The 52,827-nt window shown below is 50.0% G+C and overlaps 2 protein-coding genes across 2 annotated transcripts; both read right to left on the minus strand.

Moving 5' to 3' along the window:
- Nucleotides 1–10,919: 10,919 nt before the first annotated feature.
- On the minus strand, nt 10,920–40,117 carry SELENOI (selenoprotein I; the record flags this gene model as incomplete). The annotated part of the gene is made up of 10 exons (XM_080616077.1): nt 10,920–11,036; nt 12,878–13,060; nt 13,866–14,046; nt 14,473–14,521; nt 16,397–16,505; nt 17,955–18,217; nt 18,667–18,741; nt 21,089–21,197; nt 21,505–21,573; nt 40,070–40,117. 10 exons carry the CDS (start codon nt 40,115–40,117, stop codon nt 10,920–10,922), a joined length of 1,203 nt encoding a protein of 400 aa, XP_080472203.1.
- Nucleotides 40,118–44,155: 4,038 nt separating this feature from the next.
- LOC308219885 (interferon-induced very large GTPase 1-like) lies at nt 44,156–51,694 on the minus strand (the record flags this gene model as incomplete). The annotated part of the gene is given in 3 exon segments (XM_080615470.1): nt 44,156–50,836; nt 50,840–51,471; nt 51,561–51,694. Coding segments are annotated over 2 exon segments (7,311 nt in total). The 5' UTR covers nt 51,470–51,471; nt 51,561–51,694.
- Between the last annotated feature and the right edge of the window lie 1,133 nt (nt 51,695–52,827).

The following is a 52,827-nucleotide window of genomic DNA, read 5'->3' on the forward strand; positions in this document are numbered from 1 at the left end:
GCTCTGCAATTCACTGCCCCCAGGTGCAGGGCTCCATCCCACCATGGGCAACACCAGGCATTGTGCCCCAGCAGCCACCAAGGCCCTGCAGAGAGCCTTGGGGCTGTGCAAGAGGCAGGCACTGACCTTCCCTCTCTAAAGCATCCATCTTCCCAAGGTTACCAACCCAGAGGTGGTGGTGGCTGAAACATCCCCAGGGGCTCGCAGGGAGCCAGGCTCCCTGGCACAGTGTGAGCTCCCTGTGGGCCTCTTGATGCTCAGTTCATTCTGTTTGGATTGATATGTGTTGCGGCTGGAGTCTTTCTTGCCGTGCATGTTAGGGAAGGGCTCCTTTCTCAGCTCACCGCAACGTTCAGCTGTTGACAAGCCACCCTTCTCAGCTTCAGGTGTGCAAGACCCTCAGTGAGTAACTGAGGAGATCTTGGGAATGTTTTTAGGGTACCACTGTTTTAATCAGTCAATAAAAACTGGCTTTCACTTCCATGTTCTCTGCCAGGGTCTCCTGTTAGTGGGGAAAGGGCTCATCGCTGGCTGCTTTTCCTCTTCCCCCCTACCTGCCTCACTGCTTCCCAGTCACAGCCTCTTGTTGCTGCCTCTTCCCAAGTCCCATTGCCCTGGGCAGCAGCCTGGTCCCTCAGCTGCATGGAGCAGAGCAGGCATGGCCTTGCCTTCCCCCGGGGCAGGACAGCAGAAGGGAGGAAGCCACGTGCACCCCAGGACCCCAGAGGAAGGGTCCCTGTCACTGCTCTCCATCATCTGCTGGTTGCACTGCGGGCAGCTGCCCAGAGCGTCTTCTCTTGCCCATCTTAGGAGGGAGAAAGGAGGTGAGGAGGGACACCAGGGCTCCTGGTGTTTGTCCCCCAGCAGGACCCCCGGGGTAGGGAGGCTCCTCAGAGCCCCAGGCTGGGGGCAGAGGGGGGCCCTGAGGTGCAAACAGGGGCCCTGAGCAAAGGGGCTATGCTTGAGCTGTGGCACGGGCATCTCCTGGACTTCCCTGGCATTAACCCTTTCCCCTGCACGCCCTTCGGGATTCCACCTTCCTTGGCCTCTTCCACACATCGGGGCCCTGTGCCTCCTCCTGGATCTGTGCCAGATCCTGCATCTCCACCTGCTTTCCCTCCTAGAAGTTCTCTCTGTGTCCAAACCAGAAGTCAGTGAGAAGCCACCACATCCCTCACCGCCATCCCAGCACTCCCAGACACACTATATCGTCCTGCGGAAACACGTCCTGAACACCACAGCTTTGATGGCTGCACAAGTCAGCCCCATCCTGTCCACATCCCACCATGCTGTGCTCACCCCGCCCACGACAGTCCCACCTGCTCTGTCTGAGCTCCTCACACCTCCATCACCATAGCATTGAACCACAGAATCACAGAATGGTTTGGGTTGGAAGGGACCTCAAAGCTCATCCAGTTCCAATCCCCTGCCACAGGCAGGGACACCTTCCACTAGACCAGGTTGTTTCAAGCCCCGTCCAACCTGGCCTTGAGCACTGCCAGGGATGGGGCAGCCACAGCTTCTCTGGGCACCCTGTGCCAGGGCCTCAGCACCCTCACAGCCAAGAACTTCTGCCTAAGATCTCATCTCAATCTCCCCTCTGTCAGGTTAAAGCCATTCCCCTTGTCCTGTCCCTACAGGCCCTTGTCAAAAGCCCCTCTCCAGCTTTCTTACAGCCCCTTTAGGCACTGGAAGCTGCTCTAAGGTCTCCCCGGAGCCTTCTCTTCTCCAGGCTGAACAAGCCCAGCTCTCTCAGCCTGTCTCCACAGCAGAGGTGCTCCAGCCCTTGGAGCACCTTCATGGCCTCCTCTGGACTCGCTTCAACAGCTCCATGTCCTTCTTATGTTGAGGCCCCAGAGATGACGGGTGTTCTGAGAGGGGTAGGGCCCTTGCCAGAAGACCCTGGAGAGGCTGCAAGGACACCGTCCCCCCCAGTTTCGCAAGGGTCATGTGTGTATCTGAGGCTGAGCAGAGGGATGTGTGAGGAGATACATCCCTGCAGTGTTGGGTGCTGGGCACTGGCAGGGAGGGGTTAAGGAGGCCATGGCTGGACAAATACAGGTGGGCAAGCACCTCTGGTGCCAACAGCAGTACAGCTCTTCCCCCTCTTCCCCTGATAGGTGATGAATTAGTGACCTCTTCCATTAACCTAGGCTGTACAAGGGGGATTAAGTCCTTTGTTTTCCTTCCTAATAAGCTCATAAAATGGAGTTTGACAGAGTACATTGTCCTGTAAACCTCCACGGTCCAAACGGACCATGACAGCAGCCAGTGCACCCAGTGTGCTGCCAAAACACCATTTGTACTAGCAATCCCTTAAGTATATTACACCTACCACAACAATCCCCTTAGAGTAAGCTGTGAGACGGTGATAAAGGATGAGGTATTGCTTAAACACACCTGGGCTTTAGCCCAGAGGGCACCAGAACAGGCTGCAGGGTTCTTGTGTTCTGCTCAAGGCTTTGCCACCAGCCCGTAGCCTCCTCCACTGCTCCCAGGACAGCTTCAGCCCTGCATTCCCTGTCTCTGCTGTCACCCTATATCCTGGAGCAGGTCTGCAGTGGGACAGAGCCCATGCCCTCTGTGATGTCCCACTGTGCCCCATGGAGCTGCAGGATGCAGAGCAACCCCTTCACCTGGGGAGCAAAACAGCTCCTGGAGATGTTTCACAGCCACAGTTTCAGTTGGGAGAGCGTGGTTCCTGCCCCAGCAGCACCACCATCACACACCTTTACATAGAGCAATTCTTGCTGGTTTTGGTGGAAATGCCAGCGGGTGGACATCGCCATGCAGGGTACAGAGCAGCCAAGAACACCACCACAGCCCCTGCACACTGGTGGAGGAAGGCAGAGCTTTCCCAACTGCAAACACATCTCAGACAAGATGGCACCATCCTGACGGGCGCCAGGCACACGGTGGGAACCACGGGAGGGTGGCACTGGGGCTGGAAACTCCCACAGTCACCAACCGTGTTCTCCCCACCCAGCTCCAAGGTGTGTGTTTGGAAGGCAGAAGGCAGTGCCCATCCCCTCCCATGCCACAGCATCCCACATCACTTGGCCACCAGAGCAAGGACCATGTCCCAGCACCTCCACATCCCAGCACAGTCCTGTCCTGAAGCCAGGGGACCCAGGAGGGCCACGACTCCACTCACCCCCCTGACAAAGTCAGTCTGGGGCATGAGAGGACGTTCTTAATTCCTGACCTCAGCCTCCCCGGCTAAATCGGGTGCCCATGGTCTCCTGCCCGGGGCCAGCAGCCACGAAGAGCAGCTTATTCCCCTGTGTGCAGCCCCAGCCACACTGGAGCAGGGATAAGGCGGGATCACCCCGATTAGCCCCAAAGCCAGTGGTGCTAAGAGCCTACTGTGACAACAGGAAGCTTTCTTAGGGCAGAGCTTGTCAGGGCAGTCACGCTGCTGATGGGAAAACACCCATTTCCAGTGACTCCCAGTCCCATGAAATGCAGCATTTCCACATTCCAAGCCCTGTGTTTTGGGGCCAATCCTCAAGAGCCAAGCCCCACGCAGCCCCAAGTCTGCCAAGCACCTGTGGAAATGCAGCACCAACTCTAAGGGTGCTGTGGAGACAGGGGGTGAAACTAGATGGGCTTTAGAGTCCCCTCCAACCCAGACCGTCCTGTGATTCAATGATTCTACTTTGAGGAGCCCTGATACCTGCCCTGGGCAGGTCAGAGGTGCCACCTCTTTCCCCAGGTCCAAAACTGGCACTCTGCAACCAGGAACAGGGCAGGAGGTACTGCTCCCTTGTCCCATCACTGTCCATGTCCATGGCCTGCTGCTCATCCCCCTGCAACAGCCATACGCACCCCACCAACTGTAACCCACAGTCTCCCCGACACTGCCCACTGCTCGATCCACAACACACAAGAAACCATCTCTCTGCACACAGCCTGTATCCTGCTTCACCCTACCTTCTTCCTCACCGTGAGTGCCCCGGGCACGCTATCAGGGTACACAATGACTTGCAGGGATCAGCACCAGCTGCAGAATTGGCAGAACAAAGGGGAGAAGCCTGAAGATGAAGAGCAGTGCTTGAGCTAAAAAGAGGATGCAGTATCCCCAAACATGGCACCCTCTCTGTGTACCTTGCCCTATCCTCCAGTCAGCACCTCAATGAGCACTGTGACCACAGCCTAGCTCAGCACCAGAGTAAACCCCATCATTCCAGGGAGAGCCCACACAGAAGCTTTTCCACCTCTGCCATGGTAAAGTGGGGCTGCAGCTCCAGCCTTGGCACTTGTGCTGAGGTGCCTGCTCGTCAGAAAGGGGGAAAAAAAAAACAAACTCCATTAAAAGGCTTTCGAAATTTTATTCTTCACAGAATTTGAATAGTTTTGTTTAAACACAATAAATACTTCAGCAACAGCATTTAACAGACCAGAATTTAAACCCACTGCAGTACCTAAACTCCCAGAGACAGGGCTCCAGGACAGCGATCGGGATCCCAAGGCCCATGGCAGCTTTATCTGATCCCTGTTTTGGGACAACCCCAGCCAGAGGGACCAAGTGCACTCGGCTCTGGTGGGGAGCGCAGCAGAATATCCAGGCTCCTGACAAAAGCAGCTCCTTGGGAAGGTTCAGAGAGGAAGGGGAAGAACCAAACCACCACAAGCACCAAGGTGTCTTTCACTGACTCATTTCACAGCGCTGGGAACCTGAGAGCAGCCACTGCATCAGCTCTCTGGCCCCATTGCACAGGGGCTTGGTGACAGAAGACCAAGTACAGGTGGTGCCCCTCAACTTGCTCCTGGAAGGACGAGGCAGCATCACCAGCTGCTTCCGCACGCTGCCCAGGAAAACTGAACAGCCACATGGACACAGGCCCTTGAAGATGCTCTGAAGGGCTCATAGAATCATCAAACCACAGGATGGTTTGGAGTGGGCCCGCTCCAACAGCTCCACCTCCTTCTTATGCTGGGGCTCCGTAGCTGAGTTGCAGACATGGTCCCTGTTCTGCATTTACAGGGCCTGGCTAGAACTGACCTGACTGAGATTAAAACAGCTCCCAAAGTACAAGCTACAGGTTTGAGTGCACCCGGGAGGTAGCATTGGGCCAGCTCCATTTAAGGAGCTTAAATAAGTGTTTGCAGAGCCTGAGAAACTCATGCTTACAACATGGAGTGCCCCAGCTCAGGGAAAGCCGCCTCTAGCAGGTGGCTGATGTTTACAAAAGGAGAGGCTTCTGCCAAGCCCCTGCAGTGACCAGCCACTCAAGAAAGGAGGTAACTGGAGCATAGACACAGTGAAGGAAGGACCAAGCTGAAACCAACAGCACATGGAATCATAGGATCATAGAATAGTTAGGGTTGGAAAGGACCTTAAGATCATCTAGTTCCAATCCCTCTGCCATGCGCAGGGACACCTCACACTAAACCATGTCACCCAAGGCCTCATCCAACCTGGCTTTGAACACTGTCAGGGATGGAGCATTCACAACCTCCCTGGGCAACCATTCCAGTGCCTCACCACCCTCTCAGTAAAGAATTTCTTCCTTAGATCCAATCTAAACTTCCCCTGTTTAAGTTTTAACCCATCACCCCTTGTCCTGTCACTACAGTCCCTGATGAATAGTCCATCCCCAGCATCCTTGTAGGCCCTCTTCAGACACTGGAAGGCTGCTATGAGGTCTCCACGTAGTCTTCTCTTCTCCAGGCTGAACAGTATCACAGTATCACAGTATGTTAGAGATTGGAAGGGACCTCAAAAGATCATCTAGTCCAATCCCCCTGCCAGAGCAGGAACACCTAGATAAGGTTACACAGGAATGTGTCCAGGCGGGTTTTGAATGTCTCCAGAGAAGGAGACTCCACAACCTCCCTGGGCAGCCTGTTCCAGTGTTCCGTCACCCTCACTGAGAAGAAGTTGTGTTCCAGTTTGTGCCCATTACCCCTTGTCCTATCATTGTTTGCCACTGAGAAGAGCCTGGCTCCATCCTCGTGACACTCCCCCTTTATATATTTATATACACTAATAAGGTCCCCCCGCAGTCTCCTCTTCTCCAAACTATAGAGACCCAGCTCCCTCAGCCTTTCCTCATAAGAGAGATGCTCCACTCCCTTAATCATCTTAGTTGCCCTGCGCTGGACTCTCTCCAGCAGGTCCCTGTCCTTCTTGAACTGAGGGGCCCAGAACTGGACACAATATTCCAGATGCGGTCTCACCAGGGCAGAGTAGAGGGGAAGGAGGACCTCTCTCGACCTACTGACCACCCCCCTTCTAATACACCCCAGGATGCCATTGGCCTTCTTGGCCACAAGGGCACAGTGTTGGCTCATGGTCATCCTGCTGTCCACTAGGACCCCCAGGTCCCTCTCCCCTACACTGCTCTCTAACAGGTCGTTCCCCAACCTATATTGGAACCTGGGGTTGTTCCTGCCCAGATGCAGGACTCTACACTTTCCCTTGTTATATTTCATCAAATTATTCCCTGCCCAACTCTCCAGCCTGTCCAGGTCCCGCTGGATGGCAGCACAGCCTTCTGGCGTGTCAGCCACTCCTCCCAGCTTAGTGTCATCAGCAAACTTGCTGATAGTACACTCAATTCCCTCATCTAAATCATTGATGAATATATTAAATAATACTGGTCCCAGTACTGACCCTTGAGGCACTCCACTAGATACAGGCCTCCAACTGGACTCCGCCCCATAGACTACAACTCTCTGGCTTCTGTCCTTCAGCCAGTTCGCAGTCCACCTCACTACCTGATCATCCAGACCACACTTCCTCAATTTAGCTATGAGGATGCTGTGGCAGACTGTGTCAAATGCTTTGCTGAAGTCAAGGTAGACCACGTCCACCGCTCTGCCATCATCCATCCACAATGTTATTTCCTCATAAAACAGCCCCAACTTTCTCAGCCTGTCTCCATACAGAAGGTGCTCCAGTCCCCTGATCATCCTCATGGCCCTCCTCTGGACTTGTTCCAACAGTTCCATGTCCTTGTTATGTTGAGGACACCAGAACTGCACACAAGACTCCAAGTGAGGTCTCATGAGAGCAGAGTAGAGGGGCAGGATCACCTCCTTCGACCTGCTGGTCATGCTCCTCTTGATGCAGCCCAGGATACGGTTGGCTTTCTGGGCTGCAAGCGCACACTGAAGCCGGCTCATGTTCATTTTTTCATCGACCAACACCCCCAAGTCCTTCTCTGCAGGGCTGCTCTGAATCTCTTCTCTGCCCAACCTGTAGCTGTGCCTGGGATTGCTCCCACCCAGGTGTAGGACCTTGCACTTGGCATGGTTAAACTTCATGAGGTTGGCATCAGCCCACCTCACAAGTGTGTCGAGATCCCTCTGGATGGCATCCCTTCCCTCTGGCGTATCAACCGAATCACACAGCTTGGTGTCATCAGCAAACTTGCTGAGGGCGCACTCACATAGGTATGTGGTTGTAGGCCTGCAGGTCAGCCACAGCACCTGTACTTGTAAAAATCACTTTTAGATGGCCCAAACCCGAGGAGGTCCCAAAACCTGCACCTCATCCTCCATTGCAGTTCCACTTGTGAGTTCCTGCACTGGGTCCCTGGATTGGTGCAGAGGCAGGAGCTGCGATAGGAAACATAAGATCAAGATGGAATGGGTTGCCCAGGGAATTGTGAATGCTCCATCCCTGGCAGTGTTCAAGGCCAGGTTGGACAGAGCCTTGGGTGACCTGGTTTAGTGGGAGGTGTCCCTGCCCATGGCAGGGGGGTTGGAACTAGATGATCTTAAGGTCCTTTCCAACCCTAACTATTCTATGATTCTATGATAAAGGCTGCTCTGCCTCAGCTATGCAAGTCCTGTGTTGACACCTTGGAGCATCCCAGGTTCCCACAAAAACCTGCTTCAGAGCAAAGCATGGTGAGGACAAGGAGGAGCCGGTGGCACTGGTCACATTTCTCTGCAGCACAAGGACCCACCGGGAGACATCTCCAATGACTTCACCCCTCCCTGGATAGGCTTGTTCCTGGTCAAACTCTGTATTGAGATAAAGTGTGCAGAATAGATTTATGAAAGCATAAGACAGTCCTGTTACCAACACAGGAGGTCTGTGGGTAATAAAGAAAATAGGACTCACTAGCCCTGGAAGCAGAGACAACACAGATCAGTTCTCAAATACTGAGCAAGAGCATAGGAACAAGCACACAACCCTGTCCCATCCCCAGAAGCACATCCCACTGCAATGACAGAGTCTAGCCAGCACACTCCACTCTAACACAATTACCACCAGAAGCCCTCAGCAAGGAATACATTTATTTTTAAGACTTAAAACCATTCTGATTCATGAATAGTTTGTTTCTCAGCATGCCACACACCACCACGGCAAGATGGTTCAGTCAATCTGCTTGCTTCCATTCCCCTACCAGAATCTGGGAGCAGAATCACTTCAATTCCAACAGCTCAAACGGAACCCCCCAGCTTCACAGCAGCAGAAGTTGGGAAGAGTCATACATGCACTGAGATCAGGTCTGAGCTCTCCTCACTCTGCCACAAGCCTGCTAGCGCTAGAGGCAAGTGAGCCCGCTTTCCAGCACTGATTAAAGGAGACAGTTTTTGTAGTTCCAAGGTGCAATAAACTAAGGCACCAATAATCCAGGACTCTCCAAAGATAAAGCCGGTGCAGATAGGAAGCAGTTCCAGTTTTTAGCAGATGTTTCTCCTACAGCACAAATATCTGCAGGACTTTAGAGAGGAATCCCTGTTTCCACATGTTTGTATCTTCACAAAGGGGTTTTCCAGGGTATATTACATGCTGCAAAAGGGCAGCAGCTCACAGGTCAGTAGGACAACAGACAGACAGTGTGTAAGAGGGAAAAAGTGACATCCTAAGATTAAAGATCATACAACCTTTCATAGCATCAGTCGTGGCCCAGTCCTATGGGCCCAGCACTGCTAGTGGAAGGAGACAGGACAACACCAGCTCCAGGATGGGGATCCAGAGCTCACCTGAAGGCCTGAGGGAACAGCCCAGTTACTCCCTGGTCCTGCAAACACATAACTAGGAAGCAAATCATCCAGCCTCCACTTTTTGTCAGTGTCGCCAGCACAGTTTTGCTACCTGAACATGTCCCATAGATCAACATTGTGCCTCATTTTAAGATTCCCTGTAATTATTGTGTGAGCATGACCTAAATTTATCTCCCCTTCATAACCACATTTCATTAAATAGCAAGAGTCAAAAATTCAAGCGTAGCCCAATTCATTTGTACACTTAAGATTATTTTTTTCCTGTACAACATCAGTAAAATACATAGGAGTAAGCTGCTTTATTAAATAAACTCTGAAAACCATTTGACCCCTCTCCCAGCTCAGCCACCCTTCCCAGACACGCCACAGACAGACAGACACATGAGCACACAGACGCTCCCATGTCGCACCAGCTCGCTCCTCGCAGGACACATAGCAACCAAGCAGCCCACATGCACATGGAGAACGTGTGAGCTCACCTCAGTCTGCACAACAATGATTCAAATTTACAAAAGAAAAAGCATTAAATAATAGTTACAGATTTCCTAAAGCAGGAGGAGTCATCACCTGCAGAAGGAAAATGCCGTGACCAAGCTGCTAGGAGCCACATTGCACAATAATCAGTGTATAAGCGACTTTGTTCCCATGGTAGATTACATATGCACAATCTGTTGTGCTTGTTCGCTTCCGGATGCAGCCTTTCCAGAGCCTGGGTTTAAGCTACACTCTTCATTCAAGCACAGGTCTTCATTAAATAAAGTGAACAGAAAAGAAAATCAGCATTCAATCTTCACCACCCCACTCTAACTCAATCACAAAGAAAAAAACTCAGATTTAAAAAAATAAATCAATGCTAACATGTCTTTTACAAATGGACAGTAAACAAATTATCCCTGGATGAGACATGCAGCCGCTGGGGACAATGGTTTGGAAAATAAAGCGGTATTTGGAAAGGATCCCACCACACACATGCACCTGTGAGCTCCCTGAAAGTACACACATGACCAACACAACGCTGCAGTTAAGGTGCTTCTCTAAGCGGTGGATTTGCAGCCACTGGAGGGCTGGCGGGAAGGGTGATGTGCTGTGAGAGGCACAGGTCAGGCAGCATGCAGCTGCCCTGCAGAGCCAGCCTGAAACACCAAGTTCTTACTGGAAGGCAGAAGGGGGAAATGAGCTCTGTGTTAGGCTGGTGTAAGCCACTTGCAGCTGTCAGTTGGAGCCCAGACTCCGTTCCCAGGTGGGGAACACACATGGACAAACAGAAACACGGTCAAGATGCAGTCCCAGGCTAGCTGCAGCTCGAGCAGGGGAGGCAGGAGCCACCCTCCCACCTTTGCAGAAAATCAAGCCCTGACTTTCTAAGCCCTCCAAGTAGAATGTTACTAAAAGTTTTGTGTGTAGTTCTTTTTTTCCCCCTCCTAAAACAAAAAATAAACAGGTGTAAGTATCTGCCCAATCAGGTGAATGCAGGAAGGCAGGACAGAATGTGAGAGAGCAGTCACCACCTGCTCCCTAAGTACCAGTGCAGGACAAGGGCTGCCAGGCAGGATTAGGGACAGACAGGAATGCCCCTGACCTCCAGGATGTTCCTTGACCTTGTAGAAATCAACTGTTATGTTGGTTATGGTGACAGGTCAAGACTCTTTGCTCAGGTAAAGCCATTTGCACCCCCAACTGGCTTTACCTGAGCAAGAGCTGGAGTTCGAGGTTTCACTGGGAACATTCAGCTGGTCTAATATACAGTAACAGTGACCTGAAATAAATGCCCTCCTCATCCAGTTTCACCCAAAACCAAAAGCTCACATTCAAACAGCAGCAGAGGCTGCCCTGTACCAGTCCTGCCCTGGCTGCACCGGATACCGTGCATACTTTGCCCTGATGCCTGTCCAGAGGATAGGTTTAGATCTGTGGTGATGGTTGAAGTATTTACAGGTATTTGCAGCAGTTATTTACAGTACTTCTGCAGACCGCAAGCCAATTTTCTCTTCCTCCACTCCTAGTCAATCTGGCGTGGGCTTCTTTAGCGAGAAGGGCCGTATATTGAAGTGCCTGCTCAGCTGGCTCACCTGGGGACAAGGCAAGACAACAGGACAGGATTAGCAACGCTTGGATGGATGATGGTGAAAGCAGCCAGAATACCAGACAGATTCCCTATAAGGCTACAAAGCCCTGCCACCTTCCTATTACACACTTCCCCAACTTTTGCCCACCCTACACACTCCCATGGGTGCAGCAGATTGGGACCACAGCCTTTGTCTTGAGCTGTGGGGCCAGCCAGGCTGCCCTGCCCAGCACCTGAGCCAGCCCCTGCCAGCTCAATGCTGGGGCCAGCCATGGCTCTGTGAGGTAGATTTAGACTAGTTATTAAGAAGTTCCTCCCTGTGAGTGAGGCCCTGGCACAGGTTGTCCAGAGAAGCTGTGGCTGCCTCATCCCTGGCAGTGTTCAATGCCAGGTTGTGCAAAGTTTGGAGCAGCCTGCTCTAGTGGAAGGTGTCCTTGCCCATGGCAGGGTTCCTTCCAACTGAAAACCATTCTATATTCCATGACTAAGTGCTGCACCAGGAAATGAGCTTTCCAGCATGGTTCAGAGAAATGCAGACAGGAGGTTAAAGTGGACGGAGCAGCACCAGCATCTGGTGACTGCAAGGTAACAGTCACTGCACAACCAAGAGTGAGCAGTGCTGAGCAGTACTAGAGGGTGAGCTGGGCAGAGGGTTTATTCCTAATGGTTACTCCCAAATTCAGAGCACTTTGGGATTATGTAGCAGACACAGAGCCTTAAAAGGTTCTTCAGCTCAAAGTTTCTTTTATCCTGCAAGAAGAAACTGCAAAAATGGGCCCTTGGGAAGTTGGAGGGGAGCAAGAGGAACACAGACTCAGGAGAGCAGAGCACTGAGAAGCTCATAGCAGGGGATGGGCAAGCCTGGGCAGGAGGATTACATCATCCGCTCAGTCCCCATCTGCAGCTATGATTCCAAGACCAAATTTATTTAAGCTTCTTAGCTATTCAAATCCTTCTCACATAGAAGCCTCACTACACTAATTGGAAAGCCAATCTGGCTATTACTTCTTTGCTGTAATTACAGTTCAAAATTGACTCCAGAGGCTCCATGTCAGAGCTGGGGTTCTCAGGGGACAGGGCTTCCCAAGAAGGGTGCGCAGAGGTGGCAGTGGCCAGCTCCCCAGGGGACATTGGTCCCTTGCCCTCAATCCTCAGCAGCTTCCCAAGGCATTTCTAATGGGACTCAGTCTCCTCTGAGTCTGTTTTCTCTCTTAATCAAAACTCAGGGAGTCAGGCAGAGCTGGCACAGTGCAAGGGGAGCAAATTGGTGCCTGCATCTTGATACAACCCTTGCAGCAGGGGACAAGGCACTGCAGTCACAGAACCCCCACCTTCCCAAGCAGGGACACCACCCCTTCATCTTGGCTCTCCCAGTGACTACAGTGCAGGGCACGTTGGTCACAAATCAAACTCATTAACCAAAATAACACCAACCGCAGTTTAACTTTTTATACCAAGACTCTCAAACGAAGCCCTCCTGCCTGATGCACAGACACAATACCTGCTGCAGCTGCCCTTCCCACTGCCCACAAGTGTGGGTATCCCATGCTGGCTTATATCCAAGCTGGTTACTAAGCTGCAACCCCAGCCAGGAGGAGTTAAACATGGCAGCAGGGATGCAAACATTAGTTTCAAACAGCCCCCCACCCACAGCCTGCACAAGCCTCTCACAAGGAAGGCAGCTCGAGTCTCATGGGGTCACAGACAGCGTGACACAGCCATTCCCGCTGATGTTCCCATTTTTAAGCAGAGCATTCTATGCCCCAAACAGCAGCAGCACCCAAGCCATGCCTGCAGCCAAAGCGTGGCAGCCAAGCCTGAAGCCCATATGCCAAGTTCACCTACCACAACTACTCCGTAGTGGATGTGCGCCAGAGTGAGGAAAGCAGTTAACACATAGAGGAGAAGTGTTTCGCTGTTGGGCACGAACCCGGACACCACCATGAGCAGCGCCACCGCTATGGGCAGCAGCATCCAGTTCAGAGGCTGGCAGCGTGTGCTGCTCATTTGACAGACGATCAGTTGGCACTGCAGGAAGAGAAAGCCGTCAGAACTTGTGCCTGGTATCGACTCTGCAAGCTCAGAGTGTGTCCACAGGGCAGAGGACAGTCATACACGTACATGTACCAACCATCTGCACTTACAACTACCACAGTGCAGTTTCTGAGTTTCACATTAATTATCTTTCTTTGCATTAGAATTCCTGCAGGGGATCCAGAGCAAAGCCTTGTGAGGCAGGGAGGTAATAAGGAAAGAGGCATTGAGGGCATCTTTGAAAGAAAAAGGAAGTTCCCCTGAGCTGACCGAGCCTCACCAATATTATCTACACAATCAGCAGAAACTCATGCCATGCTGCAGTGTGAGCCACCGGACTCAGGGCACAAATGCACAGAGCTGCTCAGTCACATAGCTGCAGTGATAGGCACAGGTGCCTTTGTTAAGATCTCAAGCAAGCAGAGACGCAATATATGGCTAAATTGGATTCTGACAAAACCTTCAGACCCTTCCATTTGAAGTTTAGCCCAAAAAAGGAAGCAGCAACTCCTTTTGTATTAGCAGTTTGTTATTCACAGCACAGAGGGTGCAGGAGTATATAAACACACTCTATTGAACTAATTCTCTAGTTTCTCAAGAGTGAGCATTGCAGCACAAAATTCACAGACCCCAAACACTATTTTCCTGTTTTTTCTTCCAATCATGGCAAAATAAAAAAGTTGTTAAGTTAATCTTGGCATCTTCCCCCTCTCCTCACATTTGAGCTGCCTCCTAAGCACCCTGGCAGGCTTCACACTCCTCAGGGGATAAACTGGAGCACAAAGCAAAAGCTGCTTACAGAAATGTTAGCAAAGGCTGTTCCAACCATGAAGTAGAAGAGCCTGGGCTGGACCTCGAGGATGTCTGTTGGGGACATGAAGACCCACGTGGTGCAGAGCAAGAACAGCAACACTGGAGATACCAGTGGCAGCATGATTTCATACACAGAGTGGTGCTTCAAGGTGTTGTTTTTATAGGCCCTGAAACACAAGCAAAGAAATCAAAATCAGAGCTGAAAAATACCTGGTCCCACCTTCAGCAGAGAGTTGTAAAATCTCACTGGCCATTAGCTACTCAAAACTGCTGGTGTCAGTTAGAACCATGGTCAGGCGAGGAAGATGCACACCTGCATCATTAACCCCAAAACCTCCTGAATTACAGAAGCACCTGGTTGTCTGGCTGTCTGTGTTGTGACCAACAGGGTAAGACTACAAAAGCTGGGGACCCTCCCGCAAGACCCTGCTGAGCAGGCTGCCAGCCCACCCTGCAAACTGGTGTGTCGGAGCCACTTTGTCACTGAAGTCACTTGCCTGAAAACTACTAGGGAAACCAGGTTATAAGAAGCTTTAGGGGCTCTTGCAAAGGTGCTAGTGCAGGGAAAGAGACTGAAGAATGGAGGAACTTACTTGTAGAAGTTATACAGGCTCATCGGCAGCGTCACAGTGAGTGCACAAGCTGGAAAAAAAAAAGCCATGTTACTGCCCTGTGACAGAGGGAGAACATCACATGCACCCCATGAATGGGCAGAGGGTTGTGCTCTGGCTTAAGGTGCTTGCAACAAAAACAGTTCAGAGGTGGCCCAAGAATAGCTCAGCACGTTTTAAAGTAGGTGCTCATAATTCTGGTCAAAGAGCTATAATTACAAGTTAAGATCTGCTATAAATTAAAGACATTTCCATTTTTAAAAGTGACATTAATGAGTCCAGTATTATGTTTTAAACAGTCACAAAGTTTAATTAAAATACTGTATTTAATGAGGCACAAGGCAAGTTCAAACTCCACAAGTGGCATGCTGCGGACAAAAGAGTTTTCAGTCTTCATAATAAAGATAATTTGCTATTTCTGCCACTGTGAGCAAGCATTTTCACTTCCCACTGTGCAAAAAAGCTCTTGTTGTTTAACTTGACAAACGATGCAAAGAGTCAAAATAACTCCAAAAACTCTAGACTTCAGTAGGAAAAATCATCCACAACACCCAAACCCATGACAGTCTATCAGCTCCTTCCGTATTTATCTAGCAGTAAGTATTGTAATAGAGCTATAAATATTCCTGCTTTTAATAACCCAACCCCTATCCCAAGTGCACAAACCCAGCCAATGGAGGCATTGTGCTCAAGTTTTAATATAGGGAAAGTGCATTTATTATTCATATGTTAAGTTATACAGTTGTCAAAGGAAAGCTCAGAGCATCCACCTGATTAAGTGCAAGCATTAGATTTAACACAACAATTCAAGACATATTAACTTGAAATTGAGCAGATACAATTAACCCCTAAAGAAAGGGACATAGACTAAGAAAAATTAAACTGAGCAAGAACTTCTGAATAAGCCATTATTACATTAAGCAAGGACAGCTCTCCACAGCTAAGCTTCTCTGCATTACCCTCCCCTCTGCAGGAGCTGGTTCTGACTGACCACTGGAGACAAAGGCTGGGCTTTTATTTAATTGTACATTTCTAAATGTAATTTTCAGATGGGCAGATGGAGGGCAGGATCGCCAGACAGCAGACTGCTTTTCCCCACCTCCATAGCTGGAATATCCCCCCCACAGGAGCCCCAGGCTCCCATGCAGCATTTGGGCTCTAGCTTCTGAAACACAGCCACAGCAGCAAAGCAAGTGTTCTGCAAACAGTACTGGGGGTCCCTCCTGGCCACCTGCAGTGGATGCTAGGCTGCCTTCTGTCACTCAAAACCCCATGGCTCTTGCTGCAAACAAGCTCTGCTTCCCCTGGGCAACACAAATCCCACAGCCCCAGTGCTTGGGCAACACGGCTATTTGGAGGAGACACACGCTCACAGGTCCCAGGCATGAGGGAGGCTCCTGTTTAGCATCTAGGGGCCGGTGATAGGCTTCAGCTGCTTCCCAGTGCCCTGGTACAAGCAGCAGCCACAGCTCTCAGCTGCTCTTACCTGCCCACCACACCACTCCAAGCAAGGAATGAATTTTTTGTCTGTTCACACATACTCCCAGCCCCAGGCAGACAGCACCTCAGCTGATTCCCTGAGCAGCAGCAGGCTCCTATACACTCAGGATTGGCACAAAATACATCCAAGACATGAGCACAGAGCTCCACTCTCTTGCTGTTTAAGTCAACAGCAGACCCAGGAAGACTGGAGTTAACTTCTCTAAAGAAACTATGCATAAGACAATACTTTGAAGTCCTGGGAAAAGGCAGGCTGCACGAACACCCTCAATTAGTCACTTCAGTAACAGCCTACAGGAATTTTCATTACAGCAAACAGAACAGCAGCATTACCATATAATTAAGACAGTGGGTTTCATTAAAAAGATGGAGTTTAAAAGACAGGCTTCAACATGGAGTTTCTTACCAATAATCATTGCAGTGAATAGGTCTCTATATAAGAAATTAAACAGGAAAGGTGCATACCAGGCCTCAACTCCCACAATGGCTGTCACTATGTAGACAATTGAAATGGTCTGAAAGAAAGCAAAGGACAAGCAGGCATGAGCAACCAGAGAAGCAAGACTGGAAAGCAGCACAACATGTGCCAGGCAGCGTCAGGGAAAGGCAGCTCAAGAAGCACACTGTGTTACACCATGTTCAATTCTCCCCAAAAGCAGGAAGGAGAAAAAGAAATAAAAAAATCCACAAACACCCCATATTATGAGACCAGCTCTAACAAGTGGAGCAGCTGAGCTGCTGAGAAGGATACAACCAAGAGCCACTCCTCACAACAGAAGCAAAGATGCCTTTATGCAGCTTGAACTCATGAGATGTTTGAAGCACAAGAGTAAAGTTTTATACTGCAAGCTGCAGTGACCCTGGAGCATTTCTTGGGGAACTTTCTCATCCATCTGCAGAAGCAACTGCAGGGAAAAAGCTGAAAAACAGTATTTCAGTTTTAATAGCAGCCCTGAAGCTCAGTAAAACACACTGCATGGGAGCTTAGCCCTCCACCCCCTGGCTTTCTGCAACAGGCAGAGATCTGAAAGCATATAAGGAAGATGTTTTTCCCTGTGAGGGTGGTGAGGCCCTGGCACAGGTTGCCCAGAGAAGCTGTGGCTGCCCCATCCCTGGCAGTGTTCAAGGCCAGGTTGGATGAGGCTCAGAGCAACATGGTCTAGTGGAAGGTGTCCTTGCCTGTAGCAGGGGTTTGGAACTGGATGAGCTTTAAGGTCTCTTCCAACCAAAACCATTCTGTGATTCAGAAGGAGCTTCCTGCAGAGATGTCCTTAAAGATACAGACATGCCAACGTACCAAAGGGTCCCTCACCATCAGTCAGTCTCCATATTGACTGCCCAGTTATCACAGTACAGAGAGGCACCTCCTGAGGAACCTTTGCTCCTGGCACAGAGGTTAACATGCCAATTAACCCCATTACAATTAGGCACACATCCTGCCAGTGCCAAAAGGCACCCCAAACTTCTAGATTTGAATTTACCCACACTGGTAAAATGTGGGAAAGTAACTAAAGCAATGATTCAAGTGGCTAAAACATGCATCTCAGGAGAGCAGAAACAGGAAACTCAAGGCAATGACTCATGGCAGAGGAAACTCCATTCTTCAAGTCTCATGTTTTGCAAAGAGTCTATCTACAAAAGCTGCTTGGAACAAAATCACAGAATGGCACAAATCTCCTTGGATTTAATGGTTTTGAGCAGTCAAACTCTAGTGCCACCAACACTCTAAGACTCCAAATCATTAACTCAAAGGCACGCAAGCAGCCTTGGAAAGCTCTCCTCCTCCACAGGCCTGGAGACAGGCTGATGACGCCCACCTCCAGAGAGCATTGCAATGACCAATTTACAAGACTTTGGAGTTGCACGCATCCCTCACACACCTCAGTGGTCACTCTCACACCCCAGAGATGCTATAGGTTTACTGAGCTATAGGTTTACAAAGCCAAGCAGCAGCATGTACTTACCACCTGGCTGATGTCATATCCCCAAGGCAGGAAGAGAATCCCTGTGTTATACTTCTCCCAGTGGGAGAGGATGAATGAAAACAAAACCACCCATAAGAGGAGGTAGAGAACGAAGACACTGACACCCGTGGAACCTCGTCCAAAGGTGGAGTAGACTGTCACGACAAAGTACACGCATGCCCAGCTGTCCAGGCCATGATCAAAGAGCTCTCCCAGGGGTGTGCTGGAGTTGGTCCGGCGAGCCTGCTTCCCATCAACACCATCTGGGAAGAGAAGGAGAAATTGGGAGTTTCACTGAACACTCCCAGGCAAAGCAATGGGCCAGTTTGCAGCCAACAATATGCACGCAGCCAGTAAACAGCAGCTCTCACTACCTCCACCCTCTAACAGGGAGTGTGCTCCCCACCCCCTTCTCTGAGACTGACAGATGCAATAGCCTGACAAAATCATATTCATTTAAAGCAGACCAAAGACAATTTCACATTTTGTCATAAAGTCGGTTCCAGCATCCTCCTTTCACTGTGGGACAACTTCCTTCTACCCGCTTTGCAAAGCAGCTTCCAGAAACTGCTTGGGCAGCCCAAGCAGCAATTGGATCTGTGCGTTGCAGAAGCACAGAATCAAAAATTCCTCAGTAGGCTCAGAGATGACACAGCCACAGCTTGAAGAGATGACAGACACAAAACCCCCACAATCAACTAGATAGTCTTACCCAGAGTATAGGCAATGAAGTTGAGGAGACCCACAACGACCCACACTCCATTTGGAACATGCTGGTGATCAGGAGCTGCAGAGATCAAAGACCTATGTCAGGACAGCTCAGCACATACTTTCAATAGGATTATTTCGGCACAAGAGGCACCATGACAAGACAGCTCACCAAGACAAGGCACCTACACAACTCAAACAGTGAAACTGAGATGTTAGCTTTTCAGGACATGATAGCATGAGAAACTGGGTCACCAAGGACTTTGCTTCCCAGAACATCCTCTGTCCCCAGCTCCCCAGAGCCATGGAATCTAAAAACTGGCAATCGCAGCTAGCCAAATGCATGCCATGGAAGCCTGTGCAGATCAGACTCTCTCCAATCGCCTGCTCACAGAGCGTCAAGTAGAGCCTCTCCAAGGTGTGGAGATACCCTGCTTCTGCAGGAACATCTCAGGATTCCCTGCCCAGGCTCCAGACTGCATCCTGCCAACTGAGATAGAGTTCCTTCTTAATAACACCTCCACCTCCTCCACTACCATTTCAGCAGATAGCCAGCTCTGCCGTCTGCTACTCAGGGAGCCCAAAGGTGCATCTGAAAAAGAGGAGGAAGCAGCACGGCTTCTTGGCAGCAACCTGACAGGAAGACATGTAGAGGAGGTCTCCCAGGGGAGCAGCAATTCCATGAAATGCCAACTCCTATTTCCTTAGAGCAGCATGATGGTACCTTTCCAGCAGCAAATGGAAGGCATCATGTCTACAAACCTATTCACAAGGAAGGAAGGCGGAAGCTTTTGGAGGCCTCACCAGCAAAATGAAAAGTTCTGTTTCCAAGCAGGACATGCATAACACCTATGTAAAAGGTCCTAAAGCATGAGCTTCACCAGCCTTTTGAAAGAGCTCAATTTTCTGGATGCTTGAATTCCTGTGGATTCTCATATTGAGCTTCCTACCCTGAGCTACTGTCTGTTTTTCCTCCCATGGCTTGTGGGCCAAAACACAGTCCACATATTAGCTAACAGCCACTGAGGCCACCTGAGCTTTTGAGAACCTGACTTACCAAGAACAGTACTTGTCTGCTACTGATAAAGGCAATCCCGAGAACCCCAAATTTTTTCCACTTAACTGTGCTTTGATAATTGGCCCAGTTTTAGAAGAACTAGATGGACTCTTCTGAGCAACCTAAACCAAAGTTGGCAGGGGCATAGGGAGAGAGAAACTGAGAGAGAAAGGTATCAGTAAGTGACTGAAAGTGATCATGCTGTATTAATCTTTGCCCTGGGTCAGTTCCATGAGGAAGGAGACACAAATGAACCTTCGGATTCACAATCAGAGGAACATGGATACTGTGAAAAAGTTTAAAGCTGTGTATATCCTCATGCAGAACAGTGAAATAGAGAAAGAGGATTTTGCCTTTGTTAGCCTGAATGTAGTGTTGGCATGTTTTTGCAAGAGGGCAATTAGCTGGGATGCAAAGAACAAGGCTCTACCTGCTGACATCATGGAAGTAGACTTTCCCACATTATGCCATTAGATTAAAAATAAGGGTGCTGGGTTATTGTCTGCTCTGTAGGCAGAGCCAATTCCTACTCAAGATTTCAACTGTTTCCTACTGCCTCGCACACACGCTGCCAACCAGGCACACATCCACCCAGCAGAGGGAAGTTGTCACAGACTGGAAGGGACCTTAAAGCTCATCCAGTTCCAACCTCCTGCCACACACAGGGGCACCTTCCGCTAGGCCAGGATGCTCCAAGCCCCGTCCAACCTGGCCTTCAACACTGCCAGGGATGGGGCAGCCACAGCTTCTCTGGGCAACCTGTGACAGGACCTCACCACCCTCACAGGGAAGAACTTCTGCCTAAGATCTCATCTCGATCTCCCCTCTGTCAGGTTAAAGCCATTCCCCCTTGTCCTATCCGTACAGTCCCTTGTCAAAAGCCCTCTCCAGCTTTCTTGTCAGGCTCTTCACGCATTCAGAACTCCTCTAAGGTCTCCCTAGAGCCTTCTCTTCTCTGGGCTGAACAAGCCCAGTTCTCTCAGCCTGTCTCCATAGCAGAGGTGAGCTAGTCCTTGGAGCATCTTCATGGCCTCCTCCTGACTCGCTCCAACAGCTCCACATCCTTCTTATGCTGGAAACAGGACTGCAGGGGGGTTTCACAAGAGCAGAGCGGGGAGAGTCCCCTCTCTTGAGCTGCTGGCCATGCTCCTTTCAGTGCAGCCCAGCATACTCACATCTGGACAAGCCCTTGTCATGAAGCCCAGCAAGTTCAACCCCTCAACTCTATCCCTCATCTGGCACAGGCAGCCCTCTCTGGGAAGGCCCAGACTAAGAGGCCTCATCAACAAGCACCAGAGGTCACTGCAGAGGAGGCGACTGATTTTACCACTCAGATGCTTCACATCCAAACATGAACATGCAGCCTTACCAGAAGCATAAAAGTCAGGGTCGAAGTATGCCATGAGGAAGAAGTTGAAGACAAGCAGCAGGAAGCCAGAAAACGTTATCAAATTTGGGGCCAGCCAGGTAGGGAAGATCTATGGGAAAGCAGCAAAAGAACACATAACTCATTAAAACATGTAATAGGGACCATGTGCTGTTCGTGGCCATGGCAGAGACTTGGTTGCAATCATCTGGGCATTAGACAGCACTGCTTAGTTGCATATGGCATATCAGTGGGCAGGTAGAAGCTTTAGACTGCAATGCAGTGAGCTTGGGGCAGGCTGGCAGGCAGCACCCTTTGTCATTAGTTGCACCACAAACAAAGCAGGGCTTTTCAGCTGACAGTTTTACAGAGGGTGACTGGAGTTTTGTTGTCCCACTCAGAGGAGGAGGAGGTCTTACCTTCACTATCGTGTTCCAGAAGGGATGCATGACATACAGAGACAGAGGGTTGCTGTCCACAGCACTGTACTGTGAATGACAAGGGAAAACCAAAAACCAGTAGTTAGGGCTCCACCAACACTTGCAGAAAAACAGATCCTGAACATTGAGCTTTCCATGAGGATACCTGCTACCCAAGTCTTGGCACCACAAGAGCACTTGGGTCAAGGATGGATCCTCACCAGGGACAGGGCTAAACAACCCAAAAAGCACTCAACACTCCAGTAACACTGGACACAACCCCACAGAAGCAGCTCTCAGGTGCACATTTCTTGCCTGCAGTCAATGCCTCCCCTCTGCAAGGAGCAGCCCCACAAGACAACAGGTACCATGCCCACCACAACAGATTTTGGAAGGCAGGAATCATAGAATCATGGAACAGTTTGGGTGGGAAGGGAACTTAAAGCTCATCTAGTTCCAACTCCTGCCACATCAGGGACACCTTTCACTAGAGCAGGTTGCTCCAAGCCCCTGAGGTCCAACCTGGCCTTGAACACTGCCAGGGATGTGGCAGCCACAGCTTCTCTGGGCACCCTGTGCCAGGGCCTCACCACTCTCACAGGGAAGAACTTCTCCCTGAGATCTCATCTCAATCTCCCCTCTGTCAGTTTAAAGCCATTACCCCTTGTCAGAAGTCCCTCTCCAGCTTTCTTGTCAGCTCCTTTAGGTACTGGAAGAGACTGAAGGACATGCAACCCCCTTTGCAGCCCACACTCCCACGGCCACGCCAGGCCTGGTGGCAATCCTCACAAGCTGAAGCAGCAGTAACAGTCCCATGGCCTCAAGCACTCACACCATGGGACCAACCCACCAAGGACGGCTTGCTGTGCTCTTGCTTGAGCCCTGTCCCACAAGACAAGAAGGACCAGGGACATCCTCAGCTCAGCATCCAAAGGTACCACTGCAGAAGGGCTGGGGGAGACTTCCCCACCAACCATGGGAGCCGGAGCCACTCCTATAGTCCCACTGGTCTGCACGCTCATCAGCCTCCCCACCCCGGAACCCCCTTTGCCAAAGGCTGCAAGAGAACAGTGATCAGTCCCCTTGGTGGAGTCCCCAAAACAGGAGACTACTCTCTGACAGACAGGATACTAACAGAGACACATTTCTGCGCTGACAGCTCTGAGTGACCCAGACACCATCACTGACTGACCCCAGAGGTCCTGCACAAGAGCTGGCACACTTCAGTCAAGGACTAAGCCCATTGAGATGGCAGCTATCATTGTCCTGCCCATCTTCAGTCACTTGGAAAAGACTTTCTCCTCACGGAAACAGAGCAGATATTTATGAGCAAGGTCTTCAGCCTCCTCCCTTGTCCTGCAGATACTCCAAAACACCATGTACAGCACCACACATCCACAAGCATCTTCAAATTCCACACATCCCATCACAGTTGGGACACGGGGCTCCCAGCCAAGCTCTCACCCCACTGGTGGAGGTGGGGACAGAGACTGGGGTCAGTAAAGGAACACAGTGATTGCAGCAGAACAGATGACAGATTTCACTATTTGGAGGTAGGACTCATGTCATTATTCTTTATTCAGTGAGGGCAGAGCAGTCCGAAGCAGCTGCCCACAGACCTGGTGAAGGATCAGCATCTTCTTCATCATTTGTGTCCAGCTTGGGGAGCTGGAGTTCACATTTCCAAAGGAGGAAGAGTGGTGGGTGAACACCAGGAGGCCAACGGGTACCCCAACTGTACAGGTCTCAGAGGGCTCCGCTCCATTAAGGAGAAAAGATTCCAGCAGAGGCAGCTCCTGCCCTTGAGAAATCCCCTCATCCCACTGTTCATTTGAGGTGGTCAGGGTGTGTATGTGGTGGGAAAAATAAAAACAGAAGTAAAAATCAAAGACCTAGACAAGCCATGAAGCAGTTTCCAATTAGAAAGATAAAATTTGACACCATTTGGCTCTCAAGAGCTCCACAAGCTCTTATCTGCTCCCCAGCTCACAGGCCCTTCCTAGCAAAGATTATTGTGTCTAAAGTCCTCTTCCCCAAGTAACACTTTGATAAGAATCCCAAGAATTCCATAGGCTATGAAACTCCTTGGCACCAAGTGCGGCAGCTACTGGTGCCCACCCACCCTGGGTCTCCATGGCTGGGAAAACCACCACGCACCTCCTCAGCATCGGCATGAGTCTAATCCCAAGGTAATGAGCAGTGTTGCGGAAAGCAATCAAAGCCTCCACCTCTCCTGCACCGCCACATAGACATAACCTATGCACTCTCCGAGATAAGGGGAGTGCAGCTGGCAAAAGGAAACCATCAGCACAGAGAAGCTCCGTTTCCCACCTACCCCACGGCCTTGAACCAGTCACCAGCCCTGCACCCACAGTTTGTTCCTCTCTCTGCTCCTCTCTCTGTCTGGAAACCCCATTTTCCCTGGAAGCAGTCTATCCAGTTCAAAAGCTGGGAAACAAGTGGGAAAAGACAAAGCAACACTCCACAACACAGCAAGAAGGTGCACTTGGATCTCCAAGGGGTCTGAGCACACTGGCTAAGAGCTTACAACATTTGCTCCTAACCGGGTGAATCCCATCCTTGGCAAGCATTCCTGTACCCCTACCAGCACTTCCCAGTTCTCCCCATGATGGATCAGTCCATCTTGCTGGGGGCTAGCCCCAGCACTTACATCCCCATGCCAGCAAGCCTTTAGTCGCTGCAGAGCAAGCAGCAGCAACTTGACGCCATATGGAGGCAAGGTTTAAGCCACAAGGAATTTCCATCCTGGCTTAATGCAATTTCAGGGGACAGAATTCCAAATGCTTTACAAGGTAATAGGATTTGAGCCATTGGCTAGGGGAGGAGAAGAGCTGGAGATTGATTAAATCTCATTATCCCCAAAACATCCTGGAATAAGAAAACAGATGCAAGGCTTGGAGCAAGGCAGGGGAAGCACCCTGGATTGTCTATGCCTGGTTTACAAGGTACCTTGGGGAAGCTTCCCCAGGCCCATGTCCCAGGAAGCTTTCCTCTGTGCCCCCAAAGGCTGGGGATAACAGTCAATAAGCATCTTTTCCCCATGGTCACACACGTTCCCACCCTGCATGCAGAACTCAAAGACCTGGAGTGACCCGTTTTTCAGGGGAGAGGGCAGCTGTTCTGCACAAGTTTGCTGATACAACCACCCCAGCTTCAACCCTCCTCATGGAGGCACACTTCACTGCTGGGCAAGGCAGGTGAGTGAGTGCTCTGCCAGCTCAGAGGACACCAACAGGCCAAAGGGAACGAGCTGGGGCTGGTGCCAGGCTGCCAGCCACCCTAAGGAACAGCGCTCCTGGCCAGCCAGGACACAGCTGCCTGCCCAGAAGAGCCACCTTTCAGAACAGCAATGACCTGCCAGGCATCTTCTGTGACAAAGCTCAGCAACATCAGCCATGCTCAGCCACACCACAACTGCTTTTTGTCATCTGGTTTCCTTCCTACAGACATTACTAAGATGGGGATGCTAGCAGTGGGCAAAGGAGGAGGGACAGGCAAGGACAGGCAGGCACGGTCATCACCTCCTCTGGGTGTGAGGCCTCTGTGTGGTCAGAGCTGGAAACCAAGCTGTGGAGGTGTTTCACTTACAGCTCACTCCTCTGGCCACTCACCTTGCATCCCGCACTGTGGGGAGAGCAGGAGATGCCACACCAGTGATGGAGTTTCCTCATTCCTGTGTCAGCCCTCCAGGGCCAATGCTTATGGAGACTGACATTCCTTCACTGGGAATGCAGGGTCTCAACCTGCCTGTTCATACACGCTTGTGCCTTGGAACAAAGCTGGGGAAGGAGAGCAACAGTCCTTGAGAGCCCTAAGCTGAGGATTGGGGTTCATACTCCCCCAAGAGCTGGTATCACACTTAGCTGCTGCAGTTGCTTTGCTGAAACACTCTCAAGGCCACAAACACAGCAGTATCTTAGCTCACCACGCACAGCACCAGCTCTGTCATTCACCCACCTCATCTTCTCTGCTGATTAGCATCGGCTTTTCCATTTCGGATCTCTATATGTTGGTCTAGTGACTCATGCATGTGACTATTATCCTTCTCTAAGTCATTTTTATATCACTACCAATGACTACCTCTAGCCAGGACTCTGATTTCTCCCTCATTTTCAGGAAGAGAAGGTCAAAGGAAAAGTGTGAGTGCACAGAATGTATTTCGCATTCCCCAGAGCTCCTTTCTCAAAGCAGACAGGCACGTGTAACAGGCCCTGCTCTAAAATAGTCCTGTGCATGCAGACACCACTTCTCATGCAACTGCAGGCGGGAGCCGACCCAGCCCAGACGGTCCCATCAAGAAAAGAGCAAAGCCAACTTTGCAGAAACAATCTTGTCTCTCGCACTATGAAGCTGCAGCCTCCCCTGCACCTCATCCATGCCAGGACAGCCACAGGATCCCTCAGTCCCCTGCTTGCTCCATCTGACTGGCATTGTTATGGGATTTAGAGACATGAATAGCTCATACAGCTTAAAAACAACATTCATCATGCAACCAGGCAGTTTCTGGAAGATTCAATTATGTGTCGAAGGAGGAAAAAATAAGATTTATAGCCCAGATTCCACTAATAGCCTTCCTGTCCGGAAAAACAACTGCACTGTTAAGTAATCTAGTTTCCCAGAGCTAGCAGCAAAGCAAAAACAGTCGCACAGGTTCCCTGAGCACATCAATGTCAGACACCTGAACCCATTCAGAGTTGGCTGGGGGAGGACAGCACTGGTGGCACAGGCACCCATGAAGGGAACGGCAAGCAAAGATGGATTTGTACACTCCATTTTGCTCACAGGCACCCTGGCAAGGTCCACAGCAGCCTGTGCTGCTGGCCATGAACCTATGTCTCACTGCTTGTCACTGGCAGCAGGAGCAGGGCAGAGGGAGCCCAGCAGAGCAGCTCCAGCAAGTCCATAGGGCTGTTTCCTATACATCTCCTGAAGTACAAGAGGGCACAAGGTTAAGAGCCTTCTCCCATCAAGCTTGTGATAAGCCAAGAGGCAGCGAACTCGACAAACCCCAGCAAATGTAACCCAGCAGAACCATGCCAGCACAAACAAGCTGCATTTGCACTATGCCCACACTCTGCTGATGCACAAGAAGTCACACCGTGCTTTAATGGTACTTATTAACTCAATTCCTGTTTATCTTTGAGGTCACTTCTCAGCTGGCGTAAGAACAGAGCACGTTGGCAGTGGTAAACCTGCAAAGACCACATGAGCTGACAGGTTTGGCCCTCACCATGAGCAGCAGGCAGGGAACAGCAGGACAAGTGTTCAGTCTGCCTGCTCCACAGCCAGGAGGGACTGCCCCAGCAGCAAGCAGACACTGCCCGCAGCGTCTTCAACACCAGCATGACTTCCCTCCTCCTGCCTGGTTTTCACCAGCCAGGTTTTAGAGATGTAGAAATTAAAGATCCTTCAAAACATTGCTTGCAAAGGTCTCAGCAAGGTCAGAGTCCCTCTTCCACAGAAGGAACTACCACAATGAGCAGAAAACTCCTTCCTGCTCCCCAACTCCATGGGGTGTGCAAATTCATTGCGAAAATCTCATTTTTGCCCTGCTAATACACTTTCACGTTCAGAGCCTGAGTTCTCCCTGGCACCAGCTGAGAGATTGTCCATGCCTTCTGCAAACACAGACAAGGGACCACTCCTCCAGCAAAGTCAATGGTGATGAGCACTGGGGAGAAGCTCACGCTCCGCTGCAGCTCAGGGGGCAGAAGTGTTTAGGACCACTGGTGTGGTGGTTGGGGAATGTCCTGCAATGGCCCCACTCCGGCAGGAGAAATCAGCTTCAGGGAAAGCAAAGCTCCTCAGGACCACAGCTACAAGAGCTACTGCAGAGGGATAAACCAAACATCCCTGAATGCAAACCACCAGCACATGCCCACCCAGCCTAACCCAGACCCGGGCCTTCCACGCACCTGACTCACAGAATGGTTTGGGTTGGAAGAGACCTTAAGGTCTGGATCCAAATCCACCGCCATGAGCAGGGACACCTTCCACTAGACCAGGTTGCTCAAAGCTCTGTTCAACCTGGCCTTCAACACTGGCCTTGCCAGAGATGAGGCATCATTGCGCTGAGGGAAGGGGGGGGAATTATTTCCCCATGGATACATAACATGGAGCAACACCTGATGCTGATGGCAGGCTTTAGAGAGCAGCCTGCCAATTTCAGCTGCATCCAGGAGCGCTCCCTGTTTGGGAGCATTAAATATCCATGAATATGGGTCACCGCTACTTCTGCTACAGTTCAAGGTGATCAGCTGCAGAAAGGATGCACAGATGGCAAAGACAGGGGTGGGAAAGATGAACCTTCAGGGGCCCAAGGCAGGGATGCAGTTGGAAGTGGATCAGCCAATGAAGAACCTCTGGAGTGGGAATTGAGGGATCAGAGCAGTGATCCTGGGGAAGAAAAATGGGGGAGGAAGAAAAGGCAGAAGCAGAAAAGCACAAACAGGAAACCTGCTACAATAACACTGTGACAACCAAAAGACTTTCGTACTGCTGACAGAGCTGGCTTGGACTTTGAAAACAAGGGCTGAAGAACCCGAGAGGGGGACCAGACTAGTTGTGCAAGCCTGCTCCTGGTGCCCACAGAGAAGACAAATGACCAGGGTGAGCATGATAGTGCAGCCCGGGCAAGGGGGCACAGAAGGCAGCAGGCTCCAGGCTGGGCTGCCCCTCACAGACCCAGTCTGCTCTCCAGAGAACAAGGCCAATCAAGCAGGACTGGGCCGAACCCAGGTATGAGCTGGGTTTGATGCCAAGCCACCAACCAGGAGAACACACGAGACAGCGCAAGAAAAGAGAACTTGTTACTGTGCCTAGAAAAAGAAATGAACTTTTAAGTATACCTATATCAAAGGAAAACACAAGCCCACACACATCAAGAGATGATTACAGATGAAACAAAGCACTGCAGGGAAGGAGGGGGAAGACTACCTTCAAGTTTCAACAGAGCCTATGTGAAAGGCACAAATAAAACATTCTATTCCAAAGCACATAATCCTCTGTAACATGTAACACTCTGCCTCCCCACATCCCTTGTCCCGCTTCTCCCTAAAGAGGAAATTCACAATTTGCATAAGAGATGTGTTACTTTGTAAGTTCTGACATCCTGCTTTGTGCAAGACTTGAAGCACAGCAAAGTCAGGCCAATTACAGAGCCCAAATAACAGGGCCATTTTCTGAGCCTGCTATGGGATACTTTCATTTCCACAATGTACTCTGATTCTCTTCTGAACACTCCCAATAGCCAAATACTTGCTGCTAATTAGCAAAGAGTGACTTTTAGGAGAGAGTTCATCATAGCCAAGATGCAACATGCACCAATAAACACCACAGTAAACTTACCGTGCAATTGAAGAGACTCAAGCTGGACTGACGAGCAGTCTATGCTATTTTTAAATGACTGCTCTGCACATCTTGCAACACTGGGAGAGCACTCCGGGCAAGAGCTGTGACCTGGCTGTCCTCTGCACAGGTCTTTCCTACCCCTCCATTGCACTCACACCCAGAGAAAGGTCCTCAGTTTTAACAGATGTCCCCAACCACCAGCTGCGGACAGCAGTCCACTGTTTCAAGTGGGATAAAGGATGCAGAGGGTCAGCTGGGCAGAGCAGAAGCTTCATTCTTCACCTGCACTGCAAGAGAAGAGCCAGAAGGGCTTGTGCTGCAGGACAGGACAAGGAATCCACTACCTGAATCCGTCACATACACAAGCTGCCTTCAAGGGCAGAGACTGCAGTAAAAAAAAACCCACAAAACAGCAGTGCAGAGCCAAAGACAGCTCCCCTCATCAGAAGGAAAGGCAGAGAGGTGGTTTGCAGCAGCACAAGCCTCACCCTGTGAGCATCAACCACAAAATCTTAGAATGGTTTGGGTTTGAAAGGCCCTTAAACCTCATCCAGTTCCAACCCCCTGCCACAGGCAGGGACACCTTCCACTAGACCAGGCTGCTCCAAGCCCCATCCAACCTGGAACCAAGGCAGCCCTGGCCCAATAGTCCAGCTGTTTCGCAGCCAATATAGCCAAGCTGTGTGTCTCCGGGTGAGCCATCTTCTTGCACAAAAACCCACAGAGGTCTGAAGTTCCTTCTAGGAAACCCTGCAGGACCCACTGTGGACTGAAATAGCAGTAGGTCCCTGACCACAAAGGTCTTCAATCATTGCCACTGTGTGGCTAAAAACAGAGAGTATGCGGATCCTCCACCAAAACATGGTTCAAAATCTTTGATACCCCGGAGATCAACTGTCACCACTCAGGAACCAGACCTGTGGCAGCAGCAAACAGCACCCCGAGGGACCAGCAGGAGCACCAGGACTGTTCAAGATTAAGAGACACACACAGACTAGGTCCCAGGAGCAGAACTAGCTCACTACTCATCAAAACCTCACAATACACGTTAGAAGTGTCTTAGGATGCAGGATAAACCACTTACCCTCACCTCATTGCTTTAGCACAGAGCAAAAGCTCAGCCAAGGCTCATGAGCCAGATCCTTTCCAGTTAACCTACAAGCACTGTTTCCTCCAACCACAGCAGCTGGGCAGGTTTCAGACCACGAGAGCTGCAAGAGACACACTAAGCTAAGCAGAGGTTCAAAACCCTGAATTTAGCTGCAGAAACGGAGAAGAAAGACACCTCTAACTTTTACAGCTGCTCATCTTAGAGGTCATGGAATCTAGGCAGACTTCCTGCACCTTGAGAAGCACACACTGTTTAAAGGCAAACACAGTCTCAGAGCAATCAGAAGAGCCCTTAGGGAAGGAGTTAAATTACTCAAGAACAGGGCTCAAAGGCTTCCCCTCCTTCACACCCTTCTTGCTAAGGACCCTGCAGGAGAAGACAAGCTGTTTGTCTGGGGGTGAAGAAGACCAGCCTTTTAATCACCATAGCCTCAAGCCTCACATCCACATCACTAGCATCAAAAACCTTTCCTTTCTGCTGCTCTCACTACCTGTTTCGTTGCTGTTCCACTGGTCTGAGCTGCTACTGGCACACACTGGTAGCTGCTTTGCAGAGCAAATCCTGCAGAGATCTCTTTAGGGCTTGTACTTCCAGAGCAGCCTGTAAAAGCCTGCCAGGGACAGCTTCCAGCCATCTGTAGCCCTGCTCTGCATGGCACTTGAAGTCTGAAGGCAAGAGGATTTCTTGAGGCTGTCTGAGGGGAAGAGCACCCTATTCTTCAGGGCAGAGAGGTCACCAGCAGTTCTGCATCATGCTGTTTGCTTAAGGGAGCTACAGAAATTGCAAAGCATGGTACACGCACGACTCATGGATCTGCAATGCCTGGCAGGGCCGGTGCTGGCTCAGGCAGATGACAGCCCAGGAGATCAGGGGTTCCTAGCTGAAAGGATGCAGAAAAGGGCACCCAGGAGGAAAGTACTTTCCACGATAAGAAGTCCTTTAAGGTAGATGCCTAGCCCTCTGGAGCATTCAGTGCACCAGGTCTCCCAAGCTGAGACATCAACACTGCAGGACAGCTGTGCTTGATACACTGCAAATCCAGTCCGCTGCAGTGATCCTAACATGGGGACTGGTGCACATCAAGGAGTCAGCAATCCACATCCCATCAGCGCCAGAGTGCCCAGGCCTGTGCTGCGCTGCACAGATCCCTCAGCCACGGGATAAACTCAGCCAGCTTGTTGCAGCAGAGGAGCCTGTGGGCAGCTCTCACTTGGTATCAGTAACTGGGCCAAAAGGCATGTATCACAGTATCACAGTATGTTAGAGATTGGAAGGGACCTCAAAAGATCATCTAGTCCAATCCCCCTGCCAGAGCAGGAACACCTAGATAAGGTTACACAGGAATGTGTCCAGGCGGGTTTTGAATGTCTCCAGAGAAGGAGACTCCACAACCTCCCTGGGCAGCCTGTTCCAGTGTTCCGTCACCCTCACTGAGAAGAAGTTTCTTCTCAAGTTTAAGTGGAACCTCTTGTGTTCCAGTTTGTACCCATTACCCCTTGTCCTATCATTGTTTGCCACTGAGAAGAGCCTGGCTCCATCCTCGTGACACTCCCCCTTTATATATTTATATACACTCATAAGGTCACCCCTCAGTCTCCTCTTCTCCAAACTATAGAGACCCAGCTCCCTCAGCCTTTCCTCATAAGGGAGATGCTCCACTCCCTTAATCATCTTAGTTGCCCTGCGCTGGACTCTCTCCAGCAGGTCCCTGTCCTTCTTGAACTGAGGGGCCCAGAACTGGACACAATATTCCAGATGCGGTCTCACCAGGGCAGAGTAGAGGGGAAGGAGGACCTCTCTCGACCTACTGATCACCCCCCTTCTAATACACCCCAGGATGCCATTGGTCTTCTTGGCCACAAGGGCACAGTGTTGGCTCATGGTCATCCTGCCATCCACTAGGACCCCCAGGTCCCTCTCCCCTACACTGCTCTCTAACAGGTCGTTCCCCAACCTATATTGGAACCTGGGGTTGTTCCTGCCCAGATGCAGGACTCTACACTTTCCCTTGTTATATTTCATCAAATTATTCCCTGCCCAACTCTCCAGCCTGTCCAGGTCCCGCTGGATGGCAGCACAGCCTTCTGGCGTGTCAGCCACTCCTCCCAGCTTAGTGTCATCAGCAAACTTGCTGACAGTACACTAAATTCCCTCATCTAAATCATTGATGAATATATTAAATAATACTGGTCCCAATACTGACCCTTGAGGCACTCCACTAGATACAGGCCTCCAACTGGACTCCGCCCCATAGACTACAACTCTCTGGCTTCTGTCCTTCAGCCAGTTCGCAGTCCACCTCACTACCTGATCATCCAGACCACACTTCCTCAATTTAGCTATGAGGATGCTGTGGCAGACTGTGTCAAATGCTTTGCTGAAGTCAAGGTAGACCACGTCCACCGCTCTGCCATCATCCATCCACAATATTAGTTCCTCATAAAAGGCTATGAGGTTGGTCAAGCATGACTTCCCCTTGGTAAAGCCATGTTGACTGCCCCTCAGAACCCTCTTATCCTTGACATGCCTTAAGATGGCATCAAGGATAAGGTGTTCCATCACTTTCCAGGGATGGAGGTGAGGCTGACCGGTCTATAGTCACCCGGGTCCTCCTTCTTGCCCTTTTTGAAGACTGGAGTGACATTTGCTTTCCTCCAGTCCTCAGGCACCTCTCCCGTTTCCCAAGACTTGGTAAAGATGATGGAGAGTGGTCTAGCAATGACTTCCGCCAGTTCCCTCAGCACCCGCGGGTGCATCCCATCTGGACCCATGGATTTATGGATGTCCAGATTGCTCAACTGGTCTCTAACCCATTCCTCATCGACTAAGGCAAACTGCTCCATTGACCTGACTTCATCTGAGGTCTCAGGAGTACAGGGCTCTTCAGGACTGCCTCCAGCAGAGTAGACTGAGACAAAGAAGGCATTCAATAACTCTGCCATCTCTGTATCTTCTGTCACCAGGGCACCCACCCCATTCACCAGTGGGCCTACCTTGCCTCTGGTGTTAGTTTTATCAGCTATGTATTTGAAAAAGCTCTTTCTGCTGTCCTTGACCCCTCTCACCAGATTTAATTCTAAGGAGGCCTTAGCCATCCTAGCTGCCTTCCTACATCCTCTAGCAGCAGCCTTATATTCCTCCCAAGTGGCCAGCCCCTCCTTCCATGACCTGTAAACTCTCCTCTTCCACTTGAGCATACCCAGCAGTTCCTTATTTAGCCACGCAGGTCTCCTGGCCCTCTTCCTTGACTTCCTACATGTCGGGATGCTCTGCTCTTGAGCTCGGAATAAGCAATTCTTGAATGTCCTTGCCTTTACCCAGGAGTGCAGCAAGAAGCTCTCCTGGGAACATTCTTTCCATCTGACACTGGAAATGAGGAATAAAGTTGTTTTCCTGTAAGAAAATCCTCTAACGGCTCAAATGATCAAACTGTGGAGTCCAGTGAGACCTTAGAGCAGCTTCCAGTGCCTAAAGGGGGAACAAGAAAGCTGGAAAGGGGCTTTTGACAAGGGCCTGTAGGTACAGGACAAGGGGGAATGGCTTTAACCTGACAGAGGGGAGATTTGAGATGAGATCTTAGGCAGAAGCTCTTCCCTGTGAGGGTGGTGAGGCCCTGGCACAGGTTGCCCAGGGAAGCTGTGGCTGCCCCATCCCTGGCAGTGTTGAAGGCCAGGTTGGACGGGCTTGGAGCAACCTGGTCTAGTGGAAGGTGTCCTTGCCCACGCAGGGGATTGGAAACATATGGTCTTTAAGGTCCCTTCCAACCCAAACCATTCTGTGATTCTATGAAACATCTTCTATAGACAGGATCTGTCCAACATACTGCACATGGATCACAGGCCCATTTGATGCTACACCACCTGAGGTTCCCACCACCTAAAAGGGTTGCACGATTATCTATACTTTTCTCTCCTTATAGCATTAGCTCTAATAAATGGCATTTGAAATGTCACCCTTCAGAGTCTGCGTGCCTCTCTTGTTGGTGTAACAGACCAGCACCTCCTGGTGCTAAGTATGACCCCCCCAGGGCTGGCATGTTCTCAACCACACAGCTACACTCCGTACCAGACGCCTCTTCCACCCTCAGGAGCATGCAGCTGGAGAAGAGCTCTCTTTTCCCAGTGCAAGAGATGTCACCCCTCACTGCTGCAGCCATTCTGCAGTGCTGCTCTGGGCAGCTCTACACCAGCCACCTTGGTAGGAGAGCAAGGCTGGCATGTGCTGAGGAACTCCCCTCCATGCTGGGAGAACCCAGTCAGCTCACACCAGGTTGCCAAGCAAACCCACAGCAAAGTGCAGGCTACTGCAGAGAGAAGCTGAGATGAGCAGCCAGGATGCTTTCTCTAGCACTTGAGCACTGCTAGCTGCTCCCAAGCCTCAGCCCAGCAGGCATGTGGCAGCAGACACCAAGAGGACTTCATTTTACTGCCCACACAGGTAACAAGACAAAGAATCTCTTCACAAGAGCCACCAGCCTCCCCCATGCCACTGCTGGTTGCGTGTTACCCGTAGGCTGCCATCACCAGCTCCTGCTCAGGAGAGAGGACACAGAAATGGAAGGATTTTAGGGTGCAGAAGCTTTGCTATAAAAGGCACTTCTCAAGACCAAATTTGCTTTCCTCTTACTGAACTCATACTTGCTCCCAAAGCTTCTTAGGTAAGGCTTCAGCCTGTCCCACCTTTGGACCCAAACACGTGTCACTGCCTTCCCTCTCATGTCCCTCCCATGCCACATGTAAGGAGCAGGATTCTCACATCCTCCTTTACCAGCATTTCCCCCAAACCATTACTCCTGAGGATAACACATACTCTTAAGGAAAGCTCAAGGTCCAGGCGGCATCACAAGAGAGACTTGTGCCTGTACTTCCACCCAGCTCACATGGTGACAAAAATACATTAGCAGAGACCACTTACACACACAGCTAGAGACTCATACACAGCAGTCACTCAATTACTTCCCCTCCTCCTACATGAGCTGGATGAAAAAGCCATAGAGTGACCACACATCTGTCTGCAAGACATGCCCTAGGAATAGTCATCAGTGACTCCATCACATCAGAAGACACCAGTACAGCACAGGACCCCACAGGGTAAAGCTGAATAAAGCAAAATTGCAAGCAGCTCATACCGCACTGGGCAGGGAAAGGCTATAGAAAATGCAGAGCACACGACTGGAACACAAAAAGGCAGTGACAAACCATAAAAGCTGTCTGTAACTAACAGCACAAGCGATGTTGCAGCGCTCTGTCCTTGCTTGCAGTCGAGCAGCTTTTGGCACTGTGGCAGCTGCAAAAGCAGCCTCCCGACCCACTAAAGGGAGCCACAAGAGTCACAGTGCTGCAGAAAGCAACGTACAGCTCATCAAGATGCACAAGCAGAAGTAATACAAGTGCTGTATGCGACATGTAAAGCCATCCCTGCCCCCCTCTCCACTGCACTGATAAGGCTCCAGCTCACACACTGCATCCAGCTCTGGGCACCACACTCAAGAAAGGCAGAGACAACTTCCACAAGGGAAATTTGTTTGGGTTGCTCTGTGAAAATAGGACTGGGAGGCAGCCTAGAGGGAAGAAAGGGGTATGTCTTTCTCCTAGAGAAAACAAAGTAGGAGCAGACACCTCTGTGAATGTTCCAGATAGTCCCATTTTTCCCTCTCCCCATAAAATTATAGAAGAAGGTTGCCCAAAAGCCTGTCAGAAAGCAATTTGCAGATGGGTTTTTAAGAAGCAGATCATGACCTCTGGCATCCAACTGCAAGGTTTACACTCTGAAATCGCAGTGCCTGGCTGCATCTTTCTTGGCAGAAAACATTCAGTACTTAACAGAGTATCTGGTTTTGGCAGAGGACATTCAATACTCAGCAACAGCAGAGCATCTGGTTTGCTTTTCTTTGGAAGGTCAACACATGCATCCTGCTCTACAGCCTCAAAACAAAAGCTTTATTTTTGATACCAAGAGCTCCACCCTGCCAGAAGAATCAATCATCTACATGAGGCTGACAAGCCAGAGGAAGCACTGGAGCAGACACACCTTGGATTTGTTCGGCACTCCAACTGTCACATACAGCATCTCCTCAGGAGAAGCCTTGCCATGCTGCTGCCAGGCAAGGCTGTAACACATTAGTGACAAAGGATGTATTTGATTTGGCAGAGAAACCCTTCCTTCCCACTTTAGGTTTGCTTAAATTATCTCCAGAGGTACATGTGCTACACCCAAATCACAATCTCCTACTGAGGAAGTGTTAGACGTACGATTAAGCAGTGCTTTCTGCTGTGCAGCTTCCTCAGCAGAGGAGCTCTTCAGCATCCCTTCAAGAGCAGCTAAAGGACGGCTCCCTCTACACCCCACCACCCATGGCAGCTGGTGACAGGAGCAGCCTATACCTGCCTCTCCCCCAGCCAGGAGATATGTGCATACTGCAAAGCTAAAACCATCTGGACTCCTGAGTCGCCGCTTCCCATATGTGTTCCTGGCAGCAACGGGGGGAGTAAACCAGCCAGGGCTGGAGAAAGCTGTGGATCATCTTGCATGAAGCTCTTCTGCTCCTCCTGTATCAGCTGCAGGGACACTAGCTCCTCTCCGAGGACGCATTCCTTCCCTTGGACATTTGTTGCCTCCTCCATGCGCCCCCCAGTCTGCTTGCTCTTCTCCAAATCTATCGCATGAAGGCTGGAAAGCTTCTGCCAGGTGCAGCTTAAAGGCTGAGCCAGTCAAAGGCTGCAGAGCTGTTGGCAGCAGGAACTGAAGGAGCCTTCCTGTGGAGGGTTTGGTTCTGACCATGCATCGCAGTTCTGGCTGGTCCAACCTAAGCTCAAAGGCTTCCAGCTATGTTGGCTCCGAGTACAGATTCAAGTTAGACAACATGAGCCACCTTCTCAGGTGAGCTGGTGCTGCTGCCCCACACTGACTCCTTCCACTCAGGTTAAAAACACAGGCTCACTTAGGCTGAGTTTGGCCTGGAGAAGGCTCCACAAAGACCTTAGAGCAGTTTCGAGCACCTGAAGGGGCCAACAAGAAAGCTGGAGAGGGGCTTTTGACAAGGGCCTGTAGGGACAGGACATGAGGGAATGGCTTTAACCTGACAGAGGGGAGATTTAGATGAGATATTAGGAAGTTGTTCTTCTCTGTGAGAGAAGATGCTGATTCTGTGACAAGCCTCAATGCCTAAAGCACGGCTGGAATATGCAACCCAGTATTAGAGATTTGGGCCTGGATGAGCCCTTTTCTCAAGGCTAAAAGAGCAAAGAAAAGAAAAAGCTCCCCAAGCAAACAACACACACAGGAGGGCAGCACTGCAGAGACCAACCAGGGCTTCACTGCCCTCCATGGCAGTCTGACATGTCAGCACTGACTGCTCTTTTCCATACAGTTTATTGCCATCTCCAGCAAAGCACTTTAACCTGCAGGTGCTCACACTGCCCTGAGGAGCATATAAGACAAACCCTCAGCACAGGTCAGAATGATGCTCTTTGAGCACCAAGCGTGAACCTGCATGCTCTTATCAAAGTCCCTACTGACTCAGTAAAACCACAATCTCTCGAACAAAGCTACTTCTGCCAATAAGACTGCACTCCTGCTCTCAGGACACATGCAGATTTCTTGGCCTTTGCCCATCCACTCTGCTGTGCCAGGCTGGTAGTGGTACCTCCACCATCCATCGGAGACCTGCTTACACATTTCAGCCCTATGCTGTCCGAAACCAAGGCCAGTAAACACAACACCAGTGCATAACTGGTGACAGCAAGCAGCCAGTGTTGCCTACACTGTACTTCATGTGCAAGACAGGACCTTTCTCCTCTCCCTGGTCTGCATTCAAGGTCCTGTTCATAGATTTAACTGCAAGAGCATTTCATCAGAAGCACCTTCATAAAGACCATGACCTGGGAGCAGGTCTTTGGTGCCTGATACACAAATGAGAAGGTTGCTGCACTTGTCTGGACCCTCCCAAGTTCAACTGCCAGCACTATCTGTAGAGGGTGGGGACCCCATTCTCACCACGTAGGTACTGAGAGGGAAGGCAGCAACACCATAAACCCCTCTACGCACTACTGTAAATATGCTCAACATGCAAGAGTCTCCCTCTTTAAGCAAAAGCATTCTTTGCAGGAGCAAAATTAATTACTTTGCAAGGCCTGGCTCAAACCTGAGTGTGTTTTACTTAACTTTTTCTAGCACCCCCACAAAACTGCCATCTTTCACTGCCTTTCTAAACACAGACTTTACTGACAGATCCCCATATGCTCAGCTTTCCACAAGGAATCTCATGCAACCTGTCACATTGATCAAACTTGCTCTACCAAGTCCATTTATTTCCACCTCATCAGCTATGAGCCTGCAAAAGGAGATTGTGAGGAAGCCCTGACCACTCCTGCCCCCACAGACTCCTCCAGGAGGAGCTTCACTCCCCAGATGTCTCAGACTTATCCAGACTTAAAGGACACTTGTGAATCACCCTGGAAGGATGACTGCAACATGGCTCAATGTGATGGATCCTAGAACAAGAACAAAGGAGAAGATGAAGTAAAACCTTTTAGCTTCACTGTTGGTCTGGGAGAAGAAAAAATAAAACAAACACCCTCCCCTCCACATAAACATGATGTCTCCCTGTGTTAAAGATGCCACATACTTTGGCCCCAGATCAGCCCCTAGGGATTTAAACTGCCATGACAGAGTCCATCAGCACTTACAGAGCCTTCCTTCAAAGACTGCACACATGGCATGCTCACACAAGAGACAGGGATAACGTCTGACATGTTTTTGTTGGTCTGACCACACACGTAGCAGCCACAGCACAGAAGCAACATGGTCCCAAGCTAAACACAGGATCCCACACACACTCACACCCCCCTCCTCTGCAGCCGCTTTGTGGCAAGGGTGGCCACAGTGCAACCTGGCAAAGCACCGTGTGGTGACATGCCACAACTGCCCATCTTGACCACATCGCTGACAGTCAAGGAAGGGGAGGGAGGACAAGCAAGCTGCCACAGCACCATTCAAAAATCACACCCACGTGGTGCCCAGCGATGGCCCTCACTCTCAGGGTCAGACCAGGGAGGGGGGCACACACACTGAATGTGCTCACACCACACTTGGTAACCTCATGCTGTGCTGTACTTGGACATGAAGGTGTGTCCCCACTCCAGGAGCATGGCTAGGGGAGCCCAGCTGGCATGCAGCCCCACACTCTGCTGTCTCCACTGCTGGGCACATAGCCTGTCCTCCCCAAGGGGCAAACAGCTTGGGGGTGCCCACCTGAAACACAGACATGCTCACACCGCACTGTGCTGGACATTGTACCCTGCAGCATTGCACGCGGCATCCTCCCCGCTGGGAAACAGGCTGGTGGATGCCCAGTTTGCAGGCAGATACCCCTTGGCTCACTGCAGAGCACATGACAGTTCCCCCATCAAGAAAAGAGTCTGGCGTCTCACATGGTTACACCTTCAACACACTGGTCCTTAATGCACCGAGCACCCCCAATCGTGAAAGAGCCCGGGGGGGGGGGGGGGGAAGGGGAAGAAGCATTTCATCACACTGCATTGCACTGGGACCCCTTTACACGGCCCACCCAGGAACAGGGCATGGGGACGGATGGGTGGGGGTCCCGCATGGAACCGAGCACCCACCACGCTGCCCCAGACCTCACCGCACCCCACAGTGCGACAGCGGCGGGGTGGTGGGCACGTTTCGTACAACCACCCTTTTAATACACACACACACGCACCCGGGACCCGACCCCACTGCCGCTGGCTCCCCCCACGGAACCAGGCCCCGAGGCTCCCCCTGCACGGGGCCAGGACCTACGGCAGCCCCTGCCTCCCCACAAGCCACAAGTGCTCACGGCAGCTCCCCCCTCCCGAACTCCCGTGTCCCACAGCACCCTCCACTACCCCGAGCCCCACGACACCCCCTTCCATAGCACCCAACACCCCACACACACCCCGGCATCGGGTGCCACTGCAGCCCCCGCCCAAATACCGCCATTCCCAGGGGGACCCGCCTGGACATCCCCTCACAGCGCCAGGCCCCGAGGAGCCCCCCAGCCCCATGGCCAGGCCCCTGACAGCCGCAACCCACCCGTACCTTGTATTTGCTGAAGCCGGCCAGCTGCTCTGCGGTCACGTACTCCATGGCGGCCCCCACGCCTGCTCCCGGTGCCAGTACCGGTGCTCAGTTCCACGCCCGCTCCCGGTGCCAGTACCGGTGCTCACTTCCACGCCCGCCCTGCCCCTAATCCCCGCCGGCCACCGTAGCCCGCCTCTCGCCGCTGCATCGGCCCACCTGGCGTGGCCGTGACGCCACGGCGCCCCGCCCGCCGCGAGGGCGCCGCCTGCAGAGCGGGAGGAGAGTGGCGCTCGGAAGTGGAGCGCAGAGTGCGGGCAAGGAGCGGTTCCGGAAAGCGGCTTCCTGGGGGAAGAAATGAAGACCCGGGGAGGACCCGTAGGGGTTAGGGCAGAGGAGGAGGAGCCAGGTCCCCGCCGGGCTCCTCTCCGGGGGGCAGCTGGCTCTCCCGGGGGCGGTCGGGCCAGCCTGGGTTTCCCGCGGGCTGCTGACCCACGTGTCCAAGCCCGCGGGCCGGGAGGAGGCACGGGGCTCCAAAGAAACCCTCCTTGGGAAGAGGCAGGGGCGACCCCTGGTGGCTGAGCCTCTGCTGAGGGGAAGAGTGGCATGGTGGCCCGGGCAGTGCTGGGTTTACCGTCGGACCCGATGATCTTAAAGCTCTTTTCCAACCCAAATGACTCTGAATCAGTAATTTGCTGCCTTTTAAAGAAAGAGAAAAGTGGTCCAAAGGGCCAGGTTGGACTGGCCTTGGAGCAACCTCATCTAGCAGAAGATGTCCCTGCCCATGGCAGGAGGTTGGGACTGGATGAGCTTTAAGGTCCCTTTTGGACCCAAGCCAGTCTGTGATTCTATGGTTCTATGACCTTCACAATGCAGCTGGGACTTGGGACCATTCCAGGCGCTGTACATGCTGAGGCCAGGATCAGCAGAAGAACCCCAGGAGGAGCGTAGATGCCAGGACTGGGGTGAGGGGAACTTCTGGGTTCCACAGGGATCCTGGCCGTGTCCCACACAGGGACAGGTGGGACAAGAAATACATGTTTGGGATGCCACATCCCAAAACATACATCCCCAAACATTGGGGATGGGAGGGGGTACGCACAGGGAGAAAGAACAGGAAAAACAGAGCAAGGAAGGGGAGAAGAGAAAGCAAAAGCAAAGGGTGGTGAGGCCCTGGCACAGGTTGCCCAGAGAAGCTGTGGCTGCCCCATCCCTGGCAGTGTTCAAGGCCAGGTTGGACGGGGCTTGGAGCATCCTGGTCTCGTGGAAGGTGTCCCTGGCTGTGGCAGGGGGTTGGAACTGGATGAGCTTCAGGGTCCCTTCCAACCCAAACCATTCTGTGATTCTATGATTCAAAGTTGGTACACTAAGATCTCTGCATCTCCACTTACAGCCCCATCCTGGCCTCCCAGCCTGTCACCCCAGTTCTGTCACTTATGTTTTCCAGCCCCTGTGACATACCCCCACCAGGCAGTTCCTGCTCAGCTTTCCATTCATATCTCAACATCATCAAGCCTTTTGCCTCCCCTATCAACTCCTTTTGAGCAAGTCAGTGATCCTGAGAACCTTAGCTACAAACCATGCATCCTTGTGTCCTTGCATTCCTACCCATAGCAGTGTACACAGGGAAGGACATGCCAGGTGATCCCTGCAAAGAAGATTCAGGCCAGGGTTGACTGGCAGAGATGCTGACACCCGTAGGCCTCCATGTAGAGCACTGCCTCCCTGTACTGGAGAAGGAGCTGGAGGTTACAAGCACACAGACACCTGAAAGATGAAGATTGCCAAAAGCTTGCAAGCTACGCACAGTACACATGGGAGAACAGAAGCCCTGAAAGAGTGCTTTGGCACACGTGATGAGGCAACATGGACACTGCAACCCCTGGATACAGCCTGGGCCAAGGACACCCTCTCACAGCCACTCCAGCTTGAAGTTTGCTGGTGAATTCACATGCACATCCAGTTTGGGCTGTGACCTGTGGTCCTGCTCCAGCCGCCAATGCTCAGCCCTTCACTCACCTCATTCACACGAGTGGTTGGTTTTCAGGCCACACACCATTCCCATGCCAGAAGCTGTAGGATAAAGACCCACACTCACTCCTGTCATTGCACTGAGACCCTTCTTGCTCCAGCAGCTGATGCCAGAGGCATCTACACCCATGTGACTCCAAGAGCTGGAGTCAAATCCACTCACACACACGCAGGTCTCACCACTCGCTTTGTCCTTGCAGCACACACTCACACTGGTGAGGCTTGTTTCCAAGCCGTTGTCTCCATGTCTGTTTTGTCAGGGCTGTGTCATGGTGTATTTTGGGTTTGGTTCCCCTTTTTTCCTTTAGTTTCCCACCGACCAGCACCTGCTCTGATAACCTCACTGAAATAACTCTTCTCGGTCCCTCATTCATCCATTAGTGTGACTGACCAGGCTTGGTTCCCACCACAGGCTCCTTCATAGAATCCTAAAATCACAAAATTGTTTGGGTTGGAAGAGACCTACAAACCCCTTTAGATGCTGCTGGTAAGAGCATGTAGGATAAGAGCTCGTCTCTGCTGCTCCTGGAGCAGATGGCAGCTTCTTAATTGCCAGAGCTAGTTCAAAGGTGCTCTCTAGGGCAGGAAATCATAGAATCACAGACTCATAGCATGGTTTGGGTAGGAAGCGACCTTCAAGCTCATCTAGTTCCAACCCTGCAGCTAACTTGAAAATAAAGGATGCAGAGACCAGTCCAGTCTAACTCAACTAGTTTATTAGCAAAGAGTACAAGCGATTATAGTGAATAACCACTTTAGCCAATGTTCCAGGAGGGCTTGTCCTTGGATTTCCAGTTACCTTGCAGGAACTGCACAGCAAAAACTGCCAGCCAACTCAGTGATGCAGTCCCGGCTGGTTACATGTTCTCCAGATCATGGTTCCACTGCCACCAGCCTGTCCTGACAGCATGAACATTAACGTCACACACTGCTGATGGCTGCTGAGGAAGCTGCAAAGAGACATAATCTTCCACATTGGTTATACGAAGGTTTTCACTCAGCAGCTAAGCAAATAGAAGAGCAGTTGCTTAGCAGTGGCTAAGAGGTGGAGGAAAGTTCAACAGGCCCAGCCAGGAATGGCTCATCTTAACAAATGAAGTATGCTTAATAAACCACTAATGAAATTAAAACTTAACTAAAGTTTTCTAAACTAACTAAAAGTTTTCTAAAACTAACCAAATTAAAACTTAATTAAACCACTACCTAAATACACATGTGGTGTTAACTGCCCTAACAATGTCAGACAGAACAGCTACTAACTTGAGTACTAGCTTAGTTTATCAATAGGGGATCGATAAGGGAATGTTAATACTGAAAAGTAAACCAGCAAAGCTTGCAGCCAATGTTGAGCTGCTTTCAGATCCCACAGCCTTTTCTTTAAGCATGACAAGTACTTGCTGCAGGAAAAACTAATGTCTGTCAGTGTCACTTTTATTCTGATAGCAGCTGATAAAATAGGTACTTTCAAATGCTGCCTTTGCTCTTCACCTGGTCTTAATCTTGTTTATGTGACTCCTCACTGCAGGAATGTTTTTTGGTTTTGATATAAGACAAAGCAGAGGTTAATGTCTGTGCCAAAAAAGGAAGAAGATTCTGAGTATCATAAAGCAAGGGAATTTCTGAGGCAGGAGTAGCACCCAACTTTGTCAGCAATTAGTATCATTCATGTAGCTTGAGGCTGCATATATATTTTATACATTGTATATTGTGACAATATTTTGTGGGATTACTTATACTATGCTCTTCTAAAATGCAAAGCGGTTGCAGTTCTTCCTTCATATTACAGAATCATAGAAAGGTTTGGGTAGGAAAGGACCATAAGATCGTCTAGTTCCAATCCCCCTGCCATGGGCAGGGATGCATCACAGTAGACCATGTCCTCCAAGGCTCTGTCCAACCTGGCCTTGAACACTGCCAGGGGTGGAGCATTTACCACTTTTTTGGCCAACATGTTCCAATGCCTCAGTACCTTCACAGTAAAGAACTTCTTCTTTATATCCAGCTTGAACTTCCCTTGTGTGAGTTTGAACCCAATGCCCCTTGTCCTATCGCTACAGTCTCTGATGTCGACCTGGCCTAAAACTTCTTCAATTCATCAAGCGCTTCCTCCTTTGTAATTCTCTGCCATGAGGCAGGGATTTCTCCTTTGCCATGAAACTTCCCATTGTGCAAGTTTTCAAGCTCTGTCCTGAAATGACACACAAACCATTTCCAGTACGCTTGCATTGATGTATCAGGAAGAATTAGCCAATTGGAATAAGGAAGTCCTGCATCACGGTATTTCTTGTAAGGGATCCATGTGTTTTCAGCAATCCTGAATGAATTGTTACTCACAATACTACTAGAACAAATATCAATGACAAGATTGTCTGGTTTATACCACCTGTAACCTGTCAAAACTTGAGGACGATGGAAGACAAGTTGATGGTCTCCATCATGATGTGGCATAGTGTTTGTGCAAACAGCCCCACAAAAGGGACACTGATTCCAGCATCCTGAAAATTGCTCAGCCAAGATTGCGTGAGGCTGCTTTTCAAATATGCTCATATCAGCATTAGAAAACTCTTCCTTGAGACTGTCCTTCAGGGAAGCCAATGCTTCTGTCATGGCATTTTTCAGGAAGTCTATGTCTTTTATCTCCTGATGCTCAATGCTCCTCAGGTTGCTTCTGGGCAAGATTAGCACCTCTCTAAGTGCCTTGCAAAATTCATCCAGCCAAAGAGAGATTTTGTCATTTCTGTCTCTTCTGTCTTTGACAATCTTTGTTGATTGAAAAACAGCTGACAGGATGCTTTCATAGAGGTGAGTAAGGGAGTCATCTAAAAACTTCTCCAGCCTCCTGTTCTTATCTAAACAGTACATCTCAACACGTCTCTCAATGTAAGTCTTCATAAAGTCTCCTGAGAAATTAAGATACTCCTGGAAATGCTCAAAGTTTTCTTCCTCTGCCAGATATTTCAGTATGCAAGCTTCCAGAGAGGATCTATTGCCACTGAAATCTGGCAGCTTATCCCTGATGTCTTGAGCTATGGTAAGAGCTGTCCTCTCATAGATTGCCTGGTGAAGAGCTGGGGCAATCTTGTCACACAGGAAAACAGCAAACGTTGTGATAGAAGTGGCCCCTTGGCAAGAGATCTGGAAATATTTAAAGAAAGCTTCTCTCTTGCTCGCCAGGTAGATGGCTGGATCATTTACTTTTTTGAATGCTTCCTGCATGTCTTTAAATCTTTTTGCTGCCATTCTGCACAGATACAGAGATAAATCTATTGCATAATCGGTATTAAAACTGTATTTTGCATTGCTTGGGACAGAGCTCATACCCTTCTGTACTTCATTTAGTATTTCATGAATAAAACTTTGACTATAATCCCTTTTCTCCAGTTCCTTCTTATCAATGTTCTTTGTCACACACCATATGATGTTATTTGTAATGTGTTGTGTGTTGCTCATATCAGCATGATCAAAATTCTTAACAAAGTGCCAACATTTTTTCTTAGTGATGTGTTTTTCAAAGTTAACAGAAAATTCTTTGGTTTTTGGAAATTCCTTTATCCGTGCTAGTAAGTTATGCTTCTTAAAGTGATCTAGAAGGACATCTTCTATTTCCCTATCGATATCAACCTGTACCAGAGGGGGTGCAGCAGAGGAGACTTCAGCAACCCAGCTATTCCAGAGACGAACAAAGTTGTCTCTGAGTTCACTTTCAGTTAGTCTCTGGCCTTTTAGAGACAGAGCCATCTCCCTACTCTTTCTCAAGAGCTCACTTTCATATTCTGACTTCCTTTCATCCAGTTTACACTGGTTCTTCTTTAGTTCGATCAGATTCTCACACTTCTTTCTAGTTTCACGAAGGAGAGACTCCTTTAGTTCATTCAGCTTCAGTTCTGTGATGACCCTCCACTGGGCCAGTATCTCGTGGTCTTTCTCCTCAGTGAAATACTTTTCCATGTCTTTCATGATGTCATCACTTGTCTTTTGCACTAGATTTTCAAGGCTTTCTCTGTGGACCTCCTGCATGTCCCCATTCCGAACTTGATTGTCCAGTTTCATTTGCAAGTCTAAGACATGACTCCTCATCTGCCAGCTCCACTGGCCAAATGCGGTTTCCAGCTTCTTGTACGCAGCAATCTCCACTGAGTTCTTGAAGCTGAAAATGAAGTTTTCATTCAGCAAAGCGTTCCAGAGATCACTAATACGAACTTTCAAGCTCGAGAGCCTCAAAATACTGCCTGGTGGTCTCTTCTTGGCAGCTTGGAGAATATTGCTCTTTAATTCCTGGACGTTCTGGCTGTAGGTGGAGTTGAGTGGTGCCATTGGGGGGTTTCCTTCCCACAGATGAGAAAAGTAATGAATATGGGTGTTCACATCGAAGTGAATGACGTCGCTGAAGCAGTAGGCATCACAGAATTCCTGCTGGGCAGCTGTCACAGTCATTTCATCCAGCTTTTCCTGGAGGCGTCTTCGTCCTTCCATGTTTTGTTCATTGGCAGTTATTTCTCCCACATTTTGGTGTGCAAACAGGCAGCTTGAGGAAAGTTTTACTTGCTTCATCCTCAGAAAAGCCTGGACTGCAATCTGGAGGACATCTTGCATTTCTGAAGGATTTTCTCCGAAGATGTTTATCAGAGTCATGTTGCCAATGCCAATGACAAAGGTGGCCAGCTCATTGTCATGGTTAAGGGAGTGTTTACTGGCCATCTCTATGGCACGAAGTCCCTCTGTGTCAACAACTAGCATGTAACTGAAGCCCAAATCTTGTTGCAGCTTCTCGTCTACTGTAATTAGCTGCATAAACGCTCCCCGGGTGCATCTCCCTGCACTGACATTAAACTGAAGACCAAACATGGCATTCAGCAAGGTTGACTTCCCTGAGCTCTGGACACCGAGCACTGAGAGAACAAATACTCGTTTGTCCCCTAGCTTATTAATTAATCTGTCAAAGATTGCATTGACCCATTGTAATGGTATGTAAGAAGCATCACCATCCATCAGCTCGATAGGATACCCTGAAACCATCAGATCAGCTGCAATTTCAGGTAGTTTGATAAAACATTCATCCTTTGAGTTCATAGATTCCAGAGCTTCATAAATCTGCCCTACCTCTCTCAAAATATGCTCAAGGCCAATGGACGAAGCATTAATTTCATTGGAGAGGGCATCTGTATTCTTCAGCAACTGAGGTTTCAGATAGGTTTTGTCATTGCTTTTTGTTATTGCCAGGATTTGAGACCATAAAAAGTGATATTCTTTCTTCAGTTCATCAAGGCGGTCAGAAGACAGATCATCCATGAAAACCTTCATCCAGTGCAGGAAGTATTTCTTGGTATCTGCTGGCTGTGACTGGAGAAAGCTAAGGACTGATTTCATCAGCTGATTGAGGGGGAACGCTTGCTCTAGTTGTTTTCTTCTTATTGCTGACTTCTCCAATTCAGTTTGGCTCCTATGATGCTCTATGCTCTGGTTCCTCTTTTCCTGCAAGCGAGTGAGTTCTTTGTCCTTTTTGCACCACATGTGCCACAGTTTTCCTTGAAGAGGCAGCAGTTGGGATTTGATCTCAAACAACTTCTCTCCTTTCAGAAGCTTCACCAGCGCCTTTGCCTTTTCTTTGGCTGTTACACATGCATCTATATCTTCATCAACTAAGAATCCATGCTTGCGAGCTTTGTCCAGGCAGGCATCAAGGCTGAAAAGTGTGTTAGACCCTTCCACAAGTTCTCCAATGGTTTTTTTCAGCTCGCCCATTAATTCTGCTTCGTTTCTGTTCTTGATACCTATTCTTATGTTTTGCCTAGATCGGCCAGCGGCAATGTTCTTTTTTTCAGTGAAAAGACAAACCAGAGGCCTCTGCGACTGCCACAGGTCATGTAAAATTTTCATCCCTTTCTTGTCACTCTGATCAAACTCAGCTACAAGAACCACGTTCACAGCTGATATCTCCTGTAGAAACTGCAGCTGTTCTTCGTGGTCCCTTGCATCTCCGTGCAGGTTACAAAAAGCAACACAGCAGTCAAAGCTGTCATCATCACTGCCCCGGGGACAGTACCAGGAGATCTCCACAACACCTTTCATCAGCAAACAGTCTTTGGTGCTGCCTTTGCAATGCCGGTGGAAAAAAGTGTTATGTTTGCCCAGCAGAGCATTCAGGATCTGAGACTTGGAAAAGGAGGGAGAACTGCCAATCCGTATGAAGGACACGATGGGTGTCTCTGCTTGATAAATGAATTTGGTTTTGTAACTGTTAGTTCTGACCTGCTTTCCTGGCTTCTCAGCCTCTTTCCAGCTCTTCTTTATCTGGCTGAGGGACCGGAGGGGAAACTCTATCTTTGAAGTGCACGGGTTTGGTACCAGGAGAGGTAGTGCAAATTGGCAGAAAGCAAGCTTTGTTGAAATGTACTGTCTCATGAAATCATCAGCACAATGAAAAATTGCCATCTGGAGGTCCATGGGGTGCACACAACTGTCTTTGGTTGCAGATTCAGGGACTTCTTCCTCCAAATCAGTGAACAAGTCAAAGGAATCTGAGGGTTCATGCTCTTGCTCTGTGGGGTTTGGCATAGGTGCGGGTCCTGGGTTGCTCTCATCCCTGCAAGTCAGGTACCTCACTCGATAATCCACAGTTAATAGCTTTTGCAGGAAGTAAAATGGTAATTCATTGTCGTTGCTAGGCTGGCTGTCATGTAAAGATTTCTTGTATATGATGTGGAAGTCTTCTGTCCCCATCTTCCTCGGATAGTGACTTTCCAGTCCAAGGCGCTTAAGTAAGCGGAGGAACTCTTGATTTGTAATGGCTTGATTTGCTTCAGCTTCACTGCTGTCTGATTTGGATTTGGACTGACTGGAAGGCTCTGGTCTTTGAAAAGTGTCTTTCATGTCTTTGATTATACTGTGTTTCTTCAGATCGGCACATGTGTCCTCCAAGCGCCCACTGACAAGGGAATGCAAGTCCTTTTCCAACATCTCCCAGTCTTTGAGTGCACGGAGCTTTTCAAAGAGAGTTTTTACCTCTGTGGACCATAAGTTTTTCATTTGATCTTCCATGAAAGTTAAACGCTCATTCTTCTGCTCAGGGGACACCTCTTTATATTCAGGTGTTACCTTTAGACCTGTCAGCAGCAGGAAAGCCTGAGCTCTGTAAACATCTTGTTCCTTCAGACTCAGATACTCCTTATGTCCCTCTTGCATTTCATTTATCATGAAGTTAATTTCTGGACATCCAAGGAGGTACTGAAAATTGTTCTCTTCCATCTGGTATCCTGTGCTGGTTGTAATTAGAAGTACTAACAGTTCTATGTCTTTCTGTGCCCTTCCCCGGAGAACCTGGAGTAAAGAATAAACAGTTGAGCTTATAGTCAACGTGGCTTTTACTTTTGCTTCATGAATGGCAGATGCTGCGGTTTCTGGTGCATAGGTGACTTCCTGGATGTACTCCTTCATTTGCAGCAGTGTGTTGGTGAGATCTTCAAGCTCAGAAACACTGTGAGTTTCAGGAAGCGTGTGCTTGTTATCGAAGATCCATTGCATAATGAAGGAAGACCTAGGGAAGTCCTTGACAGAATAGACATAAGGATCCAGGAGGCACTTCAACAGAGACTTGATACACATGGTGTTTTCTGGAGGTGACTTCCTGAAAAACAGAACAGTATTCACAAGGAACTCCTGCAGTCCTTTGTCTGACAGGCATATGTTGATCCAGACATTATGGGTTTTGGTTTTTTTATTCAGATTCTGTTTGAATGTTATCAGCGTGGACAGTTTCTCTTCATCCACTGTCACCTCCCAGGCCTTCACACACTCCATGAAAGCTCTGGCCTCTTCCACCGCACTGACCAGTTCCTCTCCAAACGTGATGCTGACACACTGATTCGTTAACTCTTCGTATGCAGCCCTGAGGCTGCTGCTCATTTGACAGCTGGACTTAAAATCACTTCTGTGATTGAACAGGATTATATCCCACACTGGGATCAGTTGAAAGCCTCGATCAATAACACACCAGGTTGTGTTATTACTTACAAGCCCCAGTTTCCACTGAGGAAGAAAATTTGTCTCTGGTGGGCCCCCTGTGTTGGTCACGTCGTGCTGAACTGCTATGTGGGCTCTCCTTCCATCTCTTCCCTGAGAAGAAGCATGTGAGCTGTATGTTGAACCTTCCACATTCCCTCCCATGCTGACACCGAAGTTGCTGTAGGTGGCCCTTACATAGCCATTCAGTGATTCAGATACTTGTTGCTTCATCTCTTCCCACTGCTCAGCTCTGAATCCTGCTATAGATGCCTTCCACCGGAATATCCCCCCAAAGTGGAGGGGACCCTGGTTTACGTGGGACCCAAATGTGCTGAAGAAGCTCCTACACCTGCTCTTCAGCATGTTGGACCTGTCTTCTTCCGAAGCGCTGCTCAAAAGATGCTCGATGTCTTTCAGCTCCTGCAGGGCCACATCTGTTAGGTGAAGCTGATGCTTTTGGAAGTAGCAGGAGACCAGAGGCATGTAGTAGTACTTGGTGGTGCAAATGTAGCTCTGCTCAGAGTGGGACTGGTGGGTCTCCTTCGACTGTGAAGAGCTGCTGTAATCTATGTCAGTGTCAACATTAAACCCCCAGAACCCAGCTTTGGCAGAAACGGTGATGCTGAACCCCAGCCTCTCCATGGACTTGGTGAAAGCAGCTTCTTCTGCAGAGGAAGAGAACTCCTTCATCTCAAACAGAGACCCTTGCTCTGGACCAGCAAGCCTGAATCCATCCGGAACCCGGATGAGCTGGTCTCACTTTGCCAGCACATCTTCAAAGCTGCTGGTTTTGTAGATGCCTTGCACGGCCAGTCCCCCTGACGCCCGCCTCAGGACCTCCATGTCAGAGACAATTTCAGCCTTGCTCACTATCAACTCCTGCTGCTCCAGCTGCTTCTGGATGTTCTCCAGCAAATCCACCAGTGACTTCTCTGGTGGTGGCCAGTACTCTTTGGGAATCTCAATGGCTTGCCACAGAGCCTCCTCTTTCTCTCTTATAGCATCTTTACTGTGGCTGTGGCTGTTGCGCATTTCTTTCAGCTCCTTCAGGAATAGCTTGGCTGCTTCTTGTCTCTGCTTTGCTATCTCCAAGTGCTTCTTCTGCACCTCCTCAAAAGTCTTTTCTGCATCTCCTTTGTTGACTGTTACTCCCAGTAGCTTTTGGAGAGCCCTTTTTTCCCAGGGGTGCCTTACTTTAGGCTCCAGCTTCAGGTAGTCTTCATATTGCATATGTTTCAGGGCTTCTTTGGACTTGACTCCCAGTATTTTCGACAGTTTGGGAAGCCAGTGTTTATCATCCAGTCCTTCTTTCTCACATGCTTCTGCCAGTAGTTTTTTTGCAAGATTTGCCTTTTCATCATCATTTAGTATGTCCTCCTGTGAGCCCATGGCTGTGGAAGAATAAAACAGTCTCTTTTTAAGGTGTGTTGTCAGAGGCTCTGGCCTCTTATAAGAAGGTATGGAATCTGATTCATCTCACCTCAAGCAGATATTCCCTTTGGTCAGACACTTGACTTTGCAGAGAACACAAACAGCCAAGCTCCCCAGCTCAGCTGAGACAGCACACCATCACACAGCAGGCCTGCTAGACAAGGCTGGGGTTTAAGAAGAAGATGGGGACCACCTCAAGAACTCAGGAGCAAAAACACTGGGAAGGAAAGACCCAAAATCCTAAAGGAGAAAACCAGAGAGTCAGGAGATGGCAACCCATCAATGCAGAGGACTCATTCCAGGAAGAAGTGGAGACATCCCCTTCACCAGTAATGACAGCCCAGCCAGCAAAGACACATCAGGGCATTTTTGGGGTGGTGACCACACTGGGGTTTCAACTGGGACATAAATCAACATACCCATTGTGTACATTAGCCCAGGGACAGTTTACAAAGTACATATCTCCTGCTTTAAGAGCCTCTTCTGCACACAGCACAAGGTGGCTCAGGATAGGACTCTAATGCCTGTACACCATAACTACATCACAGGGAGGAAGAGCAAGCCTATCCATGATTCATGTAATCATGGAATGGTTTGGGTAGGAAAGGACCTTACAAGCTCACCCAGTTCCAACCTCCCTGCCATGAACAGGGACCTTTCCGGTAGACCAGGTTGCTCCAAGCCCCATTCAACCTGGCCTTGAACACTGCCAGGGATGGGGCAGCCACAGCTTCTCTGGGCACCCTGTGCCAGGGCCTCACCACCCTCACAGGGAACAACTTCTGCCTAAGATCTCATCTCAATCTCCCCTCTCTCAGGTTAAAGCCATTCCCCCTTGTCCTGTCCCTACAGGCCCTTGTCAAAAGCCCCTCTCCAGCTTTCTTGTCAGCCCCTTCAGCTACTGGAAGGCTGCTATAAAATCTCCCCGGAGCCTTCTCTTCTCCAGGCTGAACAAGCCCAGCTCTCTCAGCCTGTCTCCATAGCCCTTGGAGCATCTTTGTGGCCTCCTCTGGACTGACTCCAACAGCTCCATGTTCTTCTTATGTTGGAGCCCTAGAGCTGGATGCAGGACTGCAGGGGGGGTCTCACCAGAGCAGAGCAGAGGGGAAGAATCCCCTCCCTCGACCTGCTGGTCACGCTGCTGGTGATGCAGCCCAGGACACGGTTGGTTTTTGGGCTCAAGCGCACACTGCTGGGTCAGGGGGAGATTCTCATCAACCAGCACCCCCAAGTCTTTCTCCTCAGGGCTGCTCTCAATCCAGTCTCTGCCCAGCCTGTGTTTGTGCCTAGGATTGTCCCAGCCCAGCTACAGGACT

This window comes from Psittacula echo (assembly GCF_963264785.1).
Source record: "Psittacula echo genome assembly, chromosome: 4".
In the NCBI taxonomy this organism is placed as follows: domain Eukaryota; kingdom Metazoa; phylum Chordata; class Aves; order Psittaciformes; family Psittacidae; genus Psittacula; species Psittacula echo.